Source organism: Cygnus atratus, chromosome 4 (genome assembly GCF_013377495.2).
Source record: "Cygnus atratus isolate AKBS03 ecotype Queensland, Australia chromosome 4, CAtr_DNAZoo_HiC_assembly, whole genome shotgun sequence".
Classification (NCBI taxonomy): domain Eukaryota; kingdom Metazoa; phylum Chordata; class Aves; order Anseriformes; family Anatidae; genus Cygnus; species Cygnus atratus.
In genome coordinates this window covers 77080470-77134889 of record NC_066365.1, presented here as the reverse complement: position 1 = coordinate 77134889, position 54420 = coordinate 77080470, and the positions used below count along the sequence as shown (strand labels likewise).

At 48.1% G+C, this 54420-nt stretch overlaps 1 protein-coding gene across 5 annotated transcripts; it reads left to right on the top strand.

Annotated features, from left to right (window-relative positions):
* The first annotated feature begins 4464 nt into the window (after positions 1-4464).
* ZNF638 (zinc finger protein 638) lies at positions 4465-53727 on the top strand. 5 transcript variants are annotated; one of them, XM_035547363.2, is made up of 27 exons: positions 4465-4630; positions 5299-5690; positions 12730-14347; positions 20331-20392; positions 20670-20708; positions 23208-23512; positions 24963-25303; positions 26309-26455; positions 26826-26957; positions 27304-27362; positions 27535-27578; positions 28753-28824; positions 29619-29795; positions 29888-29959; positions 30944-30996; positions 31728-31859; positions 32020-32148; positions 32472-32513; positions 34219-34359; positions 35434-35559; positions 39538-39587; positions 43531-44950; positions 45578-45643; positions 48183-49182; positions 51635-51724; positions 52496-52614; positions 53419-53727. In XM_035547363.2, exons 3-27 carry the CDS (start codon positions 12932-12934, stop codon positions 53476-53478), a joined length of 6294 nt encoding a protein of 2097 aa, XP_035403256.1. In that variant the 5' UTR covers positions 4465-4630; positions 5299-5690; positions 12730-12931; the 3' UTR covers positions 53479-53727. The 5 variants fall into 5 exon arrangements, with proteins under 5 accessions (XP_035403256.1, XP_035403253.1, XP_035403257.1 ...); XM_035547360.2 differs by having other exon boundaries at positions 4466-4630; positions 51632-51724; XM_035547359.2 differs by lacking the exon at positions 4465-4630 and adding an exon at positions 5029-5209 and having other exon boundaries at positions 51632-51724.
* The last annotated feature ends 693 nt before the right edge of the window (positions 53728-54420 follow it).

The window sequence follows — 54420 nt, the reverse complement described above, 5'->3', positions numbered from 1 at the left end:
CCCGGCTCTGCAGCGGCGTGGCCGTCGTCCGAGCCCTTTTGGGACGCGCACGAGCCGCCCTCCCCGGGCCCGAAGCGGTGCCAGAGGTGGCACTCGGGGGCAGGACGTGGCACCCGAGCTGCTGGCGGCGTGTGGCTGGGCGGGCAGCGCCGGCACCGCGCCTCCCAGTGCTCCCAGTGCTCCCAGCGCCCCCAGCGCTCCCAGCACCCGCCTGCTGGCACCAGCCGCCAGCCTCGCGCCCCTCCGCGGGCCACGCCGATGAGTTCATGCCGATGAATTGCTGCCGGGGGCAGCAGGTGCCGGGGCCCGTCCCGCGTCTCCTGTTGCAGCCACGGCCGTGCCCTGGGGTGCGGCAGGGGGCAGAGAGCGGAGCCCGGGGCTGGCCCCGTGGTGCTCGGGGCAGGAGCTTGGCCGCTCTGCGTGGGGAGGACGGGAAGAGGACGGGTGCTGCGTGCGGCAAAACCCAGCTGCAGCCCTGGGATAACCCCTGGGGGGGCTGTGGGCGGGCGGTTTGCTCCTCCCTGGGGGCAGCCGCCCCGCTTCCCGCTGTGACTGTGGAAGCGAGGTGAGCTCCCAGCGCTGGACTGATGCCCTGGCAGCATCAGCAACCCCCCCTCTGCCTGCTGCTGCCACCCGGCGCTGCTCGCACCCGGACCAGGCTTTTATCTCCTCGCAACCCCAGATATCTCAGTTTATTCCCGTTGCCTCGTTTGTACGCCTGGCTTCGCCTGTGCGGGCTGCGGGGCTGCTCCTGGGTGCCCTTTCTCCGGGCAGCACTGCTCGAGGCCACAGGAAGGGTTCAGGATCCCTTGGCAGCCGTGCAGCCGCTGGCACATCGCAGTTATCAAAACGCGGTGTGGCACGTCTCTTGCGAGACGTTTTGAGGCTCGGTACCCGAAGCAAGGCGAACATCTCCAGCAGGAGCCAGGGGGCAGGTGCGGCAGGAGCAGATCGAAGCGGATCCACCTCAGTCCCACGGATGATCCATCCCCGAGAGGCTGCGAGGCGCTGGCTCGGCCGTGCAGGATCCGTCCCATCTGCGGCGCTCCCAGCTCAGAGGCACCATCTGCTGGGAAACCTCCCAGCCCGGAGCCACAGCTGCTGCGGGGCGGAGGAGCCAGCCGGGAACGGAGGAAGCGCATCTCCCCCAAAACAGGCTGTTTTTGCCCCAGAGATCGGGCCAGGGAAGCACCACCCCGCTGCTGGGGCCTGGAGCAGCAGCAGCACCCGCACAGAACCGGGCTCCCAGCCCCGTGGAGCTCCCCTCCCCAGGCTCACTCCTGCCAGTTTTCGGGAGGAGCGCTCCCGTGAGCTCCTTTTGCAGCCTTTTGGGTGGTTTTCAGTGGCGGGGGGAGTGCAGGGACCCGAGGAGGCTGCGGTGGGGTCCCCTCGATGTGGTCTCCCCCATCTGCTGGGGATTTTGCCACTCCGGTGTGCGTGGCATCCGCTCCTGCCAGCCTCCTTTTTGCTGTGGGTGCACCGCGGGTACTCCTGGCGGTGCAGGTGGTGGCCAGAGCTCAGTGAGCCCCAGCACCACCGTGCCCGGGCTGTGGTTATCCCACCCCGCTGCCCCCAGCCCTGGCTCTCAGCCCTTTCCCGCAAGGTGTGATGACAAACAGCCCACCTGCGGGCACACCGGTTGCCTCAGAGGGATCAGGCCTTGAGGGGAAGCCCCTGAATTCCTTGCACAGCCCCTGCAGGACAGCCAGAAGTAAAACCAATCGCTCCCGGTCCTGTCCCACGCTGCTGGTGTCAGCCCAGCGGCTGGAAAACACGGACACGGGGCCAGGCTTCGCCGTGTGGCGGTGACGGGAGAGCAGGTTGGAGCCGGAGGATTTTGTCCCCCTGCCAAATCCCGGCCTGACAGCAGGAGTGATCAAGGCAGCTTGGGGTTACGTGGAAAGGAGGGAGATTCCTCGTCGTGCTCGCACACGCACACCCCTTATCTGTGCTTTCAGTGTTCAGAATGAGCTTTTATATGCTCGGCACCCGTGTCATCTCGCAGTTGAAGCGATCAAACCCACTTCCAAGGGTGAGGCCTGGGAAAACGTCCACGCTGCCCTGAACTTGAGGTTATTCAGCATTATACGCACCTCCCTATTTGCAGGGGCAGCGTCTGAGACTTAGCTGTGGCCGGGACAGGGTCAGACTTGTCTGAAACTCCCACAAAGCCGTAAGACTTCTGTCCCTTTGCCTCCTGCACTTTGCATCTCACAAATTTGGCAGCAAGCAGAGCCCTGCGGGCCGCGGCGCCCCTGGCAGGAGCAGAGCTGCTGGGGACGCGGCCGGAGCTGGTGTCAGCATGCCAGGGGATGGCAGACAGGTTCGGGTTGTGTAAGCAGCCTACATGTTTACATTCCCAAAGGTCCCGGTGCTTATTTAATGTTACCCTCTTAATGATGCCTTTTAAGACCACGCTTCTGTAATTGCTACTGGATGTTGAGCAGAGGCTGTGGCTGTCAGCCAGGCCCAGCGTGCCTGGTGGCTGGCTGTGCACCCGCAGGGACGGGGCACCCCTCTGCAGACTGCTCCCCACGCTCACCCCACACAACCAGGCACAGAAATCATCCTTTTCTGCTTGATTTCCTCTCATCACACCCCCTCTTGGTGCTTAATCCGCGCCTCCTCTCGCCCTGTTCCTCCCTGCAAAATCTCTTGGCCTCTCTCAGAGGAAAATCCCCTCAGCTAGGAAGGCTTTCAGGTGATGGAGGCGAAAAGAATTTGGCTCTCAGAGCCCTGCCTCCTTTGTGCTCGGAGCTCAGTGTGTTGTGACTCAAATTCAGTTTCTTATTTTTGGCTGTAATGTTTTACAGCTGTCACGGCAGCACCATCCACAGGAGCAGCACAGCAGTGCTATGCAGGCTGAGCTGTTCATCTCATCTTTTGTTTATAAAGCATTTGACCCAAACGGTTCTTTCCCAGCAAGATGTTTCAGCCTCCCAGCAGGTTTTGGGCAGAATCTGCCTTTGGGAGGCTCCTAAAACCACAGACAACCCTGGCAGAGCCCAGCGGTCTCACCGTAAAAGCCGAACCTCTCTTCTAGTCGACAACCAATTTTCCCTCCCAGAGGACTTTCTCAGTGAGGACCATCGTGCTGGCCTGGGAATGGCAGAACAGACGCAGGCACATGTCAAGTAATTTAGCTGCAAATTCGATTCCCAAGCTTAGGAATTACGGCTTCCACCTCCCCCAAATGATGCCGTGTTTTTCCACCGCCTCGCTGTGCTGCGGTGGGAGTAAGGAATGCCTGTGGTCTGTAGAAGTCAGCGGGCTGCAGGGCTGGATGGCTCCAGGCGCGTTGCAAAAGCCAAGAACATTTGGAAGCCTGACCTTTAAAGGTTTACAAGCCTGATGTGCTGGAGAGGAACTGAACAGGTTTGGAGACAAAGACCAGCAAGCCATTTCTGTGTCAGCCCAGCTTTGTCAGGAAGCCCAGCGCCGGTGAATCATTCCCGGTGGCTGCACGCAAGGCTCCTGCGCCGTCCTAAACTCAGTGACGAGCTGGGTGGGTGGCTGCTGGCTGCCACATTTGAACCGTGCTGACACAGGCTCCATGTGAGCAGACACTGGTTTTGGGCAGGGCTGGTCCCATGCCTGCTTCGTACCGTGTGTGCTTGGTTGGGTACGGTCACCGTGACGCAGCAGCGGCGTTTCTGGCTGCCCCCGTGGTTAGGTTTGGCATCTGATGTGGTGTTTCTGGGACGTAACGTGGCAGCTCTCGCAGGCACCCTGCCTCCTCAGAGCTGCCTGCGAAGCTCCGGGTGTGTGGGGAGCTCCCTGCGCCCAGACCTCACCGGGCTGCCCACAGCGATGGACCCTTTTGGGCTGCGCGGTCAGCACCAAAGCTACAGGTTGTGGTTGGTTAATTGGGCTTGGTTAATTGTGTTTGGGTAATCGTGCTTGGCTAATTGCGCTTGGCAAATGATGCTTGGTTAATTATGTTTGGGGAAGCAAGCGTATTAGAGGCTCCAGCCTGCTCCCAACTACCAGGCATTGACGCTGCTGCTGCAAGAAGCAAGCACACAGCCCAGGGAGCCTGGGTGAGTCAGAGGCCCGGAGGCCTCAGGCTCTGTGCCCACATTTATTAGGAAAATAAGGACAGGCGCTGGCGCCTCATCACACCCAGGACACCTCACGAGCGCCTCACGACCACTTGGCGCCGCCACCGCGCACTGAGATGGCGGCCGCCGCGTGCCGCTTAAATAGGGAGGAGTCCTCCCGGCATGCCCTGCGGCACCAACGGCAGGTTCCCCCCCCTCCCCCGCGCTTGGCACATGCGCACTCCTCCTCAGGCTGCGGGAGCGCGGCCGCACATGCGCACTGCGGGCGCCGTGCCCTCACCGAGCGGCCGGCCCCTCCGCGGCCTCGTGTGCGCTGTGCGCATGCGTGCCCTAACTAGCGGCCACTCTCTGCGCCTGCGCAGAGCCTCAACGGTGGGGGGGGGGGAGCAGTGCGCAGGCGCAGTGCGCAGTGCCCGCCGCTTCCCGGCCCGCGGTGCGTCCCCGGTGCGGCCCGGCCCGGCCCGGTGCGGCTCGGCCCGGCCCGGCCCGGGGTCGGCGGCGGGAGGAGCGGGGAGGAGCAGGGAGCGGCGCGGAGCCGAGCGGCGCGGCTGGGCTGCGGCCTGCCGGAGGTAGGCGCTCGGCCCCCGGCCGCCCCCGGGCTGAGGGGAGGCACAAAATGGCGGCGGGGGGGGGGGGCGGGGGGAGGACCGGGGCCGGTCGGGGCCTCCCGGGGCCTCCCGGGGCCTCCCGGGGTCTGCCCGAGGCGCCCCCAGGCGGGCGGCGGAGCCCCGGCGTTCGTCTGCTTGCGGCCGGGGTCCCGGCACGGCGGCTCCGTTGAGTTACCGGGCTCGGTAGCGCAGCCCGGGTTTATTTACCTCACGGGTGTTACCGGGGGAAGGGCTCCGGGCGGTGCGCTGCTGCCCTTCGCCTGCGCCCGCCCCGGTGGGGTGGGTTTCGGTGGGAGCTCAGGCCGCGAGCTGAGCCCCTGCGGGCAGCACTCTAAAATAAACCAAGGCGAAGCTGGCTTTGGGTTCGGGGACAGGGGCTGCGGTGTAAAAAGCGGCCCCTGAATGAGGGAACGCGCCCGCTGGGTAACAAAAGAGGTCGGTTTTCAGTGCCAGGTCCCTGGGGAGCCCAGACCGCAAGGTTCACGTCTTCTGGCACCGCGTGTCGAGGTGCTGGGAGCCAGCTTCACCGGTCCTCCCCTTGTGAGTGGTTTGTTGGCCTTGAAGGAGATAAGAATTGCTTGGAACTGGTAAAAAGAGATGAAAAAACAACCAAACTCTTTCCATTTCAGGCACCAGTGTAATCCCTTATGTAGGAACCTCCAGATGTTTGGAGATCTAACTGTTTTTGAAGCTTAGACACGTCCTACTTCAGTGTGTGCGCCCAGTTACAATAGAACATGCACCCAGCTACAATTCTAATACAGGAACGTAATACTGTTAAATTTTTAATTCACTTTCCTCAAGGGTCATTTAAAAAACTATCTAAACAAGTCATTAAAATCTATTGTGTTTTAAACCAGTGTGGGCGGTCGTTGTTTTCTTTTGTAGCCCGTTCCTGACAGCGAAACACGCGGCCAGCTTGGGGTTGTGTTCTGCCCCCGTACGGGATCGGTCGTTGGGCGTTTCAGATGTGAGGTCTCGGAGGTTGTGAGCTCTTGAAGAGGGTGGATATAGGAGTGAGGTAATTATTTTCCCTGTTGAAAAGGCGCTCCTCAAGGGCAGCGAGCATCTTTGACTGCTTTTTTGTCCGGATTTAAAAGGAAAATCTGCCAGAACTAACGGAACAGTTGTGCGGTTTTGAAGGGCGGAGGACGTAAGGCACGAGGCTGATCTCTCTCCTTTTCCAACTCGTACAACAAGCGATACAACCAAGCGGTGTTTGTCCAGGGGTGGGGTTCCAGGCGGCTACAAACCCTGCTGCTCCCTGCTGTACGGCTGGATTGCTCTTCCTTCTTCTTTTTCCCCAAGTATCTTACCGTTTGCGTTGGGGCTGAGTTCAGTGGACCTAACGTACCCACGCTAACGTACGCAGAAGAGCTCCACGTTTTGGTAAGAGCCGGGGAGAACGCTGGAACGTTTTCCCAGTGTTTCAGATTTAAAGGTAAATAAAATATCTCCTTATTTCTTTGCCATCAAGTTAATTATTTTGTGTGGGGAGGTTTTTAAAAAAGAAGGTCTAGGCAGAAGTGTTCCAGTTTGCTCTGTGTCTAGGGGACTCCACGTCAGGTGTGCAGAGCTCCGTGTGCCTCGGAGCTGGTGCACGTGCGTCAGTGTCTGCGCAGAGAAAACAGCGTGCAGGGGTTGTGGTGCTCGGAAATTGGATGTAGAAAGTAAAAAATCCCCAAAGGCCAGTACTTTTCTGCTGCTAATATTCAATAAAGGTGCTGAAATGACCTTTTTTTTTGGCTTCTTTTAAGAATTACTTGGTGAAAACCTGGCGCAGATTTATTTATTTAATTTTTTGGCTGTGTATGAGCTTGGTGCGCTGAACCTGAGGAAGGCTGGGGCGGAACCTTTTGGGCAGGTTTCAGCGAGCGGTGCTGTGCGCGGTGCTGGGTGCGGCCGGGCTGCGGCTCCTCGGGGGCTTCCCGTGGCCGTTGTTCGGAGCCTGGCTGTGCGTGAGCCTGCCTGTGGGAGCTGACCAGGAAACGCCTTGGCTTTGCTGGTGCTTTTTTCCCCCTCTTTCCTTCACCTCCTGGACTGCTTTTCTCTTCTGGCCCCTGTGGCTGGGGCCCACGCAGTCCTGTTGGTCGCCCGGTGGGGGGCAACGGTGGATTTGGCCGGAGCAGGCTGGGCTGAACCGACGGCTCTTCGGCTGCTGCTTGCTGGGGCTTGCCAGCGGCTGTCGGAGCCGTCGCTGTTTGCCTTGGTGCCTGGCTGGGCCCGGGAAGGCTCTGACAAAAGCCGTGCCTGGCGTTTATCTCGGCGCCACCCTCCCCCAGCGCTGGGGGAAGCACCTCGTGCGGGCGGCTGCACCTTCCCCCCCCCCGCTGGGCCCGGGGACAGCCCCTGGCAGCCTTCTTCCAGCCGCCCCTCGGCTTTTCGAACGGCCAGGTGTAGCTGAAGGGTTCGCCCCGGTGCTGAGCCTGGCATCTTGTTCCTGCCGGTGCCCGCAGCGCCCCCGCCACATCCCGCTGGGCCCAGCGGTGCGGGTTCGGCTCCCAGCGGATCCTCCGGCCGGCTGGGGATGCGCAGCAACGTGCCCCGAGGCAGCCGGCTCCTGGGTGGCACGGTGCGTGGGAGGGCTCGGGCAGGAGCCCGGGGAGGTTTTCACCTCCTTTGGCCCGGGAGGCGCCGCCAGAGGAGGCGTGGGATCGGCTGGGGGGGCAGAGCACCCGGCGGGGGGTGCCTCCTCTCTGCCAGAGAGAGGGCACGGCTCCTGACAGGACGCCGACAGCGTCGGGCGGGGCGACAGAGCGGAGGGGGTGCTTGAGGAGGGAAAGGAATAACCGGGATCCTCTGGAAGGCCGCTTGCGGCGCGAGACTGCGAGACCAGGGGGCCTGCGCGAGGGGTCCGGCTGCGGAGGCTGGAGGGGAGGGGTGGGTGGGTGTCACCGCGTCCCTGCGGGTCTGCCACGGCCTGGCCGGGTGAAAAGGAAGGAGCAGCGGCTTTCCTGGCGTTGTCGGTGTCTGGAGAGCTCGTGTCCCGGGGCGCGACCAGCTCGTGAGCCCGCTCCGTTCTGTAAGCCCGCAGGGAGCTGGTTCAGGCGGCCTCGCGGCTCGTGGCCCGGCAGGAGATGGGTCGTGCCCTCGGCCAGGGCGGGCGGCACAGCCTCCCGGGGAGGTTTTCTCAGCGAGCTGCGTTAGCGAGCGCTGTGGGGTCTGGCTGGGGCAGCCTTCGGGGTGCTCGCCGCCGCGGCGGGCACGGGGCTGCGTGACGGTCACGGGGAAGTGCTTGGTGGCCTCAGGGCTCTCCTCCCAGCTGGGGGTGGCCGGGAGGCTGGGAGGGGACAGCCGGCACAGCCAACCCGGCCGGCCGAGGGCCGCAACTACCGCGGAACAGCTCGGCCATAAAGAGCGGGGCAGAGGAGCACGGAGCAGGGGCTGCTTTGCGGCTTTTCGGGTGCGCTAGAGCCCGGCTGAGCGGCCGCCTTCCCGCGGCGGGAGGTGAGTGAGTGCTGTCAGTGAGTGCTGTCGTCCTGCTGGTGTTCGTTTCCCTCTCTTACCCCCACCCGCTGGCCTGTGGCAAGCTCCGTGTGTGCTCCAGGTGCCCTCCTCCCGATCGGGGTTGCTGCAGCCGGCCGTGGGGCACACCCCGGGGGCACTCGTTTCAATCCCGTGTGTTCTGGGTGACCGGGGCTGCGCGGCGGTGGCCCCGTGGGCAGCGGGGGAGCTGCTCCCTGGCCCCGGATTCGCCCCGGGGGCGAGGACAGACGCTGTGAGCGCGGGAGGGGGGGGCGTCGAGCTGGGGCTCGTGCGGGAGGAGCGAGAACGCCACGATTGACCGGAGCTGGGGCAGGCTGCCGGCAGCCTTGGTTCCCGGCGCTGCCGAAGAGGAAGACGCGGGGGCAGGAGTGGATTTCAGGTCTGAGGCGCCTCAGGTTTCCGCAGCCTGTTCCCGGCTGCGTTTGGGAGGACTTGTGTTAGGGCAGAGGTTGGACTCGGTGGCCTCGGAGGTCTCTTCCAACCCGGGCGATTCTGGGATTCTCTTAGTTCCGTTTGCTCCTTGGCGGGCGCGTGTCGGTGCCGCCTGGGTGCGACAGGCAGCGCGTCGCGGAGCCGCGTTCTGGCAGGGGGCAGCAGCCGTTTCAGCAAGGGTTCGTAGCTCTGCAGCAAAGCAAGCAACAAAAGCAGAGCGCGATCTTTGGGCCGGTACCGTGCCTGCGGTCGGCTCGGTGTTTCTAGGGCAGCAGACTGACCCGGGCCAAACTCGAATTTCTCACGTTTGGGGTTTGTTTGATCCGGTGCAGCTGGACCGGCAGAGGCGGAGGGTTCCAGCCGAGACGCAGTTCGCGTGGCGCTCAGCGTGCCGCGGGGATCGGGGCGTTGCTTTCGTTTATTTTCCCTCCGCTGGTGGCTCCCCGCTACCCCGCGTGCTGCGCGTCACGGTCTGATTGCGGGGAGCAGGACCCGCTCCGGGGCTGCCCGGGAGGGGGTTCACACGGGTGCGTGCCGCTCCAGCCGTGCGGGACGCCGTGCTCAGCACCGCCTGCCCGCGGGAGGTGGCGACTGAGTGGCCACCTTTGCTCTGCCCCCTTCCCCTCTCGCGTCTGTCCCGAGCCCCTGGTGCTCTGCCCCTGCGTGCCCTGGGAGCGCTGGCGGGGCCGGGGCTCCGCTGGGCAGCGGTGGCTGCCTCTGCGCCGTGCCCGGGTTCCCAGCCTGCCGAGATGTGCTCCGCGCTGCTCTGTAGCTAGCGCGTAGCCAGGAAATTCCGTGCCATTTACAGGGACAAAGCAGCAGGAAACCGTCCTTTCAGGGATTGTGCTGGACTGGATCTCCTGATAACGCCTCTCGTGTGGCTAGAGGGGGGAGCAGCTTCCGTTCTTCGGGAGGTCCCGCCGCCGAACCTGCAGCTCCGGCCTCGCGTTGTCTGCGATCGAGTTGTGCGTTGCACGGCTCGGCTGGCCTGGAGGTGTTCCCGCTGTCCACAGCTGACCCCTGAAACGGCGTAAAGATGGATGGCCCTTTTTCTGTTTTCCACTTCTGACACCAAGAGCTTGACCTCGGCAGCGCTGCAGGAGTTGCAGCGGTGCTGCATTTCCCTTTCTCCTCCTATCTCCGTGCCGGATCTCCTGCTCGGCAGCGCTGCGGGTACGTGCCTCCGGCTGGTGCGCCCTGCACACCGGCAGTGCAGTTTTCTGCCTCTCGTTACCGGCTTGACTCCAGGTTGGTTTAGTAAATTGTCGCCTTCGTTAACGTCCCTGCCTGGTTCGCTTCGCTTGGGCGGCTTTAGGCACACACAGAGAGTCTGCGAGCAGGCTGGAGGGCTAAAAAAGGGAAGCGGTGAGTTATTGCTGACCGTGCGCTGAGGCTGGGGGGGTGGAACAGGGCGCTGCTGGGCTCCTGCCTGCTGCTGCCACGGGACGGGCTCCTCGCCCGGAAGGTTGCTGCTGGTGTGGTTTTGTTTTGGAGGCTAAGGTAGCGGGTCCGGGGTTAGCAAGCCCTGAGCAGCGTGCAGGATTTTGCGCGTTGCTTCGGAGACAAGTCTCGTTTTCACCATCTTGCTCGCTTAGCGCCTCGGATAAACCGACGTCACGACCCCTAGCACAGCGCCGAGTGAAGAAAGCTGCGGGGCCGGGAAGGAAGGAGGTTAACTCACAGCACGGTGCCGGTCACTGTCAGTGCGCTGCCTGCTGCCAGGTGCTGGTCGCTGTCCCGCGTGCCGTTGGGCCTCGGTCTGGTACACTCAGCAAGGCCACTCGTACGCTTTCAGTATGCTAAACGAAGGGCCCCCGGTCATTTGGGAGTACTATTGCTGAAACGAAGTTGGAGGAGGTTATTCTCGAGTTGAGTTGCAGAATGCTCGCTGAAAAGCAAACTACGCTCAAGCTGTTTTGCTTTGAAATGTTTTGTTCCAGTAGCGCGCTACGGGGCGAAGCGAGCCTGCGCCCATTTCCCCGGTGCGCACAGCCCTGTGCCGCAGGAGTTTTCTGGAGCGATAACTTTAAAAATTGTCCCAAAGCAGAAGCCACGTCCTCCCGGCATTCGCTGCCGGACTGACCGTGCGTTATAGCAGTTGGCTTTTCCTACCTGCCGCTTCCCAGATCCTCGTTTGTGCCTCGGTTAATTGCCTGCTGAGGGCCGGGAGGTGTGCGGAGCCACGTCACGCCGCGAGGTAGCGGCGCGGGAGCGTGCCGGGGCTGAAGTCCGCAGCGCCTGGAAGTCGCAGTGACGGGAATTCCGTTCTCATGAGCTCCCGGACATCTCCCCTGGGAGCTTCCCGACCCACCGAATTCAGGTTCAGTTTGCGAAGCTGCACGTTTATTTTTAAAATGTTCCCTGCCGATGTATCCATCCTTGTTCTGGGTGGCTCTGATGTTGTTCTCTCCAACTGCTTTCCAAATTAACTTGCTGAGAGGCTGTTTTGTTCTTGCCCTGCGGTGACGAGAGTTCCAGAGGAGAGCAAACTGAAAGGCAGGAGATGGCTTCGGGGTCGTTTGCGTAATGCTCTGTTTTGAAATGGTCTCAAACGGACTTGGCGGGCCAGGCAGCTGCCACTGAGCTGCGGTGTAGTTCGCTGCGGGAGGGGGAAGATTCGGTAAGGAGTGCGGGATGAGAGGCCCCAGCGCTGGGGTTGCTGTCTGGTGGGGGTGGGCTCCTTCACGTGTTTTGTGCTGGAGAGGGGACATAGTTAATGGTCCTGCAGCTGCTGTTTCTTCGTGGACTGACTTCAGGTTTTCCTTGGTTGAAATGAAACAGCGGGATGGAGCGTAGAACAGTGAACGTACAGATGGGAACAGGTCGCAGGAATTCATCCTCAGAACGTGAAACTTGCTGCTCGTACGTGGCTCACCTCTCCCAGCCGACAGCTACGGGCGGGTTTTGAGTTGGGCTTCTCAAACTCCACACCTGCCGTCCTTGCGGAGAGCAGTCCTGAGAGAGGCGCCCCCGTTCGCTGGGAAAACTTCTGCCAGGAGTCAGCTCAGGGCAGGTCTCGCGTCAAGGCCCGTGGAGGAGGTGGTGGTGGCGACACCAGGGCCTCGACGCAGAGCGTGGGGTTAGGGGTGGCTACGCCCGCGTGCCCGGTGCTCTTCTGCTCAGTGAAGAGCTGCTGGCGGAACTCGAACCGAGCGCGCCGCTGCAAGGCAGCGGGTTAGCCAGGGCTGGGGGGCTGCACGCTGACGAGGGCTGGAGCGAGGGCTTCTCGGGATCGATTCTGCAGTTTGGGGGGCTGTGAGCGCAGGCAGAACCGGCAGGGGAGGCACCTGCTGCTGATGCGCGCGTGTCCAGAAGGCAAAGCCCTGCGGTATGTCAGCTTCTGTTAGACTGGCGTCGCTTGGTCCTGTGCTCCCTGCTTTTGTACGTGCTTTACTGCTTTACAGGATCGAGTCCTCGGTGCGTCCAGCTGAAATAAAAGGTGGTGGTTCCCATTGCCGCTCTGCTGGTTTTATTCTCGAGCATAGCTTCAGTTCTGAAACGACTCTGCACCTTTTCCTTTCGAGTTGTTTCGGTGTAAGATCTTTACCTTTAACATCTGCGAAATGGAAATCTTCCAGACGCAGAACTCAGACGCTGTCACACCCGTTGAATGCTTGCAGGATATTGTAGTTTGCCCGTGGGGATCGCTGTGGGAGTGTCCCCCTGAACGCTCTTCTGCTGTCTTCAGCTTGATCCCACAATAACCAGACGCCCAAGCTGTAACCGCTTTGAATTCTCCACGTAATGATTTCACTTACAAGTCATACTTGGTAAACATTTGGAGAGGGTTTTAATACTTCGGCTTACTGCTCCTAACGTAGCTCCAAATTTAAAGAAATGCAAACTGTGCTGAACTGCGGTGTCAAGTCTTAGACAGTGCCGTTGAAAGAATGTCCTCGCTGGGTACGTTATCTGTGACGTGGAACTCCTTGGGTACAGCTCGTTTGCTTAACAGCTGTCTGGTGGGTAAGTGTGCAGCAAAAGGCTTTGTGCAGCAGGATTTCGCATTCAAAAAGTACCCCTTAAAGTGTCGTTAAAGTGCTGTTGCGCGAGTTCCCTTGCTTTTCTCCCTGGTTATAGAACCCGCTGCGTGAAGCAGGTGAAAAGATGAAACAATCTAATACTTGTCTTTTAACTTTCAGCTTTGTGTTGTTCTTGGAAAGTTTCGCACCACTTGTGAATTCCTTGAACCTTGGCATTGCGAGCCCACTTCTGTTGGGCCCTCCTCCTTTACAGCTTGCCCAAATTAAGACGCAGTTGGCTCTCCAGCAATTGACCTCGGCTGCTACCGGCCGCTCCGCACCTCCTTATGCTTGGTTCAATCAGGCGTTTCTGAAAAGCGCCATGTTCAGCCCTCGAGGAGCGCTGCCTCAGAGGCCGAGAGGACCCAATCCGTCCGGCGCAAAGCCTCCGGGATCCTTTAGGGGAGGAGGCGCAGCGGGTCTGCAGAGAAAGCCTGCGCCGGGGACGCCCCAGGGAGCGGCGCAGAGATTTTCGGGACAGGAAAGCTTCCAGTGGACGGGCTCGCAGAGGATAAACGTTCGGGTGACTCTGCACAGGGCTGATCCAAGGCAGGTAAAGGTGAAGACGAACCTCCACCAGGAGCAAAAGGGAGAGGCGCGCACCAGTCGCTGGGATAGTAACCCCTGCTCGGCTGGGGCCGCCGCGCAGAAGCCGCCCCCCCCAGCCCGCATCCCGGAGCAGAGTACGAACGCCCAGAACCGCTACACGCCCGAGAGCGCGTCCAGTATTCTGGCGAGCTTTGGGCTCTCCAATGAAGACTTGGAGGAACTCAGTCGCTACCCAGACGACCAGCTGACGCCCGAAAACATGCCCCTCATCCTGAGAGAAATACGGATCCGTAAGATGGGTCATTCTTTATCGGGTCTGCATCCTCCGAGCCGAGGAGAAGAAACGATGGGCGGAACGAGCGGTGCAGCGGTCAAGGGTAAAGTGATTGATTATGGGCACGCGAGCAAATACGGTTACACCGAAGATCCCCTCGAAGTGCGTGCTTACAATACCGAAGGACTGAACGAGGACCCCCTCGAATCACGCGTCTACAACCCTGAAGCGTCGGGTGGAGAGAACAGGGAAGACTTCCAGCGAGAGCAGAACGCGGCGATGGGCGTCCCGCCACCCGGCGTGACGTGTAACCCGGTGTTCCCGGTTCAGGATTTAATGAAGCCGGCGGGTTTCCAGAACGACTCCTCAAATTCGCGATCGTTTTTTCCCGCTGAGGCCACGGGCAAGGTGTCCGGCTTGTGCGCAGCGCCCGCTGGGCTCCCCGTGGTGAAGCCGGTGTCGCAGCCCGCGGGGCCGCCCGTCATGCCGCCCCTGATGCCGCCCCTGATGCCGCCGCTGGCGCAGCCTCTGATGCCGCCCGTCATGCCGCCCCTCGTCCAGCCGCCCGTGACCCAGCACGCGATGCCGCCTCTGGCCCAGCCGCCCTTTTCGGCTGAGCTTCTCGCAGCCGTAAGCCAGCACGAAAGAATTCAGCACGAGTCTGGGACGAGCCAGCCGGCCGCGCAGAGCGGCTCGGCGGCGGGACAGAAGCCCTTCCAGCCGCAGGCCGAGGGGCCCATTAAGTCTCCTTTTGGCATTGTGAAAGCGTCGTGGCTCCCGGTGTTTCTGCAGTCCGATGCCCAGAAGATAAAAAGACTGCCCACGCCGTCAATGATGAATGACTACTATGCTACGTCTCCGAGAATATTCCCCCATATGTGTTCTCTCTGTAACATAGAATGCACTCATATGAAGGTGAGTGTCTTTCAAAGATTATTGCCTAAGTTGTACTCAGCACCTTACCTGCTGCACTGTTTCATGAACTAATTTTTTATCGTGCATTAAATGAATTGTGATGCTGTTCGCCAGTTTAAGTGCTTATGTGCTAGTTGCAAACTGCTAGAAACCAGGCTAGTAAATCGTTATAACTTTGCTGCACAGCGTGTTCTCTCTCAAACTGCGTTTCAGAATGGCCATGCACGTTATTATTATTTCTTTTAATGCTGAAAATGATTTACGCCTTCTGCGGTGGATTTTAAGTGACAGGGCAAACCCTTTACCAGGAGGGTCAAATACATCATCTGGGTGACTAAAACGCGTGCAGAAATTGTGTGCTGGATCTCAGCAGGGTGGCTGAGATGTTCTTGTATGCAGCCCCACTCCTGCGAAGTCTGCGTTAAAACAAAGCAGCCTATTTATCTGCAAAAATGTAATCTTCCAAATGTGGTCCGTGTGACATTGGCTATTCCAGAGACTGAAGGCCAGCTCTGACGAGTACACAAAATGCTTTCATTCATCCGACCTAGCGTTCGGTTATGAAGCGAGTAACAGTTCCAGCTCCCGACAGAAGGAACTGGGGAATATTGGGAGAGAGAAAATCCCGAAAGCTGTAGATTTTTCGTGAAAGTCCTAAGCTGGATATGTCAAAAATACAGGAGATTGTAATTTAAAATGAAATGGTTTGTTTTTAGTTTAATGTTTAAAGACTAAGCGGTCTTCAACAAGCATGGGAAGCCTGTGGGGGACTATTCTCCGCAGTTTGGCAGAACCATGCAGGACTGCAGGCCCTATTTGTGCTGCGTATTAAAAAAGGGAGTGGACAATTAAGATGGAGACAGCTGTTTTGGGGACTTCAGAGTAAAAATAAATGTTCGAGCACTTTCACATTGGAAGTGCTAGCGGCCAGGAAGAAATGCAGCTGCTCGGGCAGATTACAAAACTTAAAGGGAAGCTTGATTTAAGATAAAAATGTCTAAAATTGGACAGGGCAACAAATTTGCGTTTGTGTTCATAATTGGGCACAGTACTTTGGAAAAGTGCCATCTGTTTAAATGTGAATTATTTAGTAGCTTGCTTACTGGTTCTTGCTAAAACCCAGTAAATGTTTTTACTAAAAACTTACTGACAAATCAGCTCATTTTCTGGGGGGAGACTTAGATCTGTAACTCCTCGTTTCAATGGCACTCAGTGTAGCCTGTGTTCTCCAGGCTCCCTGAGCCGACTGCACCATTTCTCCTTGTCACGACAGCTTCTAGCTCCAGCATACGTTAACTCGATTCTGAATATTTTTAGTAATGTACACGAGCTGCGGAGTACGCAGTACGTGCCGGTTTGGGACAAGTCACATTCAAACAATGATGCTTCAAAATAACAAGGTGAATTAGTGTTCTTTTTTCTTCCATACTGCAAAAAAATAAAAGTCTGTTCGAGAAATGTTAGCGTTGTACATCTGTGAATTCGAAAGGATGAAAAAGTCCTCCCGCGTTCAGTTTTACGGTTTGGGTTTACAAATAAAGCTGCTGTCGGCTGTGTGTCAGTTACGTGGTTAGAGGTGACCTTAGACGTTCAGTTTTGCCTTTACAATCGCGCTGGGTGTCGCGGAGGAAGCGATGAAGAAGCCCCTTGGAACTGGAAGATGAGCGATGGTGAAGCGATGGAGCAGAAACGTACAGCCTCGCGTGGCGTGAGCTGGGCTAGGACGGGGGTGTTCCACGGGGGACAGAGGTGGTTTGCCACGATGTCGTCAAAGGTTAGCTCAAAAAGAACAGGATAAATTCACAGAGGCTGCCCTCCGAGGGCCGTGCCTCTGACGGCTCCAGAAGTCCCGGCCTGCAGCCGCCCGTACGCGGGAGGTGAGTTCTGGGCGGGTGGCTCCGCCGTGCCTGCTCCTCCTGCCGGCCGCTGCCGCGAGCCCTGCGAGAAGAGGCACTCGGTGAGCGAGGCTGCCTTTGGGCTCGTCTCCCCAGCACACCTTGAGGGGAACCTGCGTCTTCAGGAGCTGTTCTGGGCCGGAATGGTGAGGCACGGGGACTGCCCAGCTGTGGCAGGCGGTTTGGGAACGCTGCGTTACAAACAGATGCCTTCGTACAGTGGCAAATCGGAAAGAGTGGACGTCTTCGGGAAGGAAGGAGACGAGCGAAGAGGATAGCTTGAAACAAGGGTGGATGGCGAGTTACGGGTGAAAGATGAAGAAAACCTTCACTTTATCCAACACTTGAAGGGACTGAACATCTGAAAACCAAAGTTTGTGGTGTTAAGATAATGGATTTCACAGTCAGAGTGTTCATGTGATGCGCTGTCTCTTTTTTTTTTGTAGATTCTTTTAATCCAGCCTTGTGCAGAAGTACAGACTCAGCTAGGGTTCATTTTCTTGCCAAGGTTGACACAGAAGCTGCGCCGCCTCTCGGAAGAGAACTCGAGCGGGTTACCTGATGTCACGTTATTGAACTGACAGAGCTACAGCTGGCTGCGAGCCCCGGCTGCTGCTGCTCCTGGAGGGGCTGCCTGCGGAGCTGCAGGGGCTGTTGGTGGCTCAAGCGTGCTGTCTGCACCGTCTCAACCCTATCGCCCTTGTTCTTCCAGCGTGCCTCTCCCATAACGGTAGCGAAACTCAGCCAGGGCTTTGTTTTGGCTTGGAGTTGAAAAATGCTTCTGCTGTTCCCCAAAGCATCCGATCGGTTCTCCCTGTGGTTTTTATTTTCTTATGTATTTAACTTTGCCTAATTATTGAGGTCTGATGGAATAAAGCTGAAACGGCCTCGAGAGGTCTGCGGTGTTCCAAAATCGTCGAGAGTCGTGCACTGAGCGCAGCTCGTACCGCTCAGCATGTACGTGCATTTTATAGTTCTTTTGTAATCTGAGAAGAACCCTGAACACCTCTTCTGCAGCGCTATTTATAGGGATTTGAAGGTGGTGGTGTGCTAAGGCTCTGCTCAGAAGTCAGAAGTTACAACATCTTCCATCTGCGTGGCACAGCCACTGAGGTTGCTGTTGGAAAAAGCATTTCATGAGCCCTGCAGCGTTGTCAGAAGGCACGTGCTGGAGAAGGTGGGCCTTTTGGCTTTAAAAATGGATTTGGCGAGTCAGTTGATTCTGAAGACGACTTGTGGACCTGGGAGGTGTTTTTAGAAGCGTGTGCGTGTCCTGCGGGGGTTTTTCAGGGAAGAATTATTTTGTCCTTGGTTAGATGCGATCTCACCTCGGTGTTCTCTGCTTTCAAATGTATTTCCAACCTCCCCGACGCATGAAAACCTTCTACGAATACTTCACAGAGCAGCTTCGCTTTCAGCTGGAAATTGTGGTCATACTGCGGCAATAAGGTGCGGTTTCTCTGTCTTCAAACACGTCGTTTTGGAACAGAGCACGGCTGTGATGTTAGCGGCAGCAGGGATCGCGTTTACTGGAAGCCCTGTGCCGATGAGTAGAGCACCACGTTACAGGGTTGTTCTCCAGCTGAAACAGATTTAAAGCGAGGGTCCTGGAGCAGACGACTTCCAGAGGTCCCCTCCGACCTTAACTGGTCTGTGTAGCGGTGCCTTGGGCTGTAACCTGCACACAGTCCTGCGGGCTCGGGGTTCCCCCCAACGGGAATTGTGCTTGTGGGTACATTGCTGATGTAGAGGGACAAAACACGGTCCCGGTCTCTTTTACTCCGGGCGTTTCTGTAACTGGTGCTGGGCTGGCACAAGGACCCTGAGACCTGCGGGTCCCGCGGAATTAGGTAACGGCGATAGAGCTGTGCGCCCCCAGCCAGCGTGGGTTCGTGGTGCAGCGCTGCTGCTGTACGAAGCTGGCTGAGGGCTTCCTCGTGCCGGGAAGGATCCGTCTGGGGGAAGGATCCGTCCGGTGGGACAGGCTCGCCGGAGGGACTGGAATCTTTCCGAAGACTGAGAAGGGCGAGGAATTAATCAAAGAGGAGGAATACGCATAAATCGAGGCTGCTGCGATTATATGAAACGCAAGAGGGCATTGGCACAATGAAGACTTGAAGAAGAGAAGAATGTCGGTTTTGTGAGGGAGGAGAATATCTCGTTGTAGGCCTGCCAACCTCCTTAGTGCCCGCTGGACCGGGAGCTAACCACCCGGGGAAGCAGAACGGCCTCCGCCGGCCCTCGCGGGCACTGGGTGCGCTTTCTTCGTTCGGGACCGCGGAAGCGGGGCAGCGGAAGCCCCATTGCCTTTTGTTTCCGACAGCTAATCTGTTTCAGCCCTTAAGTAACAGTTTTTCCCATCTAACTTTAAGACTATGGACAAATAGCATTCTTCCGGGTGGGGTCGCTCAATAATAGCGCGTTACGAGGACGCAAATAGCTTATCGCGGGGAATTGCTTGCTCTTTTCACTCGTACGCGTGCCGTGTGCTTCCCGTGCACGCAGGTCTGCAGCTGCGTTGTCCTAGAGCCTGCAGGGTGTTTTAGCTGCTGTTAAACCCTTCGTTTGCCGACTCCAACTAGGGAGACTGCTGCAGAGGGGCTTGTGAGTAACGTCTTCTGCCGGTACTTGGACAGTGGGAATGTTTGTACGAGCGCAGTTCGTGGTGTCCTGAGATGGTTAAGCAGTGTGTCTGTTTCTTCAGGACATGGAAATAAGTCTTGTGCTTAAAATAGGTTGTATTTTCTGTAAAAACGTGTGCAGTGTAAATAGTTGGGGTAGCTCTCGTAGCAGATTTTAGTGCTGGCAGGCTGGGGGTGTAAGCGCAAGGAGCGGCTGTTTTCACCATGTCCTCTGGGCTGGCAAAATGCACAAAGCTAACCGTGGTCGCGTTAATTCCTCCCACCTCACGTGCTGTGAGTAAGCCATCACCAGCTTTTCTCTGAACCAGTGTGTTCAGCGTTTTTTCCAATAAACAAGAGATACTGCTCACTAAATGTTTTATAACCTTTTCTGTTATAAACCAGCACGTGCTTTCAAAAGAATCATGTAATTTCAGAACAGCAAGGTATTTTAAAAAGCTTGGCCTGTCAGTTGCATTATTCAGCCATTATTGTATCTAAAATACTGAAGCAGCAGGAGGTTGGCCTTTAGGGATCACTAGTGATTGTCACGACGATGTGGTACCCTACCGACGTGACACCCTACTGACGCGATCCCTACCGACGTGACACCGCACCATTTCAGAGCAGTCAGTAGCTCTTGAAGAGCAAGCTAACCGGAGCAGTTGCTTCCACTCGTGTGTCAGTTTAGTCCAGTATTACTCCTGTGACTGTGAAAACAGCCTTGGTGCGTAGCTTCCTATGGGGGAACTAAGTTTGTGTTTGCCCTTAACCCTGTGCATAAGCAATTCTCAGGCCTGAGGTCTCGCGTTGTACTTGTGGATTAGTCTAATGCTCATCCCATCAGCTGTTCCCCAAATAAGGCTTCTGTTAGGCTTTTTCTGGGTGGAAATTCACGGCGGGTGACAAGATTCATTGGGCTTTTGAATGACCTTTAGTTGTAACGTGCTATTAGGAGTGATTGTGCTCGAAGCACTGTAAGTCACGCTTCTATGGAAATGATACTTGGCTTGCAGATGCCACGTTATGTCAGGTTCTCTGCTTTATTCAGCTTAATTTCTGTGCGCGTGTTCATACAGCCTGACAACTTGTGAAGACTGCTGGTAGCTTTCCTGTTTTCAAGTACAGCCAGCTACTGGATCAACCCTTCGTGTTAGAGATGTGGTGCCAACGGCGCAGGGTGTTGATGGAAGTAACAGATTAATGTAATGCGATGCATTTTGTACAGTTTCCGCTTAAATTCATCCGTGTTCCGTAGCAGCCTTCCATAATCATTAAGCGTTTCCATCGTTTGCGTAGGGAGTGGTAATCTGAAGTGAGAAACGTGACCTCGACATCAGATAATTTGTTAGTACTGTTTGCTAGCAATGGAAGGTAAAGTATGACAGCGCTTCAGTAAAGGTTGTGGTCAAATGCTAACGTTCTCCGTGCTAATCGAACTTCTGTGGATGTCTTCTCTCCAACTAGGACTGGATTCTGCACCAGAACACCCCTTCCCACATTGAGAGCTGCCGCCAGTTGCGTCAACAGTAAGGAATTTGTTTAAAAAGTTCATTTAGTCTAAAAAGTGCTTTCTGTGCATGCGCGTGGTCCCTCAAACCATGCTGGCTGGATTTTCGTGGTTCGGATTGTCAGTGTCTGAGCACTGTTCTAAATTCGTTTTAGACTATTAGGTGAAAGAAACTGGCACGTGGTGCTGCTGTCCTGAACGGGAGCTTAGATCTGTAACAGCTGCTGCGTGTTAGACCAGAGCTGTGCCCAGATGTAGCTCTCTTCACTGACAGTCGTGTTTTTCACATTCAACAGGTACCCCGACTGGAACCCCGAGTCTCGTTCTTCAAAGAGGTAACTGCTTTTTGGTTACAGGTTGTTTTTAATTTGTTACTGTTCTAAGTATTTGGTAATTAACGCGATTAATTTTCCTGCTTTGTTCACTGACGAGCTGTATTGGCGGCCTCCTTGCCTTTTTGTTGTAAAATGGTGTGGGGCGTTGGCATGGTTTTTGCCCTAAATTCTTCGATAAGGTGAGTGGCACGGTATCCCGAGTTCTTTCACAAGAATGAGAGCAAGCTGTAGGAAAGTCGGAAGGCTGGCACTGTCAGCAGCGGCACCGCGGGCATTTCTCATAGCCATGCCTCAGTCTGTCGTGATCAAACTGAGGGATTTCCGACTCGTAGACCTAAGCTTTTTTCTAGTTAAGCCACTCCTGTTAGCAGCTTGAAGCCTATTTGACAGTAGGCTTGCCCGTGCTGGCTCCTTATTCCCCAGACTTTTTCGCGCATAGATCCCTTGGGAAGCTATGGGATCCCAGGCTGAAAGAGCAGTGGAATTGATGAGCTCATGTCTCTTCTGCTTAAAACTTCTTCTGTTTATGTTTTTTAAAAAACACACCCTGCAGACTAATTCTGCTTGAATCTCAGCGAGATTAATTTTATTGCTTCAGTGTTTGTACCTACTCCAACTTTAACACAAACAGGAATGATAGGACTTTCATTTTTGCTGGCTTGTCCTGTGACTCCCCATTAACTAGACATGCTTTGTGGGAAGCTGACTATTAGTTGGAAGAAAAGAAAGCTGAAAATGTAGGTCAGGTTAATTTGCAGAGTGTATCCAAGGGCACTCCATGTTAATAAACAAAGAGCAGTATAATGTTAGAGGGAATAAAACAAACTTTTGAAGCTTTCATGGAGAGTAATTATATTTTAAAACTTCCAACTGAAATTGCTGCAGAGCTGCAAGTGCTGCTGCTGTTGGACACACCAGGGATAAAGGGAACTGCCCCGAACTGAAGGAGCTCAATAAACCGGACAAACATTTACTAGCACTTCGAGAGTGATCTGTGTGGGTGGGGCAAGAGTTGTCTTTTTGGGTGGTGCTTCCTTGAGTCCTTGCTGATGACAGCACGTCTGCAGCTGCAGAGTCAGAGCACAGCTGCAGGCACCGACGGCCGGGCTGCGGGTGCAGGCTCAGGGCAAGGCGGACGAGCTCGCTCGGTGCCGTAACCCCCTGGTAGACGGCTTTGCGCTGTTTTATTTTTATAAATGGCTTTGTTTTGCTAATGCATTCAACCATTTCTGTTGAGCACAGGAATAACAGGATTAATGTGGCTTTTTAATGGTGTTTGAAGGTTGCTAATTAAATACCACTGTCGGACGTGCTGTGCAGGATGTGTTGGAGCATCATCTAGGGGACTGGAGGTTTTTCAGCCGACCTCAGCTAGCTGCTGGCCAGAGAGGTTTTGTCGGCCCCTTCTCCAGTCTGCCAGGGGTCAGCCCTCTCTCCTGAACCTATTCCATCTCAGAGGAACTTGGCCTCTAAAACAGTGATAGTAAGGCTGGACGTGGTGACTCAGGAAGTGCTTGCTCTAGCTTGCCTTTAACAAACTTAGGAGCCTGTCAGTTGACGTGCGTTGGTCATGGTGTGCTAAGACTTCTGCGTTTTGGTTGACCAGCATATTCTCTTCCCAGTGAGTCTAGTTGTGCTGGGCACGCGTGCCATGTCAGTCATTTCCCGGTGTGTCTCTTAGTTTTGGTGCTAAAATTACCGGTGAGATTCTGCTTTTTGTTCTGAGCTGAAGGGCGTGCTACATCAGTGACTTTTTGTAATGTGAGATCTCTCAGGCACCGTCTGCTCTACCTGGCTGTGAGTTCTGGGGCAGGCGGGGGATGTTTGTCATCGCAGGGTTCAGTACGGGCTGAAAAATTGCCAAGTGGCAGGCCAGCGTGCTACAGCCGAGCACTTGTCCTAGCTTACCTTAAGTATTTTGGATAATTTAGAATATACTCAGTGCGTTTTCAAGGTTTTCTCTTTTACTCCTGTGATCTGTTCAGTCCTCTAAGAGGACTGTTGCTGTGATGGATCTCAACCCATGTTCTTTGTCAGCTTGACGTCTCTCAATAGCAGAAGGATGCATTAGATGTGTGTTTAAGTAGTTCCGTGGAACCCGTCTTTCAGTCTCAATCAGTCTTAGAGATGTCACGGTGCAAGGTTGCTACCTTCCAAAGTAAATTTGGAAGAAGCAGGGAAAGTATCTTTCGTCATTACTCTTTTATGTATTCTTTTCCTATTTCTGTTCATTTTTCATAGCCCTGCAGCTTGTAACTTCAGAGTTTTCTTTACAGCTTTCTCTCCATGCAGGTGTTTCTCTCCCACTCGCTTCTTTTCAGTTCTGTCTATTTAATATTGGTGACGTGGTTACTACAGAAATAGAAGCATGTTTGTTAATAAATCAGGCTCTAAGCATTGTTGATTTTTTTTTAATTTCTGCAGAAAGCCTGTTTGAACAGACTGAGGTTAATTATTTTCTGCTGTGTCAGAACTCATTGAATGCCTTTATTCTGATAGAAATGCTGGTGACAGAAAAGAAAACCAGACCCCGAAGCGCCGCTCCAACTCTGCCAGTCCCAGTCCCAGACGATCGAGGGTTGCAGGCTCCAGCTATGTTCTCCGGCGGTCGCGATCGCGATCCAGGAGCCCCGGCCGCTTCAGGCCAACAAGACCAAGAAGTCGAAGCCCACGGCAGATGCGACGGCTCAGCCCTAGACACAGGTCAAGGTCACCACAGCGGTCAAGAAATCTGCTGAGAACAAGCCCGCGACCTCCGAGGTCTTCCAGTAATGACTGGTCCAGGAGGGCAACCCGATCTCAAGGTACAGGGTGGATACCACTTATTTAAATGCAATGTTACGCATTCACATTGAAGCTTCCTTTAATTTCAGGAAGACAGAGTTGATTTCTAGAGGTTTATCTGTCATTTTTCACAGCAAATTTCTGTTTTTAAAAACGACTTCTCCTTTTGCTGTTGCTTTTTGAGGAGTGTGCTTAGCAGAAAACAGGCATTCAGAAAGATAAAAAGTCGTCCTTGCCTAGTGTCAGAAACTGTTTAACGGTTCCAAATCACTGCTGAACAACTCTCTTTTCTGAGTGTTTGCTCAGTTTTTAAGCCAGTAAAGATAGTTAAGAACTGAAAACGAGTGAGGATGCTTGCTTGTTCAGCATCAAAAAAAGTAATTTTGCAAACGTGCAGTATAGATGTGGAGAAAGAAAAACAGATGCTCAGAAACGGCATTGAATGGAGGTGGAATTTATGAGGAAAAGATGAAGTTTTCATAAATAATTTAGTTGGCATAAGGGCGTGGTACCTGAAAGACTTTCCGTGAAACATACTTCATAACATTTTGTTGTACCACTTTGTGACTCTTCAGTCAGCTCATTTCCTCCAGTTTGGTGTTCTAGGAAATTTTGAGTAAACTCAGTTCCTTGTAATTAATTCTGAGTTCAGTCTCTGCCTGAAATACAAATATGTTTGGAGGGTTTTATTCCTTTTTAAATTTTGAAGAGAGAAACAAAGGAATTTTAAAGGGTCGATTCTTTTTTCTTTGATCTGGATACCGTGCCTTTGTTGTTTGTGTGCTTTAAGGAAATTAAGAGCAAGGGAGCTCTTATGGGAAAGAAGCTAGGTGAAGAGTTGTGAAGGGACAGGCATTTTCAAAGAGATATTTATGACAGTAAAATACCGTTCTAATGTAGTAGAATAGGTAGAAGAGGCAATTGATAACCAAAATATAAATTTTTCACTGATCTCCGCAAAAAGAAAGCATATGGGAAATTAAAGTTGTATCAGATTGTTAAAGAGCAATTTAAAACAGCACGTTAGTCTGTAGGACAAAGTGATAAAGAGCAAGACAGTAAAGGATACTGAGTTCAGCGGAGGGCATCAATCCAAAAAGCACTGCAGTGCATCAGTATGTGAGAGAAAGATCAAAGACTTGAAAAGTTGTTTTCTTTTTTTACGTTCCCTGACATGCAAAATTATGCAGTCGTTCCTTGCTCAGCCATTAGGCTTCTCGCAGATGATATTGCCGATGTCACGCCAGCCTAACTAAAAATGTCAGGTTATACAACAGCACAGTGAAAATAGTACAGAGGTTTATTATTTATAGGCCACCTCTGCTAGAGTGTGATTAAGGTTCTCTAACTTCAGCAGGTTGCAGGATTGAGTCAGGAATAGGTAATGAAACTGTAGAAACCAGAACAGCAGTGTAGGTAAGGGCTCTTAAAAACAAACAAAAACGGGTTTGTTTTCCCTTCCCCTCACAGACAGAAAGGCAGCTTTGGAGGCAGTAGTGAAAAGTTTAGGACCTGGCTTTGTAGCGGAGTTCAATAAGCATAAATCACTTCAAGCAGCTGGGCTAGGATCCTCGGGATCGGGAAAATCACCACCCTCTCATGGACTCCTAGGGAAGATGCCTGGAAATATGAAGAAGCCACTGAAAACAAGTGTTTCACCGAAGGCTGCGAAGAAGGACATGCTTTCTCTGCCTGGGTCAAGTTCTTCTTCTCCTGAAAGTGATGATTCGCCCCAAGACAAAGAAATGGAAGAGGATGAGGAAGACTTACCTGCAGGAAGCAGCGGGCCTCGTCCTTCTCCTTATAATAGGGTGAGTTTCTCAGTATTTCTCTCTGTGATTGTAAGTATTTGCTTTGTATCTCATGGCAGGGGGATCGTGTGTAGAAGGATTAACCGTTCTCTTCGCTGATTCTGTGCGATAGATAGTGCTGTGTTAATGCAGCTTCGTGCTAAGTACCACAGCAAGCACTTTGTAACGGATGGGAAGCACTACAGAAGGGTTGGTTACAGCAGCAGAAAGAAATCCCAATTAAGCTTGGGGCCTTGTGCTGCTGTGCGCCTGTTTGTATAAATGGTGCGTGATGAGCTCTGCTGGAAGGTGTTACCATGTAAGTATAAGCAAAGGATAGGAGGCAGAAAGTATTCATTTTCCTGTCGTGCACAGAAGGTGAGGCAGAGGAACTTCTTACTCCTCTTGTGAGAAGGATCTTAAGCCAGTGTCGACTTAGTCCATCGTATTGACCATTGGGATCTCTCGGGCACGCTGCACCTATAAACCAGGACACACTGCACCTATAAACCAGACTTTTGTTTTAGTTACTATTGGGTATCTGTGGTAGATGCAGTTGTCCTTGGTAGCTCCTAGCCTCTAAATGATAAGGGAAGAGAACACTGCCTGCTGGTACTGAAGGCTAATAGCATTGAAAGGAAGGTAGTGGAGTTGGGCAACTCTTTACCCATATAGCCTAGACAGCTGGAGTTATGCAGATTTTTAATACTTAGTAAAAACAAGACGGTTGGACACTGTTACTTGATAATCCTCTGCGACGGCACCTAATAATCTGAAGGTTATTATTGCCTCTGCTCATGGCAGGGGGTCGGAACTAGATGATCTTTAAGGGCCCTTCCAACTCAGGCCATTCTGTGATTGGAATTATGGATCTGCCCTTGTGTTAAAGAGCAAAAGCCTCAAAACACCTCAGCGAGCTAAGCAGTTGGTCTACTCTGGGGCAGTTTCTATTGCAGATTGTTTTTCCTTCGTTGTACTGGACTTAACATGGAAGTTGTTTATTTTTGTTCTATTTTTAATTTGTAGCTGTTGAGAGAGGAATTGCTGAATTGTGGGACAGTCCTTCAAATATCTGATTTACCTGATGATGGCTTTTCAGATCAGGATATTAAAAAAATTGTTCAGCCATTTGGCAAAGTTAGTGATCTCATTGTACTTCGCTCTAGGAACGAGGTAAGTTTTCCAGTAGAACGTGTTTGTGTGAGAATGCAAAAGAAATTGTCAAGCAATAAAACCTGTAGTATCTGTAACCTCAGCTTGTCCTTTTGGATAAGGCTTCCTAAGCAGTTGTCGTTAAAGATCACATAAGTAACCTTGGAATAGCTGGGAGTGTTAATTTTATAATGCTACCCGAGTCTTAATCGTTCGAGGAGCTAGGTTCCCTTTTATGTAATACTGCAGTCTAAACTTTTCTGTCAAACTTCCCATGAACTTAGGGAGCACACACAGTTCTGTCGTGAGCAGATTTTCTAAAGAAAAATTGCAGAAAATTGCATCTTGTACCTACAATATAAGTAAAGACTGAAAGTGCTGTTTATTTTAGGCCTACTTGGAAATGAACTACAAAGAAGCGGTGATAGCAGCTGTGAAATACGGTGAAACTGTGCCAGTGCTGGTGAATGGGAAACGGGTGAAAATAAGCGTAGCAGAAAAGCCAAAAGTATCTCCTGGCCAGGTAAGCAGTATGTTGGTGAATAACATATTTTGTGTGTAGCTTGGAATTTTAATCCAAAAACCAGTGTTCTTAAGAAAAATACTTGTTTTAAGTAAAAAAGTAAAAAAAAAATTTCTTAAGAAAAATACTTGTTGTTTTAGTTGATAATTTTTTAATTGCTTTTCATAAACACAAGTCAAAATACATATGAAAATCCTCTTGTGAATTTCAGATTTGAGCTTTCTGTTTTTCTTGGTTCAGATTGCTAACTGTGAATGGTATCAGTTTAACAAACAGCGAAAGATGCGACCTATACAATACAAAGTGTAAGTGATGCAATAAAAGTTCTTCTTTCTGTCTGCTTTAGGCCAAAATGAACATCAAAAAAAGGACTCGGATTGTTAAAAAAGTTGCACCGAGTACAAAGTAAGTGCTGCCATTACATCCATTAATGTCACTGTTACTGATAACCATTGGGAACCAGATGTGCTCATACCTGTGTGTTCTACTGGTATTGAACTTTTTAAGCTATTTTGATATCCGTGAATTGTCTTTGAATCTGATTTTTCTTTATTTTTTCCCCGTCTGCTCATAATAGGAAACATCAGAACACCACCACTAAGACAACTAAATCCATTACAGGTGAGGCTTTGACTACCTTGTATCTGATGATACCTTTGCTATTGCCTCTGCTCTTCATTCCCATTTCTTTGTTTTTATGAGTGCTTTATTTAATAGTGACCGAAAGCAAGTCCAGAGAGGTATGAGAAAGCAACGAGCGTATACTTTCAAATGTGGTCTTTTTCATGTAACCTGGCTGCCTTGAGAACCACCCGTCAAGCAGCAATAATAATAATAATAAAGACCCATGCTGATACTCTGTAATTTTAAATGTTTGCCCCTATCTATTCATGATACATGTGGTGTTTTATCCTCCATGAAATTGGTGTAATTCTTTTAGTTGCCTTTGATATAGCGCATTTAACATTGCCTTTTGCAGTTAGTGCTAGTGCTTCTCAGTGTCTTATTATCCTTATACGTTCAAGTTGCTTTTCAGTTTATGCCCTGGTCATCTAAGGATCCAGACAGAATTTATTTCAGTTATTATTGCTACTTAGTCTGGCAGAAACACCTGTATGTCACGCTTTGTAGTACTTTACTGAAAAAAAGGGCAGACAGTGGCAAATACATGAGAAGCCAACGAGATTTTACATTTACAATTTACGAGATTTTGGCGTTACTAACACACTGAAAATGAAAGCCAAATCATTGTTGTTGTTTATTTTTTGGCTTTTCTTGGCACTTGTTTTGAACGTAATTAGGGACCAGTCACTAATTTTTTTGTTTTGCTGGGAAAAGTCAGTCAGCTAAAACTTACGAGAATGGTGCTGTTTGAAGTTTTTTTCATTTGTTGGTATGGTCACTTCTGAATCCAGTTTGTAGAAATAGAATTAAAATTCATATAGCAGCGCTTTTCAGAGCTGTCTCAGGTAGAAACAGTGAATTGCTTACAGGCATTTAAGAGAAAGAGGAAATGAACTTTTTTACAGGAGTAGGGTTGTGTCACCAGAATCCTAAATAAATTCATGAAGCAGAGTAACTTTTGTGACTTTCATTCAAGTTTGTTGTTGAATTAACTGATTTTTTGGGTTTTGGTGCTTTTTTGTCATACCGGTTGAATTGCTGCAGATCAAATGGTTTCAGTACATATTTTCATACTCTTTACTCTTTTTTTTTTTTTTTTTTTACTCTTACACAAATGTAAGACTTAAGAAATAAGCATTTCTGCTGACTTGTTTTTGGATATTTTACGTAGGTAAAAAAGAAAAAACTAAGAAATCTGTGGTGACAAGAGATAGTAAGATCAAGAAAACGTCAACTACTGCAGGTAAGACAAATGAGAACTTTCACTCTTTCCTTGGACCACACACAGAATCACAGAATGGTTTGGGTTGGAAAGGACCTTAAAGATCACCTGGTTCCACTCCCCTGCAGTGGGCAGGGCCCCCTCCCTGACAGGGAGCCCTGATTGCCCCCAGCCCCATCCAGCCCGGCCTTGGGCCCTGCCAGGGATGGGGCAGCCACAGCTCCTCGGGGCAGCCTGGCCCAGGGCCTCACCACCCTCGTAGTGAAGAATTTATTCCGAATATCTAATCTAAATCTATCCATGTTTAGTTTTAAACCGTTACTCCTTGTCCTATCACTACAATCCCCGATAAAGAGTCTCTCCAGCTTTTTTGTAGGTCCCCTTTAGGTACTGCTGTCAGTACAGGTGCTGTTCTGCTGCCCTCCACTTTCCAGATGAGATATTTAAGGTAGTGAGTCCAAACCTTTCACACCTTCCACTGAGTTCGCCAGTGCAGTAGACTGTTAGATAGGCGTGCACCCTTCTTGCACCGTGTGACTTTGCTAATAGTGATAATCAATGCTGCTAGTAGATCTGGAGTAGCAAAGAAGCAGGGAAAGGAGATGAGTTTGAGGAAGCAAAATCATCTTACCCTTTCATGTAAAGACAGCCACAGAGTTGTTTTGGCGAAGCTGGAACAAGCTGGTCCTGTGTACACATTTTCTGCTCATTTGTGACAGGAGGTCTCTGCCAGAAAATTTTACAGTGCTGTTGCAAATTAGTTACTGCAATCCATCAAACTGAAAAAAAAGCTTTATTTTGCCGTTACCTTCCAGGAAATTCAGTAGAAAATAAGTCTGAAGATCTTCAGATCTCAACAGAAGCTGAAATGGAAGCTGGGGAAGTTGAGCTGTCCAACCCAAAGAACGTTATGGAAGCAGACAAAGTTAGGGAGCCTGTGAAGGTGGTGGAGACTCCGTCCAAAGGAATTGATAATCCTGCATCTTTACTAGGTGATTCTGATACGATAATGCTGTTTTAAAGTTACTTTGCTAGGTGTAAGTTACATAAATTTGACATTGTGATATCTTAAAATGTTTTGTAGAGAAACTTGCAGAGATACCTCAGGTGGCGGCGGTGGACTTGGGTGAAATTAAGGAGGCTTTAATTGATCAAGGTAAATTACAAACTGACAGTGTTTTTTCATTTCTTTCCTAATCCTCTCTGCTATTTTGAATTACGTCAGAATAGTATCGAGGCCAGGAACTCTTCAGAAACGAAGATGACACAGGATATCAGAGAAGGAAATTGGTTAGCTTCACTGACGGAAACATAAAAGAACAGTTTTATGGGACTGGGACTGAAGAAGAGTGGCCAAAAAAACCCTCAAAATTCACATGTTTTTAGCTAGCATAGTATTTTTGCCTAGACCTTTTCAGTGCAACATGGAGTTTTATTTGCAACTCATCAGAGGAAAGGAGTAAGGTCGTTTATGTATTCTGTTCACGGCCTCACCACATCATCTTTTAATCTTGTTGCTTTACAGTACATGCTTAGGAGCTGGTTCAATAGATCCTATTTTCCCAATATTTGTAACTGATGAGTAACAGAATTTGTTTTAAACATGGTGTATCTTAATTCTCAGTTATTATGCACATGATAGTGGTGGATATAAGCATTTTACAGTAGAAGGGATTCTCCTTTAACTGCTCTGATTGGTGTTTCCCTGTTTCCTGCTGTTCATGTTCTTCTGAGCCTCTAAGATTTTTCTGTGGACTTGTCCCAGGGAAAAGAAAAGAGAAACAGTGTGGGCACATGCTGGGCACCTACATTATCCCAGAATGCCCATAAAGAAATATAGTGGTTGCGATTATTCAGCTGATAAGGCCTTAATGTCAGCAAAGTGTTCGTGTTAAACAAAGGATTTAAATTTTTAAAAAAATCTTACTTGAAGACCATTCTTTTTGAAATCTTTTACAGAGCACTGCATGCATCTCACCAATGTAATTTGTCTCTGTGAATTAAATGATTACGTCATTTTTCACCCCTACAGTAGTGATAAAGCATATGGATAGCGCAAGGAGTTCGTAAAGCTCTACAGCATCTAAAGAAAGCTGCTGAACTACTAAATTAACAACCCCTACTTTTTTTTTTTTAATAGAAGCTACCGTAGCGACTGTGAAGAGTGAAGAATCAACAGAACCAATTAGCAAGGTCAGTCTAAAAGTGCTTGAATCTGTGGATGCTGTAGGCAGAGATTTGGTGCAGGTTTCCAAGTGATGGTTCTGCTGTCTGAAAACCTCCAGTTTTAAATCCTTTGTCTGTTAATTTCTTGTGGGAAATAGTGACTAGTTTATTTTCTCTGTGCTGTTGTTGATTTGATAGACTTCTGGCTTTTTTCCTCATAGTTTGTTGACTCTTCATTTACACCAAAACTACTTTTTATACAGTTCATTGTCCTTCTGTGGATTTCTTCTAACTCTCTTATTTTCTCGAGATGTAGGAATTGCATGTACAGACCTGCAGTGTTTGACATGTGGCCATATCATGGATATAAAGTAATGGCATAATTACAGGGGGTTTTGGTTTGGTTTGAATTTTTGGTGAGATGGCAAGAGAGAGATCAAGGTTTGTACAGAATTAGTTTAACCTGGATGCATCCACAATTAGGCGATCACAATTAAGGTGATTACATGACATAATTATGGAGAGGGGTAAAAAAAAAAAAAAAAAGTATAATGTGCTTTGCTACTAAATCCTAAGAAGGTTTAAATATTCTTTGGTTTTGGGGTAATTGCATGTATAAATACATGCTCTTAAGCAAGTGTTTCATTCAGTTTAATGGTGGTTTGACATAGTAAAAATAAATGCCCTCTTTAGTCATATAGCAGTTTTGGTTTAGAGTTGAAGAAAGAACAGTAATACTTCCTTTCATTTGTTTACAGGAACCTGATGATATATGTGTGGTTCTTATTTCAAACTTGCCTGAGAAAGGTTATTCTGTCGAAGAAGTTTCCAACCTAGCAAAGCCATTTGGAGGACTGAGAGATGTGTTAATTTTGTCATCTCATAAAAAGGTATTCCAGTGTGTATCTAGTAGTGTTTCCACCTGGAGAAGCAGTAAACATGCTTCTAACAAATGTAAATGTGATAATGCAATGTAGCAAACATTGACAGGATTTGTTTTTGCTAAATTAGGGTTTCTTTTTTATTGTTTTATTTTCTTTATTTTAAAAGGCATATATTGAAATAAACAGAAAATCTGCAGATTCCATGGTTAAATTTTACACCTGCTTTCCAATGTCACTGGATGGGAATCAGCTCTGCATCAATATGGTGCCTCAGTATAAGACTATAAAAGATGAAGTAAGTAATAAAATATATTGACGTTCTATGATATAACACTTCAATATAGAGCAGGATTTTGTTTCTAAGCTGACTTTTGTACACTGCCCGTTCTGTACATTCTGATAGCATGTCCTATTGAGGACTTGTTATGTTAAATGTCTTTTGGGGTCCTGGTCTGATACCAGAATAACACAGATGTCAGAAGTGCTCAGGCTATCACTTTTACTAATAAAGCAGGAAAAAAAGTTGTCATTTCAATTAGGGAGTCTGTGATTCCCAATTAGCTAATGAAACTGTATTTTACTGTTTAAATCTTAAAACTTTTTTATTTTTTTCCTCAGGAATCAATATTTACTGCTATCATCAAAGAATCTGACCCTAAGGTAAGTTGCTGACAATCAAACTTTTCTTCAAAATACTATCAAAATACATTAATATAAATTGGAATCAGCTTCCTTCATGGTGAAATAATAGCTAATTGAGTTATCTAAGCTTGCTGTTGAATTAAATGTTTATATATGTATTCATGGGTGAATAAGCATGGAATAAAACGAGTAAATGATTGCTTAGTTTAGCTCCATGATGCATGAGGAGCAAGGAATTAAACATTCAGTAGGAGTCCTCAGAGAGCCTCTCTTCTGTTAGGGCTTTTTCACATTCTAACAGCGTGCTTGTGACCGCTGTAGCTTGGAGAATGTGAGCGTTTGCCTGTGTATAGTGGCGCCCATTTTTCTGGTATGTTTTATAGAAAGGTTTATCTTTTTTTAATTTAACTGTCAAAACTACTACTGCTGTTCAGCGTAGAGTGTCTCCCTTATTGTCCCTCCTGTTCCTTCACACCTTTCTCGGTGCAGGCTGGCAATTGACATGCAAAGCTTTTTTATGCAGTGTAGGCTCACAGAGGCCTTTTCTGCAGGTAGAGGCTAATGGAATAACAGCTTTTATTATGTGAGGGAGGGCTGGTTCTGTTTCTAAAAGACACGCAGCTTTCAAGTATTTAAAGGTAAGACTTGTTTAAGATTTCAGAAGTCTACTAGTACCTTTGGACTTTGTGCCCCAGGGCCATTTCCTTGGATGCGGTACAAAATAATTAGTGCCAGGCGTCCTTATATATATCTTTCTTCCAGTAAAACATGGCTGAGGTTAGCTTTCCGTTTGCAGTCAGCCCACTCTTATGTTCTGCACCAGAATCCTTCCTGGTAGGAAGAGACTTCCAGGTCTCCTCTGACAGCTTGTCCCCATGGTGGTGGTGATAAAGGAACCTTCACCAGCAAGAAAAACTTTCCAATTAGAGTGGAATATCCTATTACAGCAAAGGCTCTGTTGCAAGAAGCGTACGAGCCTACCACGTTGTGACTGAAGTGCTGCCCTGGGGAGGACATTCATCCTGGGGACATCCAGGTTAGCGGGGAAGCCTCCCTGCCTCTGTAGCAGGGTTGGAGCTATTCAGCCACTTGCTCTGTGTGTTTTGGATGGATATGTAATTAAATCTTCGTAGCATCTCACTATCAAAATTTGTTCAAATTGTAGTCTGACTGAAATCACAGGTTCTTAATCTGCGCAGGGATTCCGTAAGACTGTTTGGAAATTGACAAACTCAAGAAATTATATTTGACCGATGATCTTTTTGTCATTATAAACTGTTCAAATAAATCAAATTCTAACTTAAAAACCATAATCGTATACTCTTTCAGGTGGGTTTCTGTGCCTTGACTGGTTTGTGATCTGACTAGATAATATGCTTTTCAAAATACCAAATCTCATTTGAACTTCAGCAGTATTTTGTAGTGTTCCTTAGAGGGACTTTTATTGCGCTGTTTAAAAAATTAAAAGATAATTTAAAATAAAACACTCGACATTTTTAAGTTCATTATTCTTTACTGGGAGTTATATCAAATTCTTTTGATGTGCTGCATAGAAAGCTGGAAAATCTGGTGTGAATCTGAGAATTTGAACGTTGGATGCATGTGAATGTTCTTCTTGGGGATCTGAGTGATCTGGAAGCTTCCTGCGGCGCTTTCCTAACCTAGTTCAGTAGATGCTTATAAAGAATGCTGGAAAGTTAAAGAACTCATCGCTTTTCTTTAGGTAAATACCGAAGCTATACATCATCACTTTGTGCATCTTGGAAACTTACCAGATGATGGATACAGAGAATTTGAAGTAGTTTGTGTGGGACTTCGATTTGGAAAAGTCGATCATTATGTTGTGCTGAAGAACAAAAACAAGGTAAGTACTATTTTTTCCTAGTGCACAGTACCATGTTAAAATAAAAAAATTAAACTTTTAACCTCCCAGTACCAACAGTGTTCTGCTAATGAGAGATCAGAGTTCCTTAACTGAATGTAGGCTTTCTTTCCCACTCACCCTGTACAAGAAAATAGCTTATCGTATTTGTTGGGGGCTGCAGGGAAGGAAAAAAACAAACAAAACAAACTTTAGGCTGTTATCTAGCCTGAACAATACAAAAACAGTTTAAGGTCTGAAAGTAAAGCTTCCCAAATGGCTGGAAAATTTATTAACCTTTGACATTAGAAAGGTATAAGTGATGGAGGGTGGAACGAATTCCCATTTACTGGGAAGCTTGGGAAAAAATTAGTTTGGGAAAATGTCAGAATTGCTCTATTTTTTTTTATTCATTAAATACTTTGTGATCTGATTTTCAGTGGACAGAGACCTTTTTAATTTTTGCAGAAAGATGAGGGATAATTTACATAGGTTTGTTTTAAAAAAAAAAAAAAAAAAACCAAAACTCTAAAACAACTCGAATTGAAGGTGGAAGACTCATGTCACATTGTATTCGATAGCTTAAAGGTAAAGAAGTGAGAGATTTCCAGTACAGTGTATAAACTTCTGAATTTAGTTCATTTTTACCATTTTCTTGATATAACGTTACTTTTTTTTTATGGCCGTGCACTTCCCCTAGTAGCTTATGGGAAGATGTTCATCAATTACAGCAGAATCAAAGCTGAACGTGTCTGGGAACCAGAAGGCTGGCCACGTGGGTAGGAAAGCTGCAGGCTCCCCTGTTCTGTGCTACAGTTCTTTGCTTGCTTCTACAGATAATTCCAACACAAGATTTCTTCCTTCAGCCTCACAGGAAGAAGAGAGTCCAGTGTTCTCCATATCCAGAGCAGTGTTTCATCAAAAATGCTGCTTTTAGCAAATTGAAAATCAGGATGTTGAAGCCTTCAGAAACTAAATATCCCCTGCTATGCCAACTTAATTTATTAAACTCCTTCTGCAGTACAGAAACAAGATAGAAGGAACAGTTATTTGAAGCTTGTGCTTTCTTCATTTTAGGCAATTCTACAGCTGGAGAGTCCCAAGGCAGCTAGATCAATGTACTGCTTCCTGAAACAATATCCCTACAAGATGGGTGAGCATACGTTGAGCTGTATGTTGTCACCTAATGGAGAGTATGCTGAAGTAAGATTTCTTCTTTTTCAACAGTACATTTTTGTGCAATAGTACAAACTTTCTCTAAGGGCAGTCAATGAGGATAACATCAGAATTTCCTTCAGTATTTGCTGTTGCGGATGAGAGTGAAAACTGTGTAACTGTGGGGTGCTGAATGAACTAGTCTGAACTCTGGAATGTGACATACGTGTGAAAAAGTATGGGTTGCTGTGTGGTTTTCTTCTAAATCTTTCTGAATTTTACAAATGTTATGGAATCTCTTTCAACTGATAAAAGCATTCCATAATAAAAGATGAAAAAGAAGAAAGGAAGAAAAGTAGCTGTTTAGTACTGGTTAGAAAAGAATTTATGACTGAAGTGATTAGAGAAACTCTATTAGAGTTGATTTGTCTTTTAACAGTTCATCTACTTCAGTCCTTCTTTGATTCCAGACTCAGTTGCTGTGTCAGCATTGATCTGTGGGCCTACAGCTGCTGCTGTTTTATTGCCTGTAGATGAAATTACTTGCAGCATTCAACAGCTCCCTGCTAACTTCTGGTGATTTGCTGAAAGAACAGTAAACTGCAGCAGCTGAACACCAGAGAGAGGGAAGTTTAGTGTGTATTGCAGTGGGTTAAGAGCTCTGAGCAAGAAACGTGAACTGTCTGTCCAGTGGCAGACTCTCCATCTCTTTGCCGCATCTTCCACATTGTGTTTATCATAGGGGGATATAGGTTGGCTTTTGTTCATCTGAATTTCAAATAGGTTTGCTCTTTGTAGCTTACACATACCTGCAAAAGCACGGACCAGCTAAGCAGTTCAATCTGAACTGTTTTCTGTCAAGATACAGACTACAAGCTGTACGGTTATCTTAAGCTGAATTCTGTGCTTGTGAGGTAGCCATCTTGTGAACCCTCTTAACAAGGGGTTATCCGTGTGAATTCCATCCTTGGAGCTCTCATTCCCTGCGTGTTCCTGTTCATTTTCAATGACATGACTTTGAGATACTGCTCAAACAAGAGGATTTGCTGGAGGGGCAGGGCATCCCTTCACTGTTATTCAACACCGGGTAGAAGTTTAACTTTAGGTGCCTAATAACAAGGGCATCAGTCTGTTACTTCAACACAGGGAAGCCAAATATATATAAATCACTCAGATGCATACTTCTTGCTGTGCTGACCAAGCTGTCGGTATTCTCGCCAATCACCACAATGATTTTTTGTATATTCTTAATTTTATTTTTTGAGAACAGGTTGGGTACTGATCATAGACATGTATTATAGTTTGTTCTCTATTGCATTGGCAATTTCTTGTGCTTTGTTGAAAAGCATCCTTATTTACAAAGTTTATAGGGTAGCTGTATGGTGTTCGGGATTCACATTTTAAAATACGTAGTGTGGCAATAGATTTTAGGTATCCGTGTTTGGTAGGGCTCTCTTGCAGCTAAGTTGCATCTCTGATGGTGTAGGACATAGGGTGCACAACCACGTGTGACTGGGCACGCGGATGTTTTTGAGCGGATTCGCAGTGTCCCTTTCCAAGGAAATTAGCAGATGCTGTGCATGTGTAGAGTCCAGTCTAAGATCAGTTACCTGTTTCCTGCTCTGTAAGAGTGACTCTTTGAAATGTCCGTAGGGAGTCTGTGGTCAGCTTGGCTTCCCAGCTCTTTCTGTCCGTACCTTCTGGGCATTCACCTGCGATTCAGCACAATAACGGTGAAAATGCCTTTTAATTCCATAATTGATTCAGAGAACTGGTTTAAATTTTGCTATGAACGCTCCATCTCTACCGCGCGAGCCTTTTGTTGTGGTACTGTCGGTGTGGTGCATCCCCCAGGAGCCCTGCAGGCCGGGGGCCCCGCGGGTGATGCGCTGCTGGATGTGCTAAACCCAGGTGAGCACGGGGGCACTGTGTGCTCTCCTCTCCTCTGCTGGATGCAGGAACCTGCATCAGATGTCCCCAAGAGGTTTTTCTTTCCCCCCCCCCACTGCAGGATGCTGGTTCTTGTTGTGTGGGATAAAGTATGTTGTCTTCCGAGCCACTGTATTTTGTATTTCTTTTTATGTAGTGAACTTGAGGTCTTTTTAAAGAACGTAAGTTAAAGTCGTATCAGGTCGTCAGATGCATTTAAGTGTAATATTTTTTATTAGACTACCTGAGTGGCTGAAGAAAATAACAAAGTCTTCAGGCTTATAAGCTCTTTCCCAAGTCTAACGAAATGTAATAAGGTCTCTTAGCACTGGAAAACAAGCAAAATACCATAACTGAAGTGCTTCTGCTAAGGAACGCCTGGCAAGGATGCATCGTGGGAACACTGAACCAAATCTGCTCGTTGTAGCCATTCCTGCGCCTTGTGTTGGAGCAGCAGAATAGCGTGCCTTTGTTGCTAGAAATGTTACATCAGATCAGAGTTCAGTGCCAACAAAGAATGGCATTCAGCTCTCTGTTTTCGAAGTAATATTTCTTCCCAGCTGTGCGCTCCGGGGTGATTCGGGGTGCTCGCCTGACCTGGGGAGGTTGGGGACGATGGGGACGTTGGGGACGTTGGCCAGCCAGCCGGCAGGGACTGGTGCCAGCGGCGCAGTGGTGGTAGTAATGGAAGCGTTGCTTAATCAACTGTAGTTTTGTTTTTGCCATTTTGCTGATGATGTCTGAGTTTTAATATTGCTGAAATAACAAAAATACACCTGTGGGGAGACTCTTGTAACAGTGACTGTGCGGCTGGGTACAGAATCATTGCTGCAAGGGGTGTAACTGCTCTTTGTCAGTAAGACTGTCCCGGCCTTTTCACACATCAATACAAATCTGTACGCTGGAGGTGTACTTCCCAGCTTTGTTTCTATCTCTATCTGAGAGGGGGAGAAAAATGCCTGTGCCGGTCCCCCTCTTAAAAGGGAAAACTGCATTTTTCCTTCATTTATTCTTCGCTGCGCTTTGAGTCAGGGACCTCGGCGGTGGTGCAGGATCTGGATGCTGTGGCTAAGTACCAGAGGAGCGTTGAGCTTGGAGCCCCATTTGACCTAAGCTGTTTTCTCTCTCTCAGAAGGCTCTCTGAAGGAAAAACAAAGCTATTTTTAATCTATTATAACATGCTTAGATGGTGCTTAGACACACTATATCTGGAATATGTGTTCTTAGAAGGGGAAAAGTAAAGGCTTCAGAAAAAAAAGGTGCATAAATAAAAGAGTAACTGAACTGTATGTGCATTGAATTAATCTGAAGTTCTTTTATTAGGGACAGTCTTCAAATGAGTTTGTAGAATGCCTTTAGAAAAGAAATTTCAACACAGTTTTAAAAGTTTTTGGATTGCTTGGACCTGTGCTGTGAACTGTGATAGCCACAAAGCTCCGATAGATGGTATTCTTTTTTTTTTTTTTTTCCAGAAGATGTTATTTCATTAAAATTATTCTGTATATCAGCAAATAGAGAGGCTTAGTCATATTTAAGCAATCGATACTATTTTAGCAAGTTTTAAGGAATAGAATCTGGCCTTGGATTTTCTGTAGATACTTGCTTAACTCGAAATGTGATTTGTCTTTCAAAAGGTGCAATGCTGTCGTTTTCAGTACGGTACCTAGCTGTCAAGCTGGCTGCAGTTTACCTGAGCTCTGCAGCTCTTAGCATCCTCCCCAGTACAGGAAAGAAGATGCTGTCTGGGAAAAGATGCTTAACATCCTCTCTCCCCAAAATACATCACGGGCCAAAAGCTAATTCTGCTCAAAAACCCATCTTTGAAGATGAGGCGAGTGAAACCACGGGTGCTGTGCCACACGTTCTGTCTAGCAGCCTTCTGGTAAAACCTCTTACCCAGCCATGCGCTTCTATTTGTTGTCTTAGGAAGTCCTTGTTCTGCTGAGCAGTTTTAGACTAGTTTACTGACGTTTGATCTTTCAGGTAATACATGCGTAAAATCTGGGTTCATGGTGTTATTAATTAGCTGTCCTGTGCAAACACTGTGCTGTTGCTTCTGAAGGTTGTAGATACTGAACCCTGACTTTTACCTTTCAGGCTGAAGCTATTAAAAAAGATGTGAAGAAAGAGGAACCAAGCAAAGGAAGGTATGCCTCTCAGATATTTAAGATTTTTCTTAATATATATTGTTTATGGAATGCATATCCAACATTAAGCAGATGCTGAGCCATCTCTAACCAAGCATGATGAAAAGACGTGCTGCAGGATGCATCAGCTGTTACCCGCTGTTACTTCTTTCAACCTTTTGTGTGTTCTGTGTGTGCAGGACGTGTGGTGTATTGCTGTAGAGCTGTAATGTTTGTGTTCACCTTGAAATCTGGGGCTTTAAAAGAACATGGAGAAATGGGGTGAAATCCTGTTTTCTGTGTAGTTTGTTGAGATGTTGTTGTTTTAATAATTATGGCCAGGATTTTACCACAGGTCCTGGAAAGTATGTTGGGATATACGTGTTGGTAAGACACTTTTTGTTGTGTTTAACCAGGAAGCGTTATACTTTATTTCGTCTTACAGTGCTTTCCTCTGTCGGAGCACCTGGCTCTATTGTTTCTGTTTCCAAATGCTAAAAATAAACTTGAACTTCCTTGTTTAACTTATTAACATTCACTTCATGCTGTGGTACAGGTCCCTAAATTGATTTTAAAAATGTTTAGATGCTATATTAACATCAGAACCTAGAAATGGGAAATTGTGGTTTTGGTATGTTCCATTAAAAAAAAAATTGCTTTACAGACATTGCTTGTGGTAAAATTTCTAATTGTGGAGTAACTATTTGTTGGTTTTTGTCTTGGTTATGTTTTGGGAGTACTTTTGTAAGTGGATAGATGATCATAAGGGTTCTTGTTAACAAATATTTAAAACACCTTCTGTGACTCAAATCCGTATTTCTGGATAAGATTTGTCATTTAAAAAAAAAAAAAGCTACCTAATAATTGTCCTTAAATTTGAATTTCAAGTAATGACATTATATACACTGTTACGGACTGTTACTATATTTCAAAAAAACCTGTTTCTTTCAAAGCCAGACACCCCTAATTTCATGAAACTTCTCCTCACACCCTGGTCAAATTGGAAAGCGTTAGTTTGTGCACTGGCTCTGAACCACACGTGTGTAGACATGCAGGTAACCTTTTTGATTGCAGACTGGTGGGCTGTAGCTAGCAGTGATAATTCAGCCAAAACAAGTCACTCTTTTGGGTGCATCCCAGCCCCTGCAGAGCATCCTGCCGAGGCTGGTGAGCAGGGGGCAGAGCTGACATTTTCCCTGCAGATAAGGATGTGCGCATCCTCCCTGTGTGAGGCAACTCCTCGTCAGCCTCCGTGACCTGACCAATTTTTTGAGTTACATTTCATAAGAGGCAGAACATAGCTTAAATATCGTTATATATACGGGAAGGCCTTGCCACGTTTTTCTGGGGAGGGAGGGAGCAGCAGAACTGGCGCAGCAGAAGGCAGCGCCTCCTCACTTGCCTCGGAGGTTGTGATGTCGAAAAAACTTTGATAAGCTTTTTGAAGCTGGGTTTTTGCCCAAACTGAGTAGGGTATTCATCTAACCTTGTGGTGACTGACCTGCTTTTAGGAATGTTGAAGCATTTTAGGAATGTTGATGCATTTCTGTTGAATGCTGATTTCATTTCTGTTCATTTGTTTTCTCAGCTAACAATAGCTGAAACTTTTCTTCACCGGGTTAAGGATCAAGGTCTGTCCTCCTGCTCCTCTTTAACCCTGAGCGACGTGTGGATAGCAGGTTGTGTCTGTTGTGACGCAGCCTCGGCTCTCTGTGCTGGCACTTCCAGAACCGAACCTCTCCAGGTCTTTCCCTGGCTGACTCGGGCAGCGATGGCTGCGTGTGGCCGCTGCTGCAGGGGCGTGCTGGGCAGGGACCGAGCGCCAGGCATTTGGTTCACCCGGTGCTGACTTCTGTGCAGGACATCCATCTTGTGGGTCTGTGGGCTCCTCACCCAGTGCCTGACAGATCTTTTAAGCGTCTTCAGGTACCTCGATGCTTCCTCATGCTCGCTCATCTTTCTCTCTGCACGTTGCCACCTTTGCAGAGTTCTCCTTCCGTTGCTTCAGTCCGCTTTGAACCCGTCAGGACGTATTCTGGAGGTCACCAGCGCTTTGTGCAAGGCACGGCGGGGGTGCTGGCAGGAGAGGAGGCATAAAGTCTGAGAATCCAGCGACTACTACCTCGTTTGAATTGTGTAGAGGATAACACGTGTGTGCTGCTTGCTGTAAGCCGTGTAGTTAGCACGTGGTTGTAGTGTTCACTGACATTTTTCCATTCCTTGCAGAAGTGTTCGAAGAGAGGCTAAGCAGGGCACAGCTTAGCAAGGTGCTAGAGCCTGTATTTAATCAAGCTTTCCATGTGTCAGTGGCACAGCTGGGCTCTGAGATACCCAGGTAATGTTTTGCTACGCAGACACCTGGGACCCAAAGCCCAGAGGTCTGTAGGACGCTCAGATAGTGGAGGAAGTGAACTGAAGCGTTTTTTGCTTTGGAACACTGTCAGTGTTTAACTGATGTCAAAATATCCTTCGTGCTGTGACTGAATAACCCGACACCACAGCCTAAAAAGCAGTTCAGCCCGGACTGCTTAAACACTCACGCTGCTGGGGTCCACCCATGGGGCTGGGGCTGGGTGCAGGATGCGTGCCCTCCTCTTGTGCTGAGATGCCCGGTTACAGCTACGCCAGTTTTCGCTTGGCTCTGTGAAAGAGCTATGAAGCAGAACTCACATCCCTTCTTCTTTCTCCTCTCGCATTTTGGAGCAGCAGAGGACGGTGCCCTCGGGGCTGGAGGAAACCCTCGCGATTCCTGGTGGTTTCATCGTGCTTCCATGGCACAGACTTTAACTGAGTTTTGCCTGTTGTCATCGCTCTGACTCCACGTGTTGTGTGCTCCTCTTGTTAGCCCTTCATCTGCCCCCCTCCAGACTTAGCATTCGTGCCAGCACCAGGCCCCGTTCTGTCTGTCCTTCCATTTTCTTGATGAGACTGTACTGAGTGTTACCAAAATGGCAAGCTTTCCTTACCTTTCTTACTTTTCTGAAGATTAATGCAAGCGCACACTCTTTATCCATGTGCCTAGGTTCAGAGAAACCATAGCACAGCCTGCTCCGTTGCGTGTAACCACGGAGTGGGTGTCTGATGCTTCTGTGTTTGCTTCGGCACCCAGCGAGATCATCAGCTTTGGTGCTTCGACGCCCTTCCATCCTAAGAGGCGGGTGGTCTGAGGATGCTCATTTTCTTGAGCCTTGTGGGAGAAGGGGCACAGACATCTCTGGTTTTAAAGTCTCCCGAGATCATTTTTGTAGGATTCTTTCTTTCAGAGAAACGCGTTTTGACTGTGACTGGCGTTCTCTGAAAGGCACCACGCTCTGCGTGTCATCCTGGGCTTTGTGATTTTGGGAGCTGACAGTAGGATTATGTAGTGAAAACAGAGCCCGGCCAAAAGGAGCCTCTGTGCACGCATTGTTCCTCGCCGTTGTGTGAGGTCAGTGGAGCTTAAAAACAAAGTAATGCCTCCCTCCCCAAAATGAGAACAGGCTCAGCTCTTAGCTACTGGAGGAGTTCCCTAGCTTAGTGACTGCAGTCTTCAGGCGTAACAGAACTTCTGCTGTAACAGAACTTCAGATGTAACAGAACTGGTAGTACACAGGGAGAGTGAGGCTTTGGTTCATGTGCTTTCGCAGTCTGCCTTTTATCAGGGGATCTAAATTTTAGGAGTTCACATCAGCAGCGAGGTCACAGGGCACAGCAGTACCGAGTACTACCTTGAGAGGTCTGACGACAAGTAATGTAATTCAAAGCCTAAGAGTCTTGCAGTACTGAGGTGGACTGAGCAGAAGCATAAAACTAATCAGCCGTTCGCCTCAGTATTTTTAACCGTTTTAACACTGATAGGCCAGATTTCCAAATGCTAAGCACTAATGCATCAGGAAATCACCCACCATTGGCGTCAAGAGGTTACTGGTAACTGTAGAATTCTCAACATAGTTTGATTTCTTCTGTTTTTTTTAAATGCATTTAGCTCTGGCTTGAAAAAATATCCAGAGGGATCAGGAGTGGTGCAAACAGCAGCTGCTAATCCTCCAGTAGAGCCCAGTGTGGCAAAGAAAGAACCCATTTCCATCTCTAATGTCAAAGACGAGATGTCAGCAGTACAGATAGAGCCCTCTGAGTCCCAGCTTGAAAGAGCAATAAGGGAGTCTGCTCCAAGGCTGGCAGAAGCGCCCGTGGAGAAGGAGGAAGTTGAACTTGGTGTCGCATCCATCGACTCGGCTGATACTGAACTACTTGGAGCAAAGGCAGAAGAGCTGCTGCTGCCTCCGTCCAGCCTGGAGAAAGAAGAGGCAGTTACAGATGATACTAAACTGGAGTTGGGCAAGTCTGCTGTTCTGTCTGCATCGGAGAAGGAAATAAAAGCGAGAGCTGAAGAGTTGTCTGCTCCTGCCACTGAGCCCCCAGAAGAATCGTCCGACGTGGGGAAGGTGGAAGATGTGCCGTCAGGCTCTGCTCCGAAGCTGCCAGGAGGGAAAAAAGCAGGGGCTGTCCCTGAAGCCGTGCCCCCTGATTTGGATGCAGCGTCAACGGAGATGGTCTCGTCTGCTGTCACACAAACAAACAAAAAGTTGGATGCTCTTGAAAAAAATCGTGTCTCTGATGCTGTGAATACCGAACGTGAAAAGCCTGTGACTCAGATAACGGAGAAGAAACCTGCACTTCAAACTGGAGTGGCCGTGGAGAAGAAAGTGGATGTAGCTGGAGCAGCCACCGAGAGGAAGCCAGAGGAGTCTGCGCTCAAAGCTGGAACAGCCGTGGAGGAGACCCCCGAAAAGCTTTGGGGCAAGACTGGGGCAGAGCCAGAGAAGAAACTTGAAAAATCTGTGGCCAAGGTTGGGGCGTCTGTGGAGAGCGCTGGAAAAAATGTCAATGAAAAGAATGAGGGGAGTTTAATCAAAGCACCTCAAAATAAGGGAACAGGACCAGCAAAAGTTGATGAAACCTGCAAAGCACTTCCAGTAAACTCCTCTTTATCTGTCAAAGAATCTTCCTCTGTTGGTAAAGCGATTTTAAAAGCAGTGGTGTCTCTTCCTGATGTATCCAAGTCAAGGGTTCCAGTGTGGAGAAACGAGCCTTCCCTGTGTAAAGGAGAGGAGCAGAAAGCTGTCTCGAAACCTGAGCCCCGAGGACAAGTGGTGGCGGAGAAGAAAATTGCACCAAAAGAAGTGGGTCCTCCGAGAGCTGGTAGCAGCCGAGCGAGCCTGGGAGACGGCAGCGGCAAGCCTAAAGTGAGCAGAAGTTCTGTGGTTGATGGAAAGGGAGGCAATGGGAGGAATTCATCTCAGCAAGAGAAGGACTCGCGAGTGGAATCTAGGGCTAGTTCAAAACAGTCTCAAGAGGGAGAGAGTAGATCATCCAGCACGAAGAAAGACAACAGCAGCAATAAGGTGAGGAGGGCAGGAAGGCCGGTTCAGTGTGCCCGATCGGTAACTAACTCCATGCTTCTCTCAGATGTTGAGTATGGGACAAGGAGAGTATGTTCCCCTTCCCCTTCCCATAAATCACTCAGCTGGTCTGGGCCAACAGACGAGTTGGAATAGCAAGATGGTGGGCAACCAGTTGCTTTTAGCTGCACTGTGTGTAATGCAAGGATGTAACTGGTTTGAAAATGCTACTCGGATAAAATTGCAGGAAGGTATTTTTTTTGAAGCGAGTCTTTATTGAGTGTTATAACTTTATGTTCTTGGATTAGTTCTGAATGGGAATCGATAAGCTTTCTGTCCTTTTGTGAGCTGATATTTGCTTTGTCAAGTCCTGCACAGACACTGGTTACTGGAAAGAGGTTCCTAAGCAAGGTGCTACCTGTGACTTGTTGCTAGAGACTGTATGCCTGGACTCTACCGCTGACGGTTGGCGTAGCTCTGTACTTGCCAAGCATGTGATCAGAAGCAGCAATCTGGACAATTAAAAAAAAAATCATTAAGGGAAAAGTTCGTGTTTTTTTATTTTTATTTTCCTTGTGGACAGGTTAGATGCCTTAACTGATCTCTTGTCAACTTTTGTCTGACTTGCAGGCTTCTGTTGGTGGCAATACTAGACCTTCGAAAAGTGGCAGTAGCAGCAGTGCAAAACAAAAGGAGGTAAGGATCTAACTGTAACTGTGCTTAAAATACAGATTGTCTTGACAGTGTGTGTACTGAGAATCTTCAGCGTTCTTCCTAGGGAATTCTTGGGATTACTAGTCGTTAGACAACAGGCATGAAGCTGTAAAGTCAAGTCGTTTGGGAGAGGAGCTTACTTCAGGAAGTGAGTGTTAAAAGGAGGTGGTTCTTGGTCTTGGTTATCGCCTGTTTGGGAGAGAAAGAATTAATTAACTGGATCCTCAGTTAGCTACATAACATCTTTATCCATCATCGCACTTGTGAGCAGAGGAAGGAAAGTTGAGGTCCTCTAGCTCTTGATAAATGATTTTGTGTAACAGCAGGTAGTCAGAATTTCTCCATCCACAGTGTCTCTTGCATGCAAAGGGATTTTCCACGGGTTGTTTAGCAGATTACTGTATGTTTTTGTTGACTTGTTGGTTTGAAGAAGAACTTTGGAGCTATAGGCTCAACTACAAAAGAGTATCTCTCTTTGGTAGCTTGATCTTTAGGAAAGAAAAACAGACAGAAGGTAATAAAAACACATGCGGATGAGGTTGTGGAAATAGTGTTACAGGATCAAAGCAAAGCTCTACTGGGTCAGTAGTGGGTTGCTACGGAAAAAGGCTTCCTGACCTGGAGTTGACAACCTGGATGCTTTTATTAATCCACGTAAAGTTCTAGCCTGACCAGAATGGTGCGTTTGTGGAGTTGTGGCAGTAATGGTAGTAGATAACGCTTGTATGATGCTCCAGATACCTTCTTTTAATCCCCAAGAGCAAATTCTTCAGCATTTGAAAAAAGGTTTTGGAATGTCTTTTACTACTTAGAGCTTTATTCTTTGCTGCTGTACAGCTGATAAGAACCAATATCTTTGTTCTTCTTTTCACAGAAGAAAAAATCCAGTAACATTTGGTTTAAGTTGAAACATAACCACATTTTCTTGCATTTTCTTCACTGTGCCTACGTTGCATTAAATATTCCTAAACTTTCTGCATCAGGATGCAGGTGGAGGCACATGCTGTCCCTACCATTTGTTAGCTTTAAAGCAAAGAGGGGGAGGAATGTAGCCTTCTGGTTTCAGATTTTTTTTCTGGAGGTCTGTTTCTAGTATTTCTTAGCCGTGCAGTCTTACTCATTGACATAGGAAAGTTCGTCTTGCCTTGGCCTTAAAATTCTGCATTAACAACTATTTTTCCCTCTTCTTGTGTTGGACACCAACCAGTATTTGACAGTAAGACAGTTTTACAAAAAAAAAAATAAGTCAGAATCATTCATTGAAGAAATAGAATTAATAATATGGGACTATGGATATATGGATGTGTTTTACGGTCTAGAATTAATTTACGTTAATTGCCTTCAAGTACACATCTTATACATCTTACCCACCTTAGGCTGTTGTTCTGATTATAAAAGCAGAGGCATTTTATAGTGAATGAAGCGTAACGCTGTATTCCAAAAACATTACTCTGTCTACTGAAATAGCCTAAAAGTAATTTGGGTTAATTCAGTCTTTCATTAAATTCAACATTTGTCCATTCATCCTCCTCCAGATGTTCTCAGCTGCAAATGGCATTAAATCGCTGCTAATTCTTTCCAGTAGTCCCAGAATAAATTGCACGAGCCACGATGGAAGGCAGCACGGTCAAACTGCAGGGTAGTAGGAGTTTTTGATACGTGACACGTTGCAGGAAGATGCTGTGCCTCCAAGTGAGGAGAAATGGGGGTCAGTCTCTGTCGTTCTACCAAAAGAATATGGTAATGCGTTCACCGGAAGGCTGGAGCCCGTCCTCCTGTCCCTTACAAAGCATGGTGGGCACAGGAGGAGCAGCAAGTCTGCCAGGGAGTCTGGGCGGCTAGGCAGACCTCAACGGGAAGGACAAAATGGTCTTGTGCATGTTATTTATAGAGGAACAGGGGCAGGTTTCAGTCCTGGGAGCCCTCTCCTAGGCTGGGGCATAGGGCTGTCTGAGAACCTCTCTGGAGCTGAGATGTTAGTAGGGTGAAACCCAAGAGACAAGATAAAGCAGTAAAGAGTCATCGGGACAAAGAAGACTTTGCTGGATCAAACCATCTACTGCAGTATCCTCTGTCGGAGCAGTGCTAACAGCATCTGCTTAGGGAAGAGGCTGAGATCTGACGCAAGAAAATAGGGTTCTTGAAGGATACTCTGGAGTTATTCAGGTTTTCAGTAGACTTCCTGCAGGTGAATGCAAAAATGCGCACAAGTATTCAGGGCGTTGGCCCGGTTCTTTTAACAGACATAAAGATTGGCTGTTCATGCAGCTGTGCGTTCGAAAAAATCCTTTGGATTTCTGAGCTAATATCCGCTTAATGCAAATGGTGAAATAACGAAAACCGTTCCGTGTGAGGTGGAAGGCCTGAGCATTTTTTTCTACCTTCGAGTTGAATTTTCTTTCCCTTCATCCAGCTTCTGTGTGTGTCGTATTTTTCATGAGGCACCCTGTGGACGGAGGTAAGTGTGTGTTATGTTAAGCTGAATGTTAAACTGTTCTGTTCACGTTTTTACACTCCGTAGGAAGAAGAGCTGTTTCCGTTCAACCTGGATGAATTTGTTACTGTGGATGAGGTAGTGGAGGAGAGCGAGTCTCCTGTTAAAACACGGCGAAATCCACTGAGGGGAAAGAGGAAAGATGGTGCTAAAAATAACCCTTCCTCTGAACCAAGTTCTAAGAGAAGAAAAGGGAAAAGCTCCGTAGCACGCATCGCTGAAAGCGAGCTGTCTTTTGTCACTTTGGATGAGATCGGCGAGGAGGAGGATGGGCCCGCACAGCTGGTGGGAGATGCTAACCTAGAAGCGCTCAGCGACCCGCAGGGCCTGGTGGTGGTGGATGAAGTGGTTGAGGAGGAAGAGCTGATGGCAGAAGTGGTAAAGGATCCGCAGTCGCTTGTGACTTTGGATGAGATATCTGAACAGGAGGACCTTGGCTCCCATAAGGACGTCCCCGGGTCAGTTTTTGAGGAGCAGGATTTGAAAACTGAACCCTTGGTGACTGTAGATGAAATTGGCGAAGTAGAGGAGCTGCCGCTGAATGAGCCTGCGGATCTGAACGTCGAGGATGTGCTGAAACAGAAGGAGGACGATAAAGGGACTGCTGAGGATTCTGGAGATTTTGTTACCTCTCAGGTGCCTGACGATCCCAGTGCTTTAGTGACAGTGGATGAAATACAAGAAGACAATGAAGACAACCCGCTGGTGACGTTGGATGAAGTTAATGAAGATGAGGATGATTTTCTGGCTGATTTCAATCGCCTAAAAGAGGAACTAAACTTTGTTACGGTAGATGAAGTTGGAGAGGAGGATGAGGAAGAAGAAAATACTTCCCTAGGGAAAAATCTGAATGAAGATGAAGACGATGAGGATATTGTTGCTGTTGCAGGACCAGAAGAAGAAATTGCTGCCATTGCAGGACCAGAAGAGGAGGATATTGTTGCTGTTGCAGGACCAGAAGAAATGGAAATTCTAGGAGATATGAGTCCAGAAGACGAAGATATTATTGCAATCTCAAAGCCAAAAGGTAAGGAACCTCTCGTAGCTTCCATAGGGGAAATAGAAAATGAGATGCTTGTAACCATTGCACAGGGAAGGGACAAAGGCATCCTTGTAGCAAATAGAGGAAACTGGAAAAAAACAAACCCAAATCTTCCACAAAGTCAATAATTGAGTTACTAGGAAGGAAATGAAGACTGGTAGTGAAGAGCAGTCTGAAGGTAGGGTATTACATTAATGCAGTTTAGGGTGTAGCTTTTTCTCTTGATGTAAAATTAAGCAGCATGTTCTTTTGAAATGTTCATTTGGTGTTTATGATGGCTAAAATTGGGGAAATGGTTTCTCTCCTAGCCTCTAACGCAAAGCTTGGTAAACTACCTAACACTACAGATTATTTGTAGTCTTTGATTACAGAACCACACTTTATTAAAATGGGAGAGTCAAATGACATAGACACACACATGCAAAGAAGTAAGAGCTTCCAAGCTGGATCTAGAGGGAAAAACATAGGAGCATATGGTAGTATGGAATAAGGAAAGGGTTAAGAAATGCCCAACAGAACCAAGCAGGGAGAGCTAGATACAACCTGCACACAAGAAGACTTTTGGCCAAAGTGTGGGTGGGAGGCTCTGCGTGACGCAGTCCACAAGTATCGAGATTTTCTGTCTCTGCTGATGCAGCTGAATGCTGACAGCAGCGCCTTTTGTTCTGCTGTTCTGGAAAAGCTTTTGTCCATCCCGCTCTTACTGCGTAGCAGAGGCAACCCGAGTAGTGCAGATTTGGAGGAGTTGCAGAAGCGAGAGCTATTGTGCTTAAAACAGTATTTTAAAGTTTAGTTTCTGTGAACAGCAGGAAACGGGTTGGTTGACTGTGTACACACCAATAAATATTGAAATGCTATATCATGTTGTAATATTGTTTGTTGTAGAACGTAAACTTCCATGTGATTAACAAAAGCATTTGTTGAAAATATTTTCTGTTCTATAAGCAAGGAAGTTGTAAAAAGACCTCTTAAAATATCCGAGCACTTGAGTGGATTTCCGATCTAGATGGTAATGACAAATTATAAAAACGCTTGAGACACAGTAAGTGATTTTAGCTCTACTCCATGTAGTAAAAATCTCAGGAAAAACAGGTGGGCGTAGAAAAGTTCTTCCTGAGTTTGAGAAGCTGAGCAAGGAGGCTGGGAAAGAGAGGTTAAAGCAGGTTGACCGGTGTTACTGCGAGTCTTGAAACCTGACTCCAGCAGCAAAATAGGAAAGGGGTTCTCAGCTGCTGCAAGGCGAGCAGGGTGAGTGAGGGCGGTCAGCCTGCAGCTTGTAAAGAGCTACGTCAGGTCTGAATCGGGTTTGATGCCGTGGGGTGCAGCGTGCTGAAAACTGGGCACGCAGCAGGCTGATGCTGTCCGGTGCCTTCCTTCAGCAGCTTCCTGGTTTTCGTTAGTAGGGCCAAAGGCTTCATTGCGTTAACCTTGCTTAAGGCGGGTTGGCGTTGAAGTTATTTGAACACAGAACTGGAAGGAAAGCAGCTATTTTTGATGCGGGTCTTTGCCAGATGAACTGTTCTGACAAACAGCTTGCTTATCTTGTAGAAGAGACTGTCAAGCTCCCTGGCTCCAGAAGAATCCTAAAATGATAATTTAGGTACTGCCTTGGAGCTGGTTCATCTGGTGACCAAGCCTTGGTTCGCGTTGGCTCTGTAACAAAGCTGTGTTCTGCAGTGGCCACGAAACTGGCAACTTAGTGAGTGCCCTTATTACAGCCAGGTAGCTTCTCCTGTGTTACGCTGTAGTTCTGGTGAACCAAAATCACTGGAGAGAGTGAATTTTGCTAAAAGCTTTTATTCTTTAACTCCTTTTCAGTTTTCTCTGATTTCATCAGTTTAATTATCTTCACGGGGAGGTGGAATTTGGTAACAAATCCTGTTCAGGCCGTTGGATAGAGAGGTAGCAGCGGAAGGCTGGGGTAGTTCACAGAAAGAAGGTGAATGCTTAGGAAGTGAGGTTCGTTCCTTGCTGGAACAACTTGCTGAATGCGATGGGTGTGCTGGTGAGGGTATTTTTTTAAAACAATAATTTGTTTTGTTATGTTTAGGTCGAAATCCTGTTGTTGGACCTTGAGGTAGTTTAATTCAAGGAAGTCTGGTAGCTTGCCTTGTGAAGATAGTCACGAAGTTAGCGTGAAGTCGCTGGTGAGAGCTCTGGAGCAGAGCAGCTGAGAGCAGCGGTGGTGCAGCTGCGAAGTGCAAGGCTTTTGGCCTCACCAGCACACCAGTACCGTAACTGGGAGCCTTGTCCTCGCGGCTGGTGCCAGGAGTTCCTGAAAATTGCTCTGTGCAGAGACCAAACCGAATAGTGTAGAAAGCAGTAAGGGCCATACGGATCGTTTTTGTTTCAAGCAGTAACGAACCATTTAAGCTAGGTCCGGGATGCTCTAAACTAGTGGCTGTCTGTGTTAATGTGCATTTCTGGCCTCCAGTAGATCAGCTGGGATCAGGACGGAAAGAACCAGAGCCTGCGCAGAAGAAAACGGCTTCTTTGGATGCATCAAAGGTGCAAAGTGCTCCAAAAGGTAAGAACAAAACTAGCCCAAATGCTCCATCCTGTTCTTAATGATTCATGGCCCAGGATCTCTCTTTACGAATGCAAGTTTAACATGTTTCTGCTGTTGGTTTCGTAGCAGCAGCAAAGTTAAAAGTTCATTTTACTAAAATTTAATTTACAAATACAGACTAATTTATTTCTAATTAGCACAGTTAATTGTGCTGGGATTAGAGCAGTAAGGAAACATTACAAGTTCTGCTACCAGCTTTCTCTCAATGTATACAAATGAGGGAACTGCTTACATCATTATAAAAAAAAAAAGCGTGTGTATATACACACCAGGATTTTCACGTAAAATGCTTTTTAGACAAAACCATTGAAAGTATTTGAACTGTAGAAGACGTTGCTAGGAAAATGCGGATCGTTGCCTGATGGCTTGTGCAATGTTTTTGTGACAGAAAATGTTCACCTCGCGTGCTGTAGGACAGAGGTTAAACTTGGCGAATGGGTTGTGTCTGAAATGCTTTATGTAGGGCTAAAAGACGTTAGGGTGGTTTCAGATCCAGAAGTCAGTTGTGCTGTTCCCAGACAAGTACAAGTACGTGCCCTTCTCTGTTTATTGGCAGTAGGGCAGGGGAGCAGCTCAGATTAGAAGCATCGTTTTCTAAATGCTGAAAAAACGTAGCCAACATCCCTCCAGTAATAACAAGTTATGCGGATTTGGCTAAAGGAGTCTGATTTTTTTTATTTTCTTTAGCTGTGTTTTGTTAACATCGTGTGCTCTCTCTCTCTCTGTCAGATTTAGATTACCTAGTTCCGAAGGCTGGCTTTTTCTGTCAGATCTGTTCTTTGTTCTACGCGGATGAAACGTCTGTGAAAAATCACTGCAAGACACCGCTGCATCAGCAAAACATGGAGGTAACGCTGAAGCTTCTCCAAGCGCGCAGGGGTTAAAAAAAATACAGTTTTAAAAATGTGTGCTTCAGTGAGTGCTAACAATCTCCTAGTTGGCATATGGGGCTCATGTTAATACTTCAAGGGGTTTTCATTTTAAACTCAGACACAAATATAACTCAGTTAACAAATATATTGTTAATATGTTATAAGTTAACAAATATACAGTATAATATATATTTTATATAAATATATATTATATATAAATATAATATGTATATGTGTGTATGTATATATATATATAAATAAAATACTATATGTAAATATATATTATAAGCTAACAAATATATTGCTAACTCCTGAAATTAGCCAGATTTATCATCTCCGTAAGGCCTTTCTCACCTAGGATGTTGTGGGGAGGTGCTCGTGTGTGCACGAAGAGTAGAAAAGTGGGAGGGTATTTGTCAACGTAGGCTTTTCTGTGCTGGGCATAATGAATACAAACGCAACCTGTGGTGGACTCTGAATTGCCATTTTCTGTCTGATGGGCAGAGTAAGGTACCCAGCATCACGTGAACCCCCGATCCCGAATGTTTTGCTCTGTGCCCCGTGAAAATTCCATCCATCACCCTTTGGTGATGGAGTGCGTGTCTCCAGGGGTGGAGGGTGAGTATTTTTTGGTGCAGATGGCACAGTGCCACCTCCAGGAGTTTGCTGACATTTGGCTGATGCTTTTTCGAAATCTGCGCTGTATTTAGAGCTTGATTTTATTGTAGCCTGAGGAGTAATAGAGAAGCATCTTTTCACTGGCTCTCCTTTTTTCTACAGAAATTCATGGCCAAGCAGAAGGACGAGGGTAACAGTGGGGAAGAACGGAGTTCAAGGTGATCAGAGGAAAGAAGAGTTGTTTCAGCAAATTAAACTTAGGGTCCAGTCAATTTTGTGTATTTTGTTATGATTTAATTTGTAATTTTGTTCCAGAAGCAAGCATTCATGTTGTATAAATTTGAGCTCAGTATAGACGGACTAAAAGATGTATGGTGGCTTTGATTTGTATATCAAATCATCTGACTCGCAAGAGATTTCTTTTACAAGCGTTGACATGAAATAAATGTTCTTATTGTATAGTTAACACCAGGGGATGGTGTTTGGTGTGATTTATTGTGATCCAGAGGGCTAACCAAACACAGCAGAGCGGGGAATTCACTCCAGAGATCTCTCTGGTGCCGCTTTGCAGATGACATTTCACATTCTTCATGTGCTGCAGTCGTTCACCTTACTGCCCCAAGTCAGCGACCATCATGGTAAAGATTCCAGTGATAACAAGAGGGGCTCGATCATGCTGGGCTTGCTCTATCGATTTTTTTCCTATGGCCTCCGAAGTCTCACGGTGAAGCAGGACTCCAAGACTGAAACCATCAGGTGGAGCAAAGCCTGTAGCAGCGCCGCAGTAACGCGTCATGCCTGCAGTCAGCCAGGGAGGTCACTGTCCCTTGCTCTGTCCCTGGTGAATGAGTTGCCTGTTTGTGTTGGGTTGTTCTTTTCCCCCTGCTTGTTCCAGTCTGGGGGTAGAAGCATGTGGAGCACTCTGCAGCACGGCTGAACTTTGTAACCTGCCCGTGAATGTTGCTCTCTGATCACTCTGGGTCTCTGATTCAGCATTAACAGCATGCCAACCCAAGTCTGGATCAAAACTAACTTTGCTTTGAGCTTGCATTTTTCACCTAGCCTCTTGAAATTTATGTCAGAGTCTTGGCATTTTTTTTTTTAATTCGCTGTTGTCACTGCCGCTCCTTCCAACGTTGGATCGGTGCCTTTGGCTGAATTCGC

Excerpts from the sequence above, each read along its gene's own strand:
- ZNF638 (XM_035547361.2), top strand. The coding sequence starts at position 12,932 with ATGTTCAGCCCTCGAGGAGCGCTGCCTCAGAGGCCGAGAGGACCCAAT. Across the intron at positions 20,709-23,207 it reads GAGTCTCGTTCTTCAAAGAG|AAATGCTGGTGACAGAAAAG; the intron begins GTAACTGCTTTT and ends TTATTCTGATAG. Across the intron at positions 29,796-29,887 it reads TAATCCTGCATCTTTACTAG|AGAAACTTGCAGAGATACCT; the intron begins GTGATTCTGATA and ends AATGTTTTGTAG.